The 69,320-nt window shown below is 51.3% G+C and overlaps 3 protein-coding genes across 4 annotated transcripts; all 3 read right to left on the bottom strand.

Annotated features, from left to right (window-relative positions):
- Positions 1–11,953: 11,953 nt before the first annotated feature.
- On the bottom strand, positions 11,954–15,758 carry TMEM82 (transmembrane protein 82). Its single transcript, XM_049875880.1, has 6 exons — positions 15,671–15,758; positions 15,449–15,521; positions 15,091–15,268; positions 13,803–14,220; positions 12,396–12,583; positions 11,954–12,043 (listed from the first exon to the last, which is right to left on the bottom strand). Exons 1-6 carry the CDS (start codon positions 15,756–15,758, stop codon positions 11,954–11,956), a joined length of 1,035 nt encoding a protein of 344 aa, XP_049731837.1.
- A 2,671-nt stretch (positions 15,759–18,429) lies between these two features.
- Positions 18,430–22,614, bottom strand: SLC25A34 (solute carrier family 25 member 34). Its single transcript, XM_049875878.1, has 5 exons — positions 22,037–22,614; positions 21,373–21,438; positions 21,116–21,268; positions 20,592–20,726; positions 18,430–19,858 (listed from the first exon to the last, which is right to left on the bottom strand). Exons 1-5 carry the CDS (start codon positions 22,454–22,456, stop codon positions 19,676–19,678), a joined length of 957 nt encoding a protein of 318 aa, XP_049731835.1. The 5' UTR covers positions 22,457–22,614; the 3' UTR covers positions 18,430–19,675.
- Positions 22,615–24,744: 2,130 nt separating this feature from the next.
- PLEKHM2 (pleckstrin homology and RUN domain containing M2) lies at positions 24,745–67,616 on the bottom strand. 2 transcript variants are annotated; one of them, XM_049878007.1, is made up of 21 exons: positions 67,443–67,616; positions 41,162–41,268; positions 40,498–40,607; positions 39,866–39,965; positions 39,227–39,314; positions 38,152–38,338; positions 36,636–36,695; positions 33,029–33,257; positions 31,069–31,890; positions 30,770–30,839; positions 30,535–30,625; positions 30,171–30,235; positions 29,716–29,804; positions 28,968–29,100; positions 28,483–28,673; positions 27,961–28,026; positions 27,196–27,355; positions 26,703–26,882; positions 26,508–26,624; positions 25,582–25,742; positions 24,745–25,438 (listed from the first exon to the last, which is right to left on the bottom strand). In XM_049878007.1, exons 1-20 carry the CDS (start codon positions 67,500–67,502, stop codon positions 25,605–25,607), a joined length of 3,063 nt encoding a protein of 1,020 aa, XP_049733964.1. In that variant the 5' UTR covers positions 67,503–67,616; the 3' UTR covers positions 24,745–25,438; positions 25,582–25,604. The 2 variants fall into 2 exon arrangements, with proteins under 2 accessions (XP_049733964.1, XP_049733963.1); XM_049878006.1 differs by having other exon boundaries at positions 24,745–25,742.
- Positions 67,617–69,320: the final 1,704 nt, after the last annotated feature.

Genomic DNA, 69,320 nt, shown 5'->3' with positions numbered 1-69,320 from the left:
CTGTCATGTATAGGGCTTCTTCTGTGCTGGTGGGTCACCTACAGTGCCTCTTTTACACTGAATCCCCATGAGAGCCTTGTGCGGGAGAACTGATCAGTCCTGAGTCACAAATGAGGACACTGAGGCCCTGAGAGACTCAAGGCCACACGAAGGGCTAGTGGCGGAGCAGGATTCAACCTCAGACCAGTGGGTATCACTGCTGTGCTAGCCCTAGGGCTGGGCAGGACTGCCACCCTTTACAGAGGTTTGGAGACGGGACTAGAGTTCTACCCGCAGAGTGAGACACGGACTTCAGGCTGCTTGGGCTCAGTCCCTTAGAGTGGCAACTGTGCGCCCACTTAGCAGCACTCTTTGGAGTGAGCTTCGTATGCCCTCCACAGGAAAAAGGAGGGAGCCACTCAGTGCCAGAGCTGAAAAGGCCTTCAGGGGGAAGGGCACCATCCAGGGGTTTTCAGACACTTTTGGCCATAGAACCCCCTTTTCCAGTGATTTGACCCAGAAAACTTATTTCAAACAGATAAAAATGGAGCTGCCATCTTTCACCCCGACAGTATCCCCTGAGCTACCTCACTGCACCCCAGGTGGGGACACGGAGGCACAGAAAGGTTGGTTTTCTGGGGGCCTTATCCAAGGTCACACAGTCTAGAATGCAGGCCTCCCAACATCCAGACTGAGCTTGGCTTGAGAGGGTCTCAGGGTGCTGCAGGGGCCCAGACGCCACCACTCTCCTGCCGTCCTGCCCCCGGCTGCCTATCCCACCTCCCCTGCTGCTCCTGGGTGGAGAGGAGCGTCCTGCCAAGGGTCTCCTGTACCAGCTCGGGTGTTGGGTGTTGGTGTCACTGATCGGCAGGTGCCAAGGTTCCTGCAATGGAAACCCAGGAAGTGGGCTGGGCGAGAACACACGCCCTTTGTCTGCCAGCTCAGAGTCCTGCTCCCTGCCTCCCTCCCTGCCAGGCTCAGACCAGCTTTCTTCTCCCTCAGATGGCCTGGTGGGCCAGGGGGGCCAGTCCTCTATTAGGGTTGTGGCAGGTGAGACCCCAGGTGGCAGGAACGGGGTAGGGGAGAGGTTTGGGGACAAGATCGAGGGCAGTGGGATTTTTTTCTCCCCAAGACTGCTGGGGAGGAGGGCACCGCTTGCCCACAGAGGGTGGTTGGTGCTGACTCAACAAACATTGGTCAGGTACCTATTATGTGCTGGACACAAGTTGAGGAGCCAGTGGGGGTCAAGTCCTGTCCTCACCATACTTGCAGGGGGTGGAGGAGACGGACATGCAAAGCAAGTTAATACCACTAACTACCAAGAGTAAAACGTGCTATGAAGGAACAGAAGAGGCTGAGACAGAATAAGGGGTGAGGGGCTGCTCAGGGAAGGCCTCTCTGAGGAGATGACGTTTAAGCTGAGATGAGGAAGAGCCAGGCATGAGAGGAATGTTGTTAGTTGCCATCAAGTTGGCTTCGACTCATGGCAACCCTATGTACAACAGAACAAAATATTGCCCAGTCCTGTGCCACCCTCATGATTGCTCGAGTCCGCTGTTATAGCCACCGTGTATTTTGAGTTCCTTCTAACCTTATTCCAGTGCTATAAAAAAAAATTTTTTTTTTTTTCAGGCAATATTCTGTTGTAATTCATAGGCTCATTGCCAGGCCTTTCTTCCTACTCTTTCTTAGACTGGAAGTGCCACTAAAATCTGTCCTCCATGGATGACCCTCCTGGGATTCGAAATACTGGTAGCATAGCTTTTGGCATCACAGCAACATGCAAGGCACCACGACAATACAATAAACTGACAGACGGGGGTGGATGAGAAGAACAGAGGCAAACGTTCCAGGGAGAAGGAGCAATGGGGAAAATCTGGGCTTTGGGGTCAGACTTAGGCTTAATGCCCAGCTCTCTGGTGCTGTCTGTGTGACCTTGGACAAGACTCCCCCTCCAAGGCTCTGTTTCTTCACCTGTAAAGTAGGGGAGCTGGACTGGATGCCCTCGAATGGGGACATGAAGATTCCATCTGCAGGACTGTTAGGGACAAAGGCACTGAAGGGGCCTGGCCTATAGTTAAAAAATAGTTAGTGCCCACAAATTGAAGCAGTTGTTATTCTCGCATCACTCTCTCCTGGTTTCCAGAGCTCTCTGCTCACACAGTCCGCACTCTCCTCTCCAAGAATCAAGACTAGCCTGGGGAGATCCGGGTGAAGGTGTCCGCTAGCCTGTGGTCATGCAATTTTTCTCCCAGGCTCCCTGAGCTGCAGCCCCCGTGAGGGACCTGGAGGGAAGCATCTGCCTAGCTGCCCCTCCCCTTGGCAGGCTCCCCTCTGGCCAGGTCAGAGCAGAGCTACCCTGCGCCAGCCTGGGGGTGCCGGCTGCGCAGCTGCATGAGGTTACACTGCAGAGTGGGGTGTCCACCCTTGGCAAACAGCCTCCGAAGACCCCGGGCCTCCCCTCCCAGGGGCTCCCCCCCGTCCTTCGTTCATCCTCCAGTCTGCCTGCTTGGAGTCAGGTCAGTTGAACACCTATTTCCCAAGTTCCTAGTGTGTGTCAGGTCTCATGGTAGGGGCTGGCAGGGGTGCAGCAGTACAGAGAAGTGAGAGGTCATCGCACAGGCGCAGGGGTGGGGGACAGTCACAGATATGAGTAACATCAGTGTCTGTGAGGGGTTCCACTCTGCTGGCCTGTTACCTTGGGCAAGTCACTTCTCTTTGAGCCTCAGCTTCCTCTTGCAACCTGTGGGTAGCAGTACCTCCTTTGTGGCTTTGTTATAAGGACTTGATGGGATAAATGTGGATAAAAATGCCTAGTGCTTAGTAGGTGTCCAGAAATGAACTCCTTCCTTTTTCCCACCACATAGAGGATAGAGGTTTCGGAACATTACAGTGAGGTGGGCAAAGTGCTGAAGGTGAGGAAGAAACTTGGTCCCGCTGGAGAATCTAAGGGGCGTCCATGGTTCCTGCCAGCTCACCATCACCCCCTCCCTTGCTTTTGGTAACAGCACCAAATTTCTGTTTGGGGAGCCCTACCCCCTCAACTCTCAATGCCTGGGGTTGCTGCACCTCCTGGTTCTAGGGATGCATATATGACCCAGGCCTGACCAATCATGGTGGCTGTTGGTTTTGAGATGAGCACCAGACCCAATCTCAGTCCTGGTTCTGTGCTGCAACTATTTGGAAAGAGGCCATATTTTTCCAGCCAAGCTTTTCCAGCTGTTAGCTGGTAGGATGCAAACTTGGCACCACCATCTTACCACCATTTGAACCAACACAGAAGACAATAGAGCAAAGAGACAGAGAAAGAGAGGTAACTAATTTCATCATTTAAGCCACTGGATCCAGCCATGCCTGAAATCCTACCTCTGGATTTTTTAATTATATGAGTCAATGCATTCCTTTTTTTCCTTGCTTTTTCCTCAAACAGTTAATGTTGTGTTTCTGTTGCTTGCAAAAGTCATCATAAATACTGGCGAGACTTCATGAGTCCGGATCGCCTCCCCGCCCTGGCAAACTCTGTATCCTTGTTGCCACTTTTGAGAAGCCTTCCTTGATTTCTCTGGGTAGGTTTAGGGGCCCTGTATATCCTGTGGATACATCCCATTACTGCTGGGCACCAATATGCTTTCCTCACCAGAGTAGGAGCAGGGGCTGTCTTATCGCTCCCTGCATCTAGCAGAGTGTTTGGCACATAGTAGCGATTCAGTAATTCCTACAAAATAAATGAGTATAAAAAAAAAAAAAAACCTGCTGCCTTTGAGTCCATCTGACCCATGGCAGCCCCATTTGTTACAGTGTAGAACTGTTCCATCGGGCTTTCTGGGCTGTGATCTTTACAGAAGCAGATTGTCGGGCTTTTCTTCCGCAGCCTGCTTGGTGGGTTTGAACCACCAACCTTTAGGTCATCGCGCACAAACTGATTGCACCGCGTAGGGCCTTGAGTAGTTGTATACACAAATATGTAAGTACCAGTAAGTAGTAGTATAGGGTGGGTTGGGTTAGTATAGGATAGTGAGTGGCTCAGAGCTTGGGTTTTGGAGTCGGACCCACTTGAGTTTGGATCTTGGCTCCTTCACTTATTAGCTGCGTGATCTTGAGCAAGTCACTTAATTTCTCTGAGCCTTGGGTTTTCTCCTGGGGAGAGAGAGAAAACAATAATCAACTCCTTACCTGGTTGTCCTGAGGGCTGAATGAGATAATTCAAGAGAAATTCTTAGCACGGGGTTATAATTCCTTAATAAAGAATTGGCATATTAGCAACTCTGCAAATGAAATGCAGATATGCTCATCTTTCTCTACTCAGGAGCAGTCTGGTGAACAAAGTCACGGAGGTGGGGGACAAGAGACAGGAGGGCCTGGCTTCAATGCCCTTCATGCCCTCCTCCCTGAAGATCCATTCTTGCGTCTGCCGCCAGGAATCAGTGCCTCTTTCCCTCCTCCCCACCACCACTTCCCCTTACTGTAATGTGGCTGTTGACCCTTTAGATCAGAAAGGCTTGGCTGAGAAGTCGCAGTCAGACTCTGAGCTAAGTGCCCTACATCTATCATATTGTACAATCCTTGCAAAAGATAGGGAACTGAGGCACAGAAAGTAACTTACCCTAGCTCACACCATTAGTAAGTGGCAGATTCATTCAAACCCAAACAGTCTAATTCAGGCCCCTTTGTTGAACTGGCCAAGGGGGTCAGAGCCCCCCACCCTCAGGTCCCAACCCTGTGCCTTCCTGCCCGGACGGGGCCCAGTGTCCTAAGACCTGGCTGTGGGAACATCACCTCGGCCTTAAACTCTCCCAGGTCAGGGGCCTGAGTGGCTCTGGCAGGGCCCACAGTTCCCCCACCAGGCCATTCCTCCCATCAGTCTGCACAGGCTCCAGAGTGAGGGCTGGGAAGTGGTGTAGGCCACAGAGGGGGCCTGAGACTCAGCAGGCTCCTCGACCCTGGCTTGCTGGTAAGAGCCTCCTCTGTGGACAGACGGGGAAATCCTGGCCTCAGCCATGTTGGAGAGTCCCTGAGCCTGCCACAAGCCTTCAGGGGCCAAGGGGGAGCCCCTTGCCTCACAGATCCCATCCCGCTCCTTAAGCTCCTCACTCCCACTGGGAGCCTCCATTCCCGTCGGCATCTATCCCACCTCACCCATGGCAGTGTCTGTGGCAGCACCCCAATCCTGAGACCCCTCCTTACTAAAGTGTAATATGGCCCAGGCTTTGCCTGGGCCCCCAGCTGGCCTCCTTACCTCTCTCACCTGAGGGTGGGCTTACTGTGAAGCTAATGTAGGCTATGCACAGGTCTCTCACTTGCAAGGGCCCCTGTGAGGGCTGGGAGTTGCTGGGAACCACAGAGTGTTCTAGGTGGGGAGGGAAGCCGAATTACACTCAGGAAGAATTTCCATTAAATGTTCATGGCAGATTGCCCAGAGAGGTGTGAAAGCATGACCCAAATCTCCAAGGTTCCAGTAATTTGTTGTGCTTTCCTTTTTTCTTCTCTCATTCTAAATAAATCTTCCCTTTCATACGAATTTTATATTCTTTTTCTTAAAGGGGGTCCTTAAAATTGGATTCACCCCTGCCGTTGCTCCATGCAGTCCAACAGCCACGCAGTGCTCCGAGCTGTCCTTCTGGAGCAGTGTCTGATCATCTCAGACTCCCCTCCCGCTCACAGCCCTACCGGGGCTCCCTGCTGCTCTCTGGGTGAACACCAAAGCCCTCACTGTGGCCCTGTGTGTTCCTGCCATTGTATCGCGTGCCCCCTCTGCTCCAGCCACGCTAACCCTCCCTCGATCCCTCTAAATGGCCACTCAGGAGCCTCAACACCAGGCTGGGAGCTCCCCCCATCCTTCAGGTCTCCACCTCAACAGCCCTCCTTCAGCAAGGCCCCCTGAGACCCCAGACCACGTCACTCTTCTCACAGCACCTGGACCTTACCCTCCAGCCCTGGCCACCACTGTCAGGAGGTCCCCCATTTCATTCACCCAGTCGTTCAAGCCAAAACCTATTAGCCATCCAGGAGTCCTATCTTTCTCTCCTAAAAATTCACACTGCTTCGGTTTTTACATCATGCTAGAACATTTTCTGTTAAACCTCTTCGAACACAATCAAACTAGTTGCCATTGAGTCAACTCTGATTCGTGGTGACCCCATGTGTGTCAGTAGAACTGTGCTCCATTGGGTTTTCAATGGCTGATATTTCAGGAGTAGATTGCCAGGCCTTTCTTTCCAGGCACCCCCAGGTGGACTTGAACTTCCAATCTTTTGATCAGCAGGTAAGCCTGTTAACCATTTGTGCCACCCAGGGACTCCTCTCTCCCTCAAACCTCCACCTAACTGATCAGGAAATCCTATTAACTCTGTCTTCAAAAGAGGTCCAGAATCCTACACTGTTGAGTTGTTACAGGGGAAGGGGGAGAGGGGTGCAAGGGAGGGAGAAAGAAGGATCCAGTGCTTGGGAGACACTGAGCTCTTGTTCATGGTAACAGTATAATTTGGGAACGGATAATGGTGATGGTTGCACAACATGACAAACACAGCATCACCGTACTGTACGTGTGAAGATTGGTGAAATGTCAAATGAGGGAGAATAGGGAACCCAAGGTCGAGAAGGGGAGCGTGTTGACATGTCATGGGGTTGGCAACCAATGTCATAAAACAATATGTGTATTAATTGTTTAACAGCAAGCTATGGCTGCTAACCAGAAGGTCGGCAGTTCAAGTCCACCAGCCACTCCTTGGAAACCCTATGGGGCAGTTCTCCTCTGTCCTATTCAGAGGAGCTATGAGTCAGAGTTGACTCGATGGAAGTGGGTTAATGGGTAATAAAAAAAAAAAGATGCTGCTGCAGTCGTCCTATTAGTAGCACTAATAATAATAACATAGTAGCACTATAAAAAATAATAATAATAAAAAAATAAAAGAGAGGGAAAGTGGTCCTGAGTCCACTTCTTGCCACCTTCCCTGCTACCACCCTGGTCCAAGTCCCCATCCTCTCTCCCCTGAATTATTTCAAATGCTTTTGAGCTGGTTTACCTGTTTCTAAACAGGCTATTCTAAAAACAACAAGAAGAGGAATTCTTTAAAAATGAAGTCAAATTATGTCACTTCCTTGTGCAAAACCCTCCACTGGCTTCCCATTGCAGGGCCACAAAATCCCAACCCTTGGCCGTGGCCCTCAGTGGTCCCCATCCCTGCTACCTCCGTGACCTCATCTCCAGCCACTCTGCCTCCCCTATGATGCTCCAGCCACACTAAATCTTCTGCTGTTGCCCAAATATTCCAAGCTTGTTCCCACCTCAAGGCCTTGGCACGTGGTATTCTCTTGGCCAGGGATGTTCTTCCCTCAGCGGTTTTTTTTTTTTTTTTTTTTTGAAAGCCTTTGTGTGTGGTCAATATATACGTAACAAAACATTTGCCATTTTAACATTTTTTACGTGTACAATTTAGTGACATTAATTACATTCATCGCGGTGTTCAACCATCGCTACTATCCATTCCCGAAAGTTTCCATCGCTCTTAACAGAAGCTCCGTGTCGCCTAAACAAGGAGTCTCCCTTCTCCCCTCCCTTCAGCCTACCCCTGGTAACCACTAATAAACTTTGATTTCTATACACTTGCCTACTATAGATATTTCATATAAGTTTCCCTCACTTCTTGCTTGGCAGGCTCCTTACTCCCTTTAGGTCTCTGTTCAAATGTCCCCACTTCACAGCAGCCCTCTGTGGAAGGCAGCCTCCAAGATGGCGCCCGGTGGTCCTAATCACCTGGCATTCATGCCCTCATGTAGGCTCTTCCTCATGAGAGTGGGCTGGACCTTGTGACTTGCTTCTAACCATCAGAACATAGCAAAAACAGTGGGGTGTCACTTTCAATATTGGGTTACAAAAAGACTGTGACTTCCGTCTTCTCTTTTTCCCTGCTCTGAGGGAAACTAGCTACCATGTTGTGAGTCACCCTATGGGGAGGCCCATGTGGCAAGGAACTGTGGGAGGCCCCCGGCCAACAGCCAGAGAGGAACTGAGACCCTCAGTCCAACAGCCCATGAGAAACTGAATCCCACCAACAACCACATGAGTGAACTTGGAAGTGGTTCCCCCCTTGGTTGAGTCTTGATGGTGACATCACAGCCTCAGCCAACACCTTGATTGCAACCTGTGTGAGACCCTGAGCCAGACGACCCAGACATGCTGCACCTGGATTCCTGAGCCTCAGAAACTGCGAGATAATCAATGTCTGTGGACTTAAGCTGCCAAGTTTGGGGACAATTTGTTATTCGGATTATCCATGGTTTTATTCTTTACAAGCGAGGATGGTGAGACCTCATCCTGCTTACTTTGAACATGTTAGCAGGAAAGACCAATTGCCAGAAAAAGACATCGTGTTTGGTAAAGTCAAGGGTCAGTGAAAACTAGGGAAACCCTCAGTGAGATGGATTGGCACAGCAGCCACAACAATGGGCTCAAACTAACAACGATCTTGAAGAAGGTGCAGGACTAGGCACCATTTCATTCTGTTATACATAAGGTTGCCGTAAGACTTGAAGGGAACTAACAACAATTTGTTATAACAAACACACCCTCCCTAGCCACCCTACCCTGTCATTTTCCATCTTTATTTTTCCTTGCAGCAGAAGTCGACACTTGATTGTCGCATGCGGTTGTCTGTCTCCGTCACACAATGGGACCTCCACCAGAGGGCAGTGTTGTCCATTTTGCTCATCTCACCATCGCCGTTGCCTTGCACAGTGTTCCGCCCCTCAAAGATATTCAGTAAGTATTTGTAGACTAAACGAATAGTTGAAGGAATGCAGGATGCCCAGAGGGACTGGCCACAACTCAAAAACATAGCCAGAAGTGGGGGGGCCAGGAAGGGAGGTGCCAGTTCATCCCCATTCCAGCTGCCCCAGGGGTTACCACCCCCTCTAAGCCGGGACTTCGGGCTCTATTCCCCCATCTCTTTGGAACGACATTGCTCCTACCCCAGGACCTTGGTCCTAGGGTGTCAGGGCCCAGGATTTGAGCTCTCATGGCCTCTGTGGGAGAATATGTCCCAGCTTCATGTCCCCGCCCCAGTTAATACAATCCGGATTTTCCTACGCCCTCCAGACCTCCTGCCTATTTTTCTTTTTTTGGTGTGAAGATTTTGGTAAATGTTTCACTTAGAATGATCTAATTTTTGTACTCATGTCAGACTTTTTACAAAAATAATTTAATAGATAAGGAAAGAATCCGATTCCAAATGGTCCCTGTGCCCATAAAAAGGAAGGGACTGCTGAGTTCAGGCCTCTCCCAGCCCTGTCCCCGAAGGGTCCCAGCAGCCTGGGCACCTTCCAGCAAAAACATCAGGCCCTAGTTGGAACCTGTCACCCAATCTGGGTCTGGTAAAAGGTTGGCCCTGTGCTTACCTAACTGAGCCATTTCCTCCTGGACTGAGACAAGCTTCCTGCCCACAGGGAATGCACACACTGGGGGTGCGGGCCGGGGTGGGAGTAGAGGACAGCCTGGGTCCTGTATTGGGGAAGGTGGCAGCTACAGGCATTTCCCAACCTCAGCTACTACACCTTGGGGCTGGAGGCCCATCCTAGTGGCAGGGCCAGGAGCAAAGGTTAGAGGTTGGGCTCGAGCTGACAGAGGGGTGGCTATTCCTGGGAGGATATGCAGAAGCCACATGGCCCCAGCCATGGGTCCAGCAGGTAATAAACTCCCAGGCCAGCCTTTGAGTGACTGGGGCGGACTTTGCTGAGAGGCAGAGCCCCTCAGGGCCTGGAACCTTCAAAGTCCCCCCTCCACAATCCCCTCTCCCTGGTGCCTTCCAGACAACCGTGACCCTCACAGCCCCATGGAGGCCCATTGGTTGGGAGTCTCCTTTGCCTTCTGGGGGTTCTCCTGGAAAAGGGCCCTGAGCGGGGGCCTTCAGTCTCTGTGGGACCAGAACTCCCTGCAGGCTGTGTGCCTGGGCCCAGAGACCATCACTGTGGTGGAGCCTAGGGCTGCCCTGGACAAAGGGAGGCAGAACCACATTCCAGAGCCCGCCGGAAGCAGACTGGCCACATTCTTCACACCCACCTATTAGTGTCCCTGGACCCTAATCCTCAACAAGAAGGGGGCAGCAGGGGGTGTACAAAGCACTTGAGCTCTAAAGTCAGGCTGTCTGGATTCAAATCCTGGTTTTGCCACTTACTAGCTGTGTGTCCTTAAGCAAGTTCCTTAGCCTCTCTGAGACTCAGTTTCTGAATCTGTAAAGAGGGATAATCACAGTACCTGCCTCTTGGTGCTGTTATCAAAATGAAATGAGATTTCAAAAAGCTTTCAGCACAATGATTAAAAAACAAAACAAGAGGTGTTGACAAGGATGTGAAGAAATAGGAACCCTCATCCATTGCTGGTGGGATTGTCAAATGGTATAGCTGCTGTTGAGAATTGTCTGGTGGTTTCCCAAAAAGTTACACATAGAATCACCATCCAAAAACCAAACCAACTCCGTTGCCATTGAGTCGATTCCAACTCATAGCAACCTTATACCACAAAATCCAGCAATTCTACTTCTAAGTATATAGGTATAAAAGATCTGAAAGGAGGAACACAAACAGATGCACGTACACCAGTGTTCACTGCAACACTATTCACAATAGACAAAAGGTGGAAACAAAGTAAATGTCCATCAAGAGAGGAATGGATAAATACAATACGGACTATTACTCAGTCATAAAGAGAAATGAATTTCTGATGCATGTTACAACATGGACAAACTTTGAAAACATCATCTGGAGTGAAATGAGTCAGTCACAAAGGGACAAATATTGTATGATTCCATGTACACGAAATACCTACACTAGGCAAGTATATACAGACCTAAAGTTATTGGTGGTTACCAGGGGCAGGTGAGGGGGAGGGGGAAAGAAGGAATCATTTCTTAGGAGACACTGAGCTTCTCTTAAGTGTGCTGGAAAAATCTGGAAATGGATAACGGTGATAGCTGCACAACTTGATGAATACAATGTCACTAAATTGTCCATGTGAAGAAGGTTGGCATGACAAATGTTTTGTTACACATTTACCACACACACACACACACACACACACAAAAGAAGTGCTCAGTGCAGTGCCCAGCACATGGTAAGCACCCATCACATGGTAGCTGCTCTTATGACAGGCTCAGAGAAGTGCAGTCACTTGTCCAAGGCCACACAGCGGGTAGGCACAGGTACCCAACCCTGAAGGCCGGCCTTTTCCATACCCTCTGTGGGCTCCCCAGGCTGGGCCCTGCAGGGGGTAAGAGGCCTTGTCAGCACTGAGCTCTCTCCAGCTGTTTCCCAGCCTCGGATGGGGCAGGACATGGGCACCTCTACCCAAGACTGCAGGTGGGTGCTACGCCATGTGTCCACGCACCAGCCCACCCCATCCTCATCACCTCCTCAGCCACCTCAATATTAACCCCTGCCTGGGCTGCTGCTCCCCTCCCCCCAACCCTGAACTCCTTTTCTCTGTCTGCAAGGAGTCCTGTCCCCCGAGGGACTCAGTCCAGGTCAGCCCTGAGGTGCTATCCAGAAGCCTGCCCCAGACTGGAGAGCTGTATAGCCTCAGAAAAGGCTCTTACCCTCTCTGTGTGTTTGTAGTTCTAAGGCACAGTTGAGAAAATCATCATCTTTATTGTTTGTGGAGAGAGTGAGGAGGCCACTAAAGGGGGAAGCCATTCTGAGGAGGCAGTTCTCCCCACTCCCCTGAACCAGGAATGCAGGTCTGAGGAGGCTGTAGGCACTGCCCACCCTGAGAAAAAGGGATCAACCCAAGCAGCCTCCAAATGTCCCCACCCTCTGAGGGTCCCCAGACCCAAAGACTCTCTGCCCCCTGTGGGGCCCTAAGTGCCCACCCTGAGCTCCAGGTGGGGGCCAGCCCTGCCCTTCTGCCTCCAGGCAGCATCCCAGGGCCAAGTCCTCATTGGTCAGTCTGCTCGAGCCTCAGACTCCAAGTCCTCCTTGAGGCTGGTCAGGAGGCGGCCGTGCGCCGTGGCTGGGCAGCTGCTGATGGCAGGGGCCTACTTGGCACTGACACAGAAGGACTCTGGGATGGAAAATCCTGAAAGAAGGTAGGGAGAAAAGGATGGAGGATACCACCCATTCCCCCCACCCACCTCCCCAGGGGAGGCCTCAGCCCTCCAATTATCCAGGACCTTCCTCCCATTCCAGGGCTTCTGGCAGGGTCTGTGGAGCGCAGCATGGGGTAGGCTGCAGGCGGGGTGGGGGTTACTGCTCAGCCTCCCAAATCCTAGTGACCCACAAAGAGGACAACCCAGGCCTGGACACAGAGAGGTCAAAGGTTCACTCCCTCTGCCCCCCACCCCAGCAGAGGTCACCCTAGCTCCCCTTGAATGTGGGCCCTATTTGGAGCAGGGCTCCAGAGTCTGGGGATGCAAGGGGCGGGTGCCCACCTGTATCTGACTAAGGTGGAGCAGGGTGCGGGCGCCTGCCAGGCACCAGAGCTCGCCCAGCAGAGAGAAGAGGATGCCCAGGAGGTCCAGCCAGCGGCCCACGGTCAGCAGCAGCACAAAGAGGCCACCCATGCGCACCAGCACCGTCTGCGCCTGCCTTTGCATGCTGGGGTGCTGCCGCTGCTCCTCTGGGGGCGTGGGTGGAAGGTACCGTCATCACCTGGCCACCGCATCTGCCACATCCTGGGGCTCCACTCTGAGGTCCAGGTGGCTGAGGCCCTGGACCTCCCCATGTCCCACCCACTTGCCTACCCTCCCCTTGCAGCCCTCCTGCTTCATCCCTGCCCCAGCCCCACCGTCTGAGCACCTACTGGGCACAGAGTGCAGGGGTGTCCTTTCCTGCATGCCCAGGTCTGATTTCTCAGTACGCCCAGCAATTCTTTTTGCAGAATAGCATCCCCCCAGCACACCTCGCTACTCCCACTGCCCCACCCTAGTCCAGGCTATCTTCCCCTCTTCCCCAGATTGTCCTAGGCAGCCCCCTCAGTAGGCTCCCTGCTTCTGTTCTTGACCCTACACTCCCTTGTCTGCTCAGCAGCCAAATGACCTTCCAAAAACAACTAGATGGGATCGTTCCTCTGCTTGTAAGCCTCCCAGGGCTTCCACGGGCAACTGGAGGAAACTCCAGGCTCCTCAGCTTGCCTTAGGTGGTCTTGCCCACAATGACCTGAGCCCCTGTTCCAACCTCACCTCATCTCTGACCTGCTCCCCCTTGCTCACAACCCCCCAGCCATCCTGGCTTTCTTCTGTTCATTGAGCACACCAAGCTCCCTCCCACTTCAGCGCCTTTGCACTTGTGGCTGCCTCTGCCTGGACAGCTCTTCCTCGTCCTGGTCCTGCCGTCCTGCCACTTCCACCCCATTCCCACCGTGCAGCCAGGGGGGCTCTTCCTGGAGCCCAGACCTGACCCCATCACTCCCTGCTTAACATCCTCCAATGGTTTTCATCACGCTGCCCAGCCTGGCTGACGAGGGCTCTGCAGTTAGGTCCCTACTCACTTGGCCAGCCTCACCCCCTCCGCTAGCTCTTGGCATGAAAGCCACACTCAACTCTCTTCAGTCGTTTGATGCCACCACGCTGTCTCTCACCTCTGGGCTTGGGCATATGCAGTTCCCTCTGCCCCAAATGCCCTTCCCCTCCCTTCCTTTCTTAGGAAACTCCTACTTTCACTTCAAAGCCCAGTTCAAAGGCCATCTCCTTAGGGCTCCCACCGCACAGTGCACCCGTCTCTGAGCTGCCCCCGTGTTGTCTCTGCCACTGGATCAGGTGCTCTGGGATGGCAGCGTGGGGTCTGACTGTTACCCTCACCGCACGTGAACGCTGCTCTGGCCCTGCCCATGTCCTCACCCTGCATGTAGATGACCAGCAGTGTATAGCAGATGGTGAGCGGCGTCCAGAAGCGCACGGCCTCAGAGGTGGTCAGGAAGTCCCGGTTGATGAGGGCCACAGCTGCCAGGTTGCCCACAGCAAAGGCCACGGCCAGAGCCCGGCCCAGCAGCTCAGGGATGTCCTGTGCGCCAGCCAGCAGGCCCAGGCACACCCCACAGTAATGCCGGCTGCTGTGCAGCTCGTAGAGGCGGTAGACATGGCGGCGCAGGCGCCGGGCCCCTGAGCCAAGCAGTGCAGCCAGGCCGAGGGCCAGCAGCAGGTTCAGTGTGCGGTGAGGGGCGCCCTCCTGCAGGAAGCTCAGGCCACAGGTCAGACCACAGCCCAGCGAGTACTGGCACAGCAGGTAGAGCTGCAGCCTCTCGGTGCCCTGTGAGCCCTGAGTAGGGAGGAGACAGATGAGGGGCCACAGTGATGGGTGCTCAAGCCATCCCTCGCCACGCCACCGTGGGACCAAGGGGGCTGTCAGGTTACAGATGCTGCACTCCAGGTTGAGTGGACCTTGGGTGTCATTCCCAAAGACTGTTGGGACCTATGGGGACATTTCTCTGGGCTCTTAATTTCAGTCCTGTTATTTGGGAGACATTTGTTTGCTGAAGGGCGGTGGTTCATCAAGACTTGGTCAAGCCTGACTCTGCCCCCTGCTGGTTGTTGACCACAGACAAGCCACTTAGCTGCTTTCTCTGGCCTTAGTTTTCCCATCTGTGAAATGGGATCACAGCAAACCCTTACCCCTGTGGTTGCGAGGATTAAATTGAGGTGATGCACGCAGAGTATTTAGTACCCCAAAATTCTAAACCAAACCGATCACGGTTGAGTTGATTCCAATCATAGCCATCCTGTAGGACACAGCAGAACTGCCCCATAGGGTTTCCAAGGCTATAATCTTGGAGCGGCCGGTAGGTTCGAACTGCTGACCTTTTGGTTAGGAGCTGAGTGCTTAACCACTGTGCCACCAGGGCTCTTCGTATTTAGCAGTGCCTGGCATCTGGGAATTCTTGATACACAGTGGCTGTCACTATTACTTTCTTGGGACTAGGGGTGTATCTCCTCGGAGTGGAGACTTTGCTTTGATAATTGATAACCAAGTAGCCCATCTGCAGCCTCTATTCACAATCTTACAGAAAAGGGGGTGGTGAAAAGACTGGGGACCCTCCTATTGGACCCAGCCTCCCACGTTCCAGGATGAAAACTGAGGCCCAGAGCCCAGGAGTGGCTCCTCTGCCACCTCCCCGTGGGTGGATCTCACCTTGCCCAGAGACAGCAGGGTGGAGATGGCCCGGAGGGAGAACTCAAGCACCACCAGGGCGGCTACCCGGGCCCCCACAACGGTCAGGATCAAGGCCAGCCCCGTCAGGTGCACCATCTCCAGCGAGGCCCACTGGGCCAGCAGCCGCTCCTTTTCAGGCTGCCACCGCTCAGGGTCCCTATGGGGAGCAGAGTGAGTGGGCAGAGGTGCAGAACCACCAGCCATGGGTCCTGGAGGGGGGCCCAGTGCCCCCACCACACTCCCTGAATGGGGGGAGGTGGTCTCCTCCCCCCAATCCTCCCCTCAGAGGCCAGAACCAAAAAGCAGAGCCCAGGGGGACAGAGAGGTGGGCACTCACTTGGCACAGCCCACGAAGAAATAAACCTTCAGGAGGCTGCTCAGGATGGAGACTCCGCAGGCCCCGATGAGGCCTGAGGGGGTGGGAGGGAGGCAGGAGGGTGGGTGTAGTGGGTGGGGGCTAGGGAGGGGGACAGCCAGGGTGGTGGGAGCCCACTTGCACCACCCAGAGCAGATGCCAGGAGGGGGCAGGGCTGAGGCGGGGCTGGGAGGAGGTACTCACCTTGCAGAAGGGAGTCCAGGAAGCTGGAGCCCCACTCAGGGGAGGGGAGGCCAGGGAGCCAGGAGGGGAGGGCCAGCAGGGAGAACATGGCAGCCTGGGATCCAGCCCCCACCTCTGGCCAGGCCTGTGCTGGGACAGACCAACGTCACTGGGCAAAGGTGTCAGTCAGTGAGGGGAAGGAAGGTGCTGGAGGGGTCAAAGGCCCATCAGGAGGACACCCCCAGGGGAGGGGAAGGGAGGTGAGCCAGGGGCCTTAACCCTTCCAGGACAGGGCCGCAGGAAGGCAAGGCCCCGGCTCCAGGGACAAGGGGTATTGGGAGCCAGTTTCTGCCCAGGTGCTCCCCATTTGGGCAGTGTGTGAAGAGGGCTTTCTCTGGTTCTATGAAAATCTGGTGCCTACTTTTCTCACCCTCCCCTAGGGCCTGAGCTGCACAGTACCTTCCAGAAGGCCCAGGCCTCCTCTTACATCTGCTTTCTGCTCTCTCTTAGCCTAAAGTATGGGATCTGCTCTCTCAGTCTAAGGTCTGGAAAAGGAGGTCTATCCACCCAAACCGGAGGTCAGGATCTGTTGTCTAGCCTGAGGTCTCGGTGTCTATCCCTGAAAACCTGAGGTCTGGGTGTCTATCCTTTCACAGCCTGAGGTCTGGGGACTATCCCTGCATAGCCTGATGTCTGGGGGTCTACCCCCACACAGCCTGAGGTCTGGGGGCCTATCCTCCCACAGCCTGAGGCCTGGGGGTCTACCCCCACACAGCCTGAGGTCTGGGGGTCTATCCTCCCACAGCCTGAGGCCTGGGGGTCTATCACACAGTCTGAGCCCTGGGGGTCTGTCTCTGCACAGCCTGAGGTCTGGGGGTCTATCCCCCCACAGCCTGAGGTCTAGGTGTCTATGTCTCCACAGCCTGAGGTCTAGGTGTCTATGTTTCCACAGCCTGAGGTCGGGGTGGGGGGTTCTATTCTCACACAGTCTGAGGTTTGGGGATCTATCACTACATAGTCTGAGGTCTGGGGGTCTTATCTCCCCCAAAGCCTAAGGTCTAGGTGTCTATGTCTCCACAGCCTGAGGTCGGAGGGGTCTATTCTCACACAGTCTGAGGTCTGGGGATCTATCACTATACAGTCTGAGGTCTGGGGGTCTATCCCCCCACAAAGCCTGAGTTCTGGGAGGGTCTATCATCACACAACCTGAGGCCTGGCAGTTTGAGGTCTGGGGAGTCTATCCCCCCCAAAGCCTGAGGTCTGGGCATCTATCTCCATGCAGCCTGAGGTCTGGGTGGGAGGGGTCTATCCTCCAAAAGCCTGAGGTCTGGGGGTTTGTCCTCCCACAGTCTAAGGTCTGGGGGTCTATCCCCACATAGCCTGAGGTCTGGGGGTGCTGTCCCTCCAAGATCTGAGGTCTGAGGGTCTATCCCCCCACAGCCTGAGGTCTAGGTGTCTATGTTTCCACAGCCTGAGGTCTGGGGGTCTATTCTCACACAGTCTGAGGTCTAGGGATCTATCTCAACACAGTATGAGGTCTGGAGTCTATCCCCCCCGAAAGACTGAGGTCTGGGAGGGGTTTATCCTCAAACTGCCTGAGGACTGGGGGTCTATCCCCCCAAAGCCTGAGGCCTGTAGGCCTATCCCCCCACGGCCTGAGGTCTGGTGGTCTGTTCCCTGAAAGCCTGAGTTCTGGGTGTCTATCCTCCCCACAGCCTGAGGTCTGGGTGTCTATCCCCCCACAGCCTGAGGTCTGGAGGTCTATCCCTCCACAGCCTGAGGTCTGGGTGTCTATCCCCGCACAGCCTGAAGTCTGGGGATCTATCCCCACACAGCCTGAGGTCTGTGGGTCTATCCTCCCACAGCCTGAGGTCTGGGGGCCTATGCCCACACAGCCTGAGGTCTGGGGGTCTATCCCCCCACAGCCCAAGGTCTGGGGGGTCTATCCTCCAAAGCCTGAGGTCTGGGGGTCTAACTCTGCACAGCCTGAGGTCTGGGGTCTGTCCCCACTCAGCCTGAGGTCTTGGGGTCTATCCCCGCACAATCTGAGGCCTGGGGGTCTATCCGTATTCAGCCTGAGGCCTTGGGGTCTATCCCTGCACAGCTTGCGGTCTAGTGAGTCTATCCTTCACAGCTGAGGTCTGGGGGTCTGTTCCCCACAGCCTGACGTCTGGTGGGGTCTATGCCCCAAACCTGAGGTCGGAGTGTCTATCTCTGAAAGGCTGAGGTCTGGGTGTCTGTCTCCCACAGCCTGAGGTCTGGGGTTCTAATCCCCAACAGCTCGAGGTCCAGCTCTACTCTGTCAGCTCCAGGTTTGGGGGGATCAATGCCTCCACAGCCTGAGGTCAGTCTATCCTTCTGATGCCTGGGGTGTGGTCTACCCTTTCATCCAGGGGTCTGAGAGGGATCCTCTTACAGCAGGTCCAGCTCAAGTCCACCTCTGCACCCTCCGCTCTCTCAGGCCTTGGGGCTGCCCACCTATGACGTACCTCCCTGTGTCCACTAGGTGGCAGACCTCACCTGGGTCAGATGGGGTGGGGCTGGGCCCCCTGGAATCCTTTACCAGACAGAAAGCAGAGGGAGGAGATTCAGGGATGGGGGAGGCTGGGGCTGCCAGCGGAGGGGAGTCATCAGAGTAAACAAAATAGAAGACTTTATTGATTTGGCGTGTGCGGTGAGAGGGCTTGGGGGCGGGGGGAGGAGGTGTGGCTGGGGAGCGGCTCTCAGCAGACAGGGTATGGTATGGTATGGAGGGTATGGCATGGAAGGTGGTTCAGGCTGCTTGACCCTGGCCCTGTCCTACCCGTTCCAGAGACTCAGTGCTTACTTCTGTAACACAAAGGTCTTTGCAAGGCCTTAAGAAGACATCCTTGGCGGGAGTGTTGCTGGAGTTCAGGGAAGGGGCCCAGGATGAGGATATGGAGCTAATCTACCCACTTTGGGTAAGCCACTTCCCTTCTTTGGGCCTCAGTCTCATCATCTGAACAATGAGCATCACAAGAGCTCCCTTTCAGAATTGTCTAGAGAATATGTGCAAGTGCCCACCCAGAGCTGGGCACCTGGGAGGCTGTCAATAAAAACCTCAGGTGAGAGGCCCTGGCCTCATGGTGCACCCCAGGGTCTCCTCATGTGTACAGTGATCCCTAAGGGACACCCTAGTCCCCCGTGGTTCTGGCATGGCGGTGCTTCTCTCAAGGGTATAGGCTGGGGGTCAGAGTTGAGTTCCAGTTCTGTCTCTGCCGTTTCAAAGCTGCGTGGCTTTGGTCAAAGCCACTTAACTTCTCTGAGCCTCAGTTTCCTCATTGGTTAAAGAGGATTTTACCTGTTTCATACTGTTTGGGGTGAAAAGCAACACACTCGTTAAGGACCCCTGGTGGTGCAGTGGCAGTGGGAGAAAGACATGGCAGTCTGCGTCCATAAAGATGACAGCCCTGTAACCCTGATGGGGCCGTTCCATTCTGTCCTCTAGGGTGGCTAGGAGTGGGAATTGACTCAATGGCAACAGGTTTCCATACTGTTTGGAAGTCTCTGAGTGATTCAAACGGCTAATGTGCTCAGTCACTAACTAAAAGATTGGAGGTTCAAGCCCACCCAGAGGTGCCTCAGAAGAAAGGCTTGGCAATCTGCTTCTGAAAAATCAGCCACTGAAAACTCTGTGCAGCACGGTTCTACGCTGACACACATGGGGTCACCGAGAGCCTGTGTTGGCTCGATGGCAACTGGTTTGGCTTGGTTTTCTTCATACTGGGAGATTAGACAAGTTAAGGCAGCTCAGACACTCAGCTCCAGGTGAGGGCTCCAGTTCTTGTAGCAACGAGTAAGGCTCTGGGATGAGTTAACCCTGTACACAGAGGGAAGAGAACTTTCTGGAGATCAGGGCGGGCGGTGATTCAGGGCAGTTGCTGTGGCCCTGCCTGGGCTGTTAGGCTGGGACCACAGCTGTCCACTCTCTCCCTGGCCTGTGGCCCTGCCCTGGTGGGCTGTGGCTCTAGGTGAGTACCCAGCTGGGGCAGCGGTGGGGAACGCCTAGGCACCCTGCTGCTGGGCCCGCCCGGCCAGTTTCCGGAGCTCATCCCAGAAGAGCATGCTGAGGATGGTGTGGGGGCCCAGGCGCAGGTAGGCGGGGCCCAGACCCTTGTAGAGCGCCAGGGGGCCCTCCTGCCGCCAGATCTTCGCCAGGCAGTCGGCAAGGCCCCCGTACAGCTGGCCCTGGGGAAGGACACAGGTGGGCGTCACTACAAAGTCTGTGAGATCCCTGCAAGGGCTGTGAGGTCCCCGGCTGGCACACCAACTGTGTCTGTGAGTACAGGGCTGGCATGTACAGTGTCTTTGTGCCAGTCAGAAAAATGTGGCTCCCCACGCTCGGTGGGTGGATTACATAAAGAGCTGACCTTCTGGGCTGCAAAACTAGGAAAGGGGTGGCTTCCCACGCTCGGTGGGCGGGTTACATAAAGAGGTGACCTTCTGGGCTGCAAAACTAGAAAAGGGGCCCTTCCTGCAGGCAGCCTCAGTCCCACGCCAGGGGCTCGGTGTGGCTAGCAGCACACTGGCAGGCTCACCCCCAACTTGCCCTGTGGCAGGCACCTTTGTATTGGGCACAAGCCTGCATGCACCATTGTATGACAGGGCCCCGTGTGTGTCTGGGCTGTGAGGCTGTCACTACCAATGGAAGGCTGCGGAGTCAGGCCTGGATTCCCATTCTGGCTTCTCCACCTACCAGCTGGGTGACCTCAGCCAAGACACTCAATCTCTCTGAGTTTCAGTTTGCTCATCAGGAAAATGGGAATTGTTACAAGAATGGAATAAGATCTGGATGTGAGAGCTATTAGCATTGGCATGGGACATAGGTGCTCCACAAACAAGCTGAAGTAATCTGTATGTAGTGTGTGTGTGTGTGCTCTCCAGCTCCCCACCTCCTCCCCACCCCCCATCCCCAGCTCACCCTGCCAGTTCTGTCCACGGGCTGATTGTACAGCCTCGTGCTGACCACATCAAAGGGTGTCATGACTGCGGCCACAGCGATGCTGCTGATCATGCCCCCAGCCAGGGCCACTAGCCAGCTGTCCTCCGGGAGCCACTGTGGGGATGGCATGAGCTGCTGATCCCTGCAGCCACCCTCCAACCACGTGATCGCCTCCCCACTCCCAGGAGATAGGGGTCAGAAGAGCTGGGGCAACGGGGGCAGACAGGGCCCTCCAGCCATTCCCCATCCCCACTCCACCACTCCGAGCTCCTTCACAGCTTCAGGGTTCACTGCTGACCCCCACTCCTGCTGGGCCCAAGGGCCAGGGTCATGACCTCAAGGACAGAGGCAGGACATCTGTCATCACCCCTTCAAATTCTCTGTTTGGGGGGCCAGCTAGGGATGTCTGGGATGAGGGTACAAACAGTTGTGGAGAAAGCAAACAGTCCCCCCCCAATCCTGTGTGTCTGTGTGGGTTGGCACAGGTGTCCCCAGCCCCTCACCTGTTGCTCCTGCACCCAGGCCTTGGCAGAGGCGAAGGTGGCCAGCTGGGCAGCTGAGCCCACCGTGACACGGGGCACAGCCCCACCCACACCCCGCCACAGTCCTGCCAGGCCCTGCTGCCGCCAGATAGTCTCCAGGGCACCCAGGATGCTCTGTGGGGAGAGGGCATGGGTCACTGGACAGCCCTGTCCAACCTGGGAGGCTGATCGGCCCACCCAGCCCAGCCTAGGGGGCTCTGGGGAGCGGTGGGTCTCACCTGGTGATGGTGCTGGTGCCCCACAGCCATGGCGGCCACTGTCTGGGCCTGCAGCTGCGTCTTGACCTGTGAGAGTGGTGAAGACAGAGGGACCTGGGGACGGAGGCCTGGGAGAGCTGTCTGTGTTGAGGGCATCCCCGCCAGGGCCCCCAAAACCCAGCATGTGATGGTCTCACACCTGAGCTCAGGGGACAGATGGAATAGAGTTAAAGGTGAAGGTCTGGAATCAGCCTGGGTGTACATCTCAGTGTGACTGGGCAAGTCACCTAACTTCTGTGTTTAAGTTTCCTTGGCCTGGAAGAGTGTTCTGAAGATGACATTAGACGCCTCTCCAGCACGCAGCCTGGGATGTGGGAAGCCCTTGCTCAGTGGACACTTTTGCTCTTAACTTGCACAAGGTAACAATGCCATCACACCTCCTGTGAACTTCAGCCCCCTCCTTTGGCTCAGGGCCAGTGGGACAGGAACCCTGGGGGAGTGAGCCTCAGGGCAAGGAGCTCTGGGCCAAGGAGCAGATTCCAGGACTGGGGTGGAGTGTTGGGGAGAGCAGCCACACCCAGCCAGCCCCACCCAGCTCAGGTCCACTGGGTCCAGCCCCTGGAGGATGCAGGGGCCCCAAGGAACCCGCGTCACAGGGTGGTGGTGGATGAGACAGGACACTCACCAGGTAAGCAGGGCTCCCCACGAAGGCTCCCAGGGCCCCCGCCACGGCGCCCGCGAGCACAGTGCCACCCGGCTGCTGGGCCAGGCCAGCCTGGCATGTCAGGCTGTAGCAGTAGAAACGGACACCGTTCATGAGGCCCTGGTAGAGGAGGCCGGCAGCCAACCCCTTCTGCAGGCCCCACAGCCCATCGGCGCGGACCACCGCGGTCACGGAGGCCAGAAAACCACGGTACAGTCGCGGATAGGTGCCCCGGGCCCGCAGCTCCCCCTGCAGCTGCAGCCGCGTCTTCACCACCTCCAGAGGGTTGGTGAAGACACAGGCCAGGCAACAGGCCGAGGCCCCCAGCACCAGGTCCACAGCTGGGGGCACCGTCTCCATGGCCTCCGGGCCAGGGGCCGGCTGTGCCCGGGTCAGGGGCATGGGCTCCGGGCCTGGGGTGGCGTCTCCTAGGCTGCCTGCAGCCCCGCGGGGCCGCCGGGCCGAGGATCAAGTGGGGCCGGGGCCATTTCAGTAGGGCAAGTGTCCCGATGAGACAGGCCCGCAGCTGCCTGCCGGCCGGCCTCTACCTCGGCAGTCCACCTGCTTGGCTCTGCGGGCCCGGGGCGGCCGGAGCCCGGGACACGCCCCCGCTGGCTCTGACCAATCCCGGAGGCTCCTGACCCCACACTTCGCGGTCGGGGCGGGGCCTGGGGCCTGGGATCTGGGGAAAAGGTCACCAGGGACTGGAGGGACAGTGGGGGTGGGGAGAAGCCTCCGGTCAGCCTGGGCCCCTCCTTCTGCCCTCCCTGGGGTTCTGAGGCGAAGTGCCGGTGCCTGTGGCTTCGCCAGCCCTGCTCCAGGGCAGAGCCCTAAGCGAGGGGCAGCTGCCTCGCCCCCACCCCATCACGCTCAGCGCCTGTGTGACTTCCGCCTTCCAGCCTCAGTCTTCCAAACCATCTCCCGGTCTCTGAGCCCATTGACAGCAGGCGCAGAGGTAGAGAACGGCTCCAGAGCCCCAAGAACTTGATTTTGAAACCCAAGCTCTGCTATTATGTGTGACCCTTACGCCAGCCAGTCATTTCCTCTCTCTGAGCCTCAGTCTCCCTCACTTGTAAAATGGGGATTTTTTTTTTTTCCCCAACGCATCAATTTTATTGCATCTTGTTTCGGTAGTTGGACAACTCTTAGAACTTACTCATCAGCTTGTGGGCCTTTATCAGAGACATACATACGATCCAGAAATGTTCTGATAGCCTTAACTGTTGGTGGCTTGCTGAATGAAAGCAGATGAATCTAAGTTCAACGTCATTTCCTTCATAATTAACTCATCTTTCTGGGCTTGAGATACTAAACGAGCAACACCTGGCCTCCTCCAAATCCTACAGATGTATTTTTCACCCAAGAAATTTCTGATTTCAACAAGAGGCCTTCTCTCCTGAATAACGAGTTCAGTTGGGAAGTGAGGTCATCTAGTAACGGAAGCCCAGTGTACCACCCTTGATCGTGTCCTGTACATGACTACCGATGATGGGAACTATAGTCAGTTCCTATTTCCCATCAACACAAAACCTCTTTTTTCTTTCTGAGACAGAGTTCTGTGTCGATGTGATTGAAATCCCTCTGCAGGGTTCCTCTGGGGCCCTTCACAGTAACTGTGCTTCCTTCAGGGTGATGTCAGCAGTCTGGTTGCTGAGAATGGTCTTCATGCTCAAAGGAGATAGGGCAAAGAGCTCAAATGCGGATGCTGATACCTACTTCAGACGGTTCTTTGGAGAATTAGAGATGTGTGGAGTGTGTGGCTAGTACAGTGCCCTGCTCGGTAAAAGGTGGCCCATATCCCTGCCTGCCTCTGGCTCCTATCTCCCAACCCCTGTCCCTAGTAGGGCTCTGGATCTCCAGAAGTGACCACGTGACTTTCATTACTACCCCACGAATGACTTGCCCACCAGGCCTGCCCCCTTCTCCTGGCGTATACCAGGAGAGGCAGGAGCTCTGTGGCTCCCGTCCCAGCTTTGTCCACCCTGAAGGAGGGGCTGGTAGGGCAGGACGCGGGGGCGGGGGGGCCCTGGATGCAAATGGCCCTTTGGTGCCTGGGGAGAAAGGAACTCCTACCCTGAGCACTGCTGTCAGGAGCCATTCTGCCCACCTTGGTCCAAATCAAGAGTTGGACCAGCCCTACCCAGAACCCCACATCTTTGTAGCCTCCATGCCCACCTCTTCCAGGGTCCACACTCTGCCCAGTACGAGACCCTTGAATGCCTGGGATGTGGGGGACCCTGACTCAGTGGTAGCTTTTACTCTTAACTTCTACAAGGCCACACAGGAAGAGGCCTCAGTGCTCCCCGGCCTGTGCCAGCAACGGATGGGCAGCTCGGCAGCCCTCTGAGCAGCCCCCAGAAGTAGTAGCTCAGCAAGAGGCCATGGGGACAGCTTGGACTCTGCTGAGTTTATTCCAAGAGTGGCTGGCACTCATCCCCAGAAGGCTGAGGCAGGAGTCTGGCCTTGGCCTGCCCTTCCCTGGGATGTGTCCTGGGACTGGAGCTGGGCAGCTGAAGGAAACAAGAGGGCAGGCAAAGTTCAAGCCAAGAAACTTCCTGGAGGCCTGAGCTTCTCCAGGCGGGGGCACCACAGGCAGGCCCCAGTGAGCTGGCCCCCAGGGTATCTTGAGTGTTGAGTGCAGAGGGATACTTACAGAATGAATGAATGAAGGGCCCCTACCCCCACCCTGTCAACAAAGGGCCGATGACAGCCATGGCAATATAACATGTCTATTTTATTTTAAAAAACAAAACCCAAACCACCTGACTCCTTCTCCCAGAGGGGGGCCCAACTCCAACCAAGTGGGCCAACGGAGGTGTCAATGTGGCCACCACGCTGCAGGCTGAAGCCCCTTCTCCCTCCCCTTTGCTCCCAGCAAAAGGAAGTGGCCTGGTTCCTGGGTCCTAGGGTACTGCTGGGTTGCAGGGAGAGGCAGGGGTGGTGGACATGCAGGGCCTCCTGGTGGCCCGGCCCAGGCCCTGGGCTCTGGCGGGGTGGGCGACGGGTGCCTGGGGATGGCGCTAGTGGAGCAGCCATGCAGAGACTAGTGTCCCAGCTTCCCTGCACAGCCAGGCCGAACGTTCAAAAATGAACAAGGATGGCCAGGCACTCAGGGCCTTAGAGTGGCCCTGAGCCTCTGCCTGGGCCCCTGACCCACAGAGCAGAAGAAGGCGCTCCCGCTCTTCCACTTCTTTCACTTTCCTCTTAGTCTAGATTATTCTCCTCATCATCCTGAGGAGACACCACCAACTGAAGGCACCAGGCCCCGGGAGGAGGGTGTGCATCTGCAGAACCCACAGGGCTCAGACCCCTGCCCCAGCTCTCTCTCCAGTCGCTGCCTGCTGGGCAGGACGCCCAGGGTATCGGGCACCCCGCTCTGGATCCCTGGGGGGTGGAGAGACCCCACTCAGCATCCTGCTGCCCAGGGCAGGAGTCAGCTGCAGAATGGCACGCAGCACGGCCCCGAGCAGCAGCAACCCAGCGTCAACAGTGTGCGTGCCGGGCAGCATGCCTCCCTTCCCACCCACCAGAGACGCCAATCAGTGCAGCCTCAGCACCAGGGGTCCCGGGAGGCTCTGCCACGGCACAGGCTGTCACTTCGCTGCCAGGCGCTGTGGATGAGGCTCAGGGCGTCCTCGAATTTCTTCTGGGTGGAGGCTTCCTGGATGGCCTTGTGTGGGAGGTCCACCTGTGGGGTATGGGGGGAATCTGAGGGGCTGCAGCACTGGGTCCACACACCCACAGAGCCATGGGGGCCTGGGCATAGGCCTGGCTCTGCCTTGGCCATGGAGTCCCCCAACACCAGGGTCACCTCCCTCAGGAGCCCCTTCCACACTGCTAAATCCTCGCTGCTCTTCTAGGAGGGGCTGGAGCAGCCCAGGGCTTCTGCTGATGGCTGATGGGACTCCTTGAGTGCCTCCTTCCGGAAGGGCCCCAGCTCTGAGGGGGGCCCAGAGAGGCAGACCCTGCATTGAGAAGGCCTGGTCTGGACCTGCTCTCTGTCTCAGGCTAGCTTCCTAGGGCTGGTACACAGCACATGTTCTAAACAATTTTTACCCCGCGATTAAATGAGTGTCTTTGAGGTTGAGGGGTGGCCTGCCCATCTCGGGTCCCCACCATTTGGGTACAGCTCAGGCCCACTGTGAGCACTTCATTCACGCTTTTGGATTGGAACTGAGGAGGTCAAGAATTAGGTTTCCCGGCTTCTGTTTTCAGCTCTAGCCTCAGACTCACCGGGGACTCAGGGTTTTGCCTCTTTGGTCCTATATTTTTGTGTCTGTCCCAGAGCTATTGGCATGTTGCTGTCTCCAGGACCCTAGAGGCAGGGCCCTTGGCTCTGGCCTCAGTCTGCCATGCAGGGCCAGGCCCTGGGTGCAGCTGGGGGCCTCCTCCCCCAGGGATGGCTCTCACCCCCCAGTGTTCCAGCTGACACACTTCTGGGGCAGTGAGCTACCTGGTAGATGGTCTTCCATGCAGCACCCAATGCAGATAGGAATCGGTCCAGTTCAGAAGGGCAGCTCAGGTAGATGACCCAGGGTGGGAGGAGCTGCTGGCTGTCCTGGGAGAACTCCTGGGGAGAGACGGGCCTCTGGTAAGCAGACCCAGCTCCCTCTGCAGGGGCCTGCCACCACACCACCCCCCAGCTCACCAGGACACAGTACTCCTTGCCCGGCTCTGAGCACGCGGTGCTGATGTCGGCCAGCCTGGCTGTGCCCAGGGAGCGGAAGAAGCTGGTCTGGCAATCCTCGTGGCATGTGAAGAGGCAGTCATCGGTGATGACCAGGCAGCAGGGAATACAGGGGCTGGGTGCTACCCCCTGGGGGATGACCTGGGAGGCCATTGGGACAGGGTCAGGGGAGGGGCCAGTGGTGCTCTCTAGGGCTGATCTGGAAAGGTCTCCCAGCCCCTCTGCCTCACTCTCTAGAGGTCAGGCAGACTATGCCCACCCCAGGAGTTTAGATGTGGGGTGAGGGTGATGTTGGGAGTGGGCCAGGCTGCAGGGGACCCTGAGCTCCAGGGTCAGCTCCCAGGCTGCCCCCAGAGACCACCTGTCGTGGCATGTGTGGGTTTTGGGAAGCAACCCTGAGGTCCTGGCTGGGGTCAGGCAGGCCCAGGGGATGGTGTGGAGGGAAGGAGCTTACCCCCTTGGACACGGCCTGACAGAGGTGTTGCATCCAGTCAGCCATCTCAGCCTCGCTGTTGGCGCTGAGCTCCAGGCAGGGCCGGTCAGCGAGGATGACCTGGAAGGCGTGGGGCCGATCCGTGGTGTTGGACCTCCTGCAGCCACCGCACTGCTCTCCCCTGGGCCAGAGGAGGAGGGTGAAATGGGAGGCGAGGGGAGGGCTGGCACGGTGAGAGCCCTTGGGCTGGCCCAAGGTGGGCGAACACCAGGGCTTGCCCCAATCCCAAGGGCTGGAGGATCCAGAAAGCTGTCTAAACCCCTGGGCCTCAGGAAAGGATTAAAGCTCCACCCCTTTCTGTGGGACACCTTCTATTTTCATTATCACCAAGATCCTTCAAGGTACTTAAGCATGGCCAGGCAAGAGGGTCCGATCGGCTCTTAGCTCCAGCCTGCTCGGCACTGGTGCGTATTCACTGAGAGTCCTTTTTCTGGGGCCTGATGTCTATTCTACGTATGTATGCGTCCATGTGCCCATCTGGTTAGGAGCTCCCAGGAAAGGGACTGCCTCCCCTATCGGACTAGAAGGGGTTCCCTGTAGCATCCAGAGTTTGGCCAACCCCAGGGTAGCAAACAGGGCTGCGGGATGGGCTGAAGGAGAGAGGCTGACCTGACAAGAGGGAGAGCCATCTCCAAACAGGGGGATGGGAATGTTGGGCCCAGGCACAGCTGGAATCTTGGCCTTCAGGCCCCAACACCTGCCCACCCACCATCCCCTGTAGCTCACCCCATGTTCACCGAGAGCAGAGGGATGACATCAGTGCGGTCTGGATACTGGTAGAGGATCCCATTGCTGCAGGGACCAACACAGCAGGGTGAGACCTTTCCAAGGAACTGGGGCCCAAGCAGACCCCAGGTCCCAGGGGCCGCCCCCATAAACCAAGGAGGCTAGGAACCTATTTTCTATGGAAGGAGGTGAAGAAAGGATTGCAGAGGACAGTAGGGAATGCCGCTCCCTCAGCAGATATGCTCAGGCCTTGGACAACAGCCAAAGGTGCAGCCAGTGGGGCCCAGCCCAGGTCTTCACCTGAGGTATTCTGGGATTTTCTGGGCTCCACAGATGGCTGGTTCTACAGAGAAGCTCTAACATTCTGGGGTATGTCTACTTCAAAGACCCTGTGGAGAGGGTGGCTTCCTCCACAAGGCCTCTCTCCTCAGTGACCTGCAGCAGAGAGGTCCCTGCTGGGGACCTGACAGCCCCACAGCCCTGGGGCCCGAACTGGAGGCCTGGAGCTGCGAGGGCTCCCACCTGAGCACCACGAAGCAGGTCTTCCAGTGTTCCTTGCCCAGGTAGGAGGTACCAGCCTTGTAATGCAACATGCCTTCTTTGGTGATGGCGCCCTCGAGGGGTGAGAAGTGGCCGGGGACAGGGCCCAAGGACTCGTCCATGGGGTCCTCCCAGTGCACAAGCCCGTAGAAGCGCACGGTAACAGCAGATGCCTGGGGGTAGGGGCAGTGGACAGAGCAGTGAGGTCTGGGCCAGGCAGGCGGCTGAGCCAGGGTCCGGCTCACTGATAGCCCAGGATCAGGAATGGTCACTGAGAAAGCAAGGATGTTTTAACCTCAGGATACACCCCAGTTGGAAGAGGGACAGGATTTGGGATTGGAGAGCCCTCCCAGGTGGGTGATTGAGAAATACCAAAGAATCTATTTGTAACACTTAATGCTAATACCAGGGCTGGCCAGCAGACGATTGCATCTCTGGGACTAGGTCCCTCCCTCCCAGGTTCTTACCTCACACTTAGATTCCTGGGCCACAAATTTAGCCAGGGCCAGCTTCTCCATGGTGGCATCGGTCAGGATGCTGGGGTAGGGTGGTTCCCGGCAGCCTTTGATCATGGCTGACTTCAAAGAAGCCAAAAAGAACCTGCATGTGGAGTGGGATTCACTGTCAGGCCTGGGGAGTCCCTACCCCACCCTCCACTGCACAGGGTGCAGTCCTGAGGGCTCTGGGTCTGGGAAGGCTGTAGAGATTCCAGGGAGGAACCTGGCTGAAGTCAATGCTCAGGGCAGGTGGGGCAATAATGTAGTAGCAGTCCATGGCCATTAAATGGTGACCTGGAAGGCCTAACCAGTCCCAATGGCGAAGCGGCCTTGGATTTTGGCACCGACAAAAGGCTGCAAAAAGTGGTGGCCAGCAGCACTTCTATGATGGGACCATGTGTCAGGCCTTCCCAGGACAACACGATCTTCTTGCACGTAATTTTCACATGTAAGCATCTGAGGGTACACTATGGCCCAGCTGCCCTACTGGGTAAGTCATGCCAGGCCCTTCCCTGTGGCTCATGGAGGGTCTGATGCCTTCTGGGTTAACCACAGGAGTCAAGGAGGCAGTGTGATTGTTCACTTTCCCGCCTCTCCGACCAGACTGCGGGTGCCAGGGAGAGCAGAGCTGTTCTCCATTTCTTTGTCTCCCACTTCCCATCTCCACCCCCGAGGGCAGGTATCCAGTCCTGTTGTGGCGGCAGGGAGTGACACTCACTCAGCCAGGGTCACGTCAGCTGTGTCCAGCAGAAACTGCTTCCTGCGGTTGGTGCACACTAGCTTCACCGTCTGCTGGTCAAGGCCAACCTGCCAGAGACCACACGCCCAGATGCACCCATGGCTCTGGCTACTGCTCGCAGAAGAGGGAGCCATGCCTGGTTGAGGGCTGGATGGGGCGGGGGGAGATGCACACTCAGGGGTCTCAGGAAGTAAAGCCCCAGAGGCCTGGGGCCCTGGCTTGAGTTGGGGAGGGGTGGTCAGAAATAATGCCAAGGAAGTGGCCTGCTCAAGCTTGGTCTCATTCCAGCACCATGTGCAGAGGCTTCTCTGAGGGATAAGCTGCCATCAGCCCTAGGGACAAAGTCGGGGACATGCCTTGTTCTGCAGCTCTCGGCTTGGGTGGCCCGAGGAGCCCTGCCCTTCAGCGGGCACAAGTATGGAGCCTGAACTCACCGACACGTAGTCAAGTTCATTGTAAGAAACGGCTTCTTCCACCAGGTATGGCTTCTCTGTGGCCCCTGAGAGAGGAGACCCCAATACCTATTACCCCCAAAATGGCCTCTTGTCCCTCCCCCTGTCCCATTTTCTGACAGGACCCTTCTCGTCCTGAAAGCTGAAAGGACAGAGTAGGAGACTGGCATGGAGGGGAGGCCGTGGGCTCATGCCTTGGGCTGCTGGGACTGGCAACAGCTTCCTTGAGTGCGTTTCTGTGACCAGGCACAGGCAGCCGAGATGCTCAGAGGGTGTGGGGTGACTGGGGGAAGGGGTGGCAGGCAGTCTCATCCTCACCCCGTCCTCCCCTGGGGGCCACAGGTACCTTTGCGGAGCAGATAGACGTAGCAGTCTGTGAGCAGCACGTACAACAGCTGCAGGTTGCCCTCCATGTGCCCCGTGCTCATCTGGATCATCTGAGGGCCGAAGCAGAAGATAGTCAAGGCACAGGGGCTCCTGGCCCTGCCCTGGGAAGCAGGGCCCTTCTCAGCGAGCCGTCCTGCCTCCCCTCTGCTGGGCTCCTCTCTTAGAGGGCTCGTTCTTGAGTTCCTGGGACTTACTTTGAACAGCTGCTCTTCGTTTTCTCGAAACACATGGATCATCAGCAGGAGCAAGTGATTGTTGTCTACTCTGGGGGAGGGACAAGTGTGGGGAGGGGTCAGGTGGCACTGGGTGGGCGAGGCTCTGCCTTCCACCAGGAGCCCCAGTGAGGGAAGGAGATCACACCCCTTTCTGCCTCCCAACCCAGGAGAGGTCTTCCGGGAGTCGGTACTTAACTTCTTTGGGGTCCAGAGTCCCACTGTCCCCAGCTCCAAGGACTGGGAGTCGCCCCCACCAGCTGCACAGATACTCTGCTCACCTGAACTCTGATGAGTGGATCATCTCAGAAGGGCTCCCCTGCCCTTCATCCACCCCAGAGTCCTCTGCGCTGCTCAGACACGGGCTAGGCTGGTCTTGCTTAAGCCGGCAGAGAGCCTCCTGGGTCCCAGGCTCTGGCTCACGCACCGGTCCCTTACTGACCAGTGACAACTGGGTCTCTAGTTCCTGGGTCTGCAGCTCCCGAGCCTCCCCCTGGGTGTTCTCTAAGGGTCGAGGTGCCTGTCCCTCTCCTCCTCCCTCCTCTTCTTGGCCAGCAGCCGCAGGGCTACCAGGAACATGTAGCGGTTGGCCAGGCCCTGCAGGGTCATGGTGGCCACCACCTGATGCAGCAGTGCTTGGACTCTCAATGGTAAAGCGGTAGAAGTCCATGGGGGCTGGAAGCCCCTCACTAAAGTCGCAAAATGGCGGCCTCTCCGGGGTATCCCCGGGAGAGCCGGTCCGAAAGGACTGGTCCGGGTGCTGTGCTTGGGAGTGCCAGGTGCTGGGGTCCAGCTGCCCATTGAGCTGGTCAATGACCTTACTCAGAGGCTGCCCCAGGCGCTCCATGGAGGTGTCCTTCATTGCAGGGATGAGCAGGCCCATGTGGCCAAGCTCTGCACACTCGCTGCTCTCAGCTGCACTGCTGGGCCCCTCACCCTCCTCCAGGGGCGAGGCCAGGGTAGTGTCTGATGAGTCCTGCCGGTGGCCTGGGCCATCCCCAGGCCTGCTGCATTTCTGCTGGGTGGAGGCTGGGTGTAGAGGACTTGCTTCCTCATCAGATTTGGTTTTCTTTTTCTTGCCAATTTTCTTCTTCTTGGTGACCCTAGGACAACAGCAATGGGGAGAGATTTAATATCTGAGTACTGAGGTACTGAGGGAAATTAGACAGGTTGGGTCAAAGAGATGATACTGGGCATGTAGCCTCAGTGAGCACAGTCAGAGAGTCTGTGGTCCTGGGCAGTGCTAGAAGGGAGGCCCCAGCCAGCGGGCAGAAGCGGCTCAGGCCCTGAGACAGGCGGGGGGCTGGGGAGCAGCACTAGGGAGGCAAGATGGCAGCAGCCGGAGGGATCCCAGGGCAGGTCCTATGGGATTCCAGCTAATGGGAACAACTGAGCTAGCTGTGCTTCATAACCACTAGGAAACAAAAGCACACCGTGGCTGGTCAGACCAATGGCCCCTTCCATTCAGCCCTTCCCTAGGATGTTTGTTGGCAATGGACCCTGTGCTGACCTCAGTGCCCATTAGCTATTATCATGGATACATCACCCAGAAATGTACTTTTCTGGGCCCAAACACCTGCCCCCCATTCTTTGGTTCCAAGTTGGCTGGAGTGGACTTGGCTAAGCTACCCAGGTCTGAACCAGTAAGGCTGCTCTGCACGAGAACCAGCCTGTGGTAGTAAGACTCCTAGCTCCAGTCTTGGGGAGCCACCTTTGCCCCTGGGCCAGTAAGCCTCCAGGAGGCTCAACAGTACACACACAGCCTCTCTTCCTGTTCACAGCAAAAAGTCCCAAGAGCTGGGCCCAGGCAAGTCAGGAGAAGGCTCTGGGCCAGGAGTTTCCTTCTCCTTTCCTTCTATGTCCCTGTGTCCCTGCTGACATGGTAGAGACTTTTCTTTCAAGGACCCGGGCTGAATTAGAATAAGTACAAATCACAGAAACTGTGCGCTAACTTCCAAGAACCCCCTTGGAAGGAAGGCCAGTCTGGAGAGGGTTTTCTGGTCCTGGATGGACAAATATCCCTGGCAGCCTGGACATGCCCTGGGAGCCAGCTGTGGTTGCTGCCGGTGCCACCTGTCCCAGGGCAGGGGCCTTATTTCCTTATACTCAAAGAGCTACAAAGGTGGGGGCTACTTCTCAGTCTCCAGGAGGATCCCTGACTGCTCACAGGGGAGTTCCAGTGTGTACTGAAGTAAAAAACCAGACTGGTAGTAGACAGGACACCCCCTAGCCCCCACTGACCTGATGACTTCGAGCTCGGTACAGGCCTCGGGCAGGTCCAGGGCTTGGGACTCCTCCTTCTCCAGGGAGGCGGTGTGCACAGGGGTGGTGTCAGAGGAGGACATGCCCTCTCCCTGGTCCTCATTGAAGGGGTTGTGGCGCTGGGTGGGACTCTTGGTGGAAGCCTTGCTGCTGGTCAGGTCTGAGGCCGTGGAGCGGGGGCCACTGACAGTGTCTGTGAGGTCTCCATCTGGGAGAGCAAGAACATGGGAGACAGCCCATCAGATACCATCTAGGGCCCCAGGCCCCCAAAGTCTACCTTAACTCAGGAGAGAGGCAGGTAGCCTTGTCTCAAGAGTGGAAGTCCCACCCAAGAGGAAGGAGGGTTGTGTTTAAGAGCAGCTTGGAGAAGTCACCATTGCTACCTGGGAGCCCTCGAGAGCTCACAAGAGATTTGACTGAGTTCGTGTTAAGAGCCCCAAGGTTAAGCAGCCTCTAGGCTAAGCCCCTCAGCGATGGTGAACTGCATGCCTCCAAGGGAGCTGGAATCCTCGAAGAGATGCCCACAGCTCTTAGGTTACCTGATAGCCAGCCTGCCAAAGATGTTAGAGGGGTACCTGGCAGCCCCTTAGCCCCACAGGCCACTGGCAGGGCTGAGAGATCCCCAAAGGCTCCTCTGAAGGGTCCCATGAAGAGGCAGATAAAGAGGAGGTCAAAGAAAGAGAACAGAAGGAAGAGAAGAGAGGTCAGAAAAAATGAGGGGTACAGAGTACGTCTGAGAGGATGGGGAGCCAAAGGAGTGAGAAGCATGGGGGAAGGGGCAGAAACAAGGACAGAGAAGAGAGAATGACTGACAGGACAGAGGCAGCAGGAACAAGATGCAAAGGGGAGATGAAAGGGGCACTGAATAGCTGCCCCAATAGATGCCTCGTGGGCCCTTCAGAGGCTGCTCTTCTCCCTGACATTCCACCAGCGCCCTCCAGGGGGGCAGGCGCAGGTGCCCTTTTAAGGGGGGTGCTGATAACTCAATTTTATTGTGTCCTCAGCTTGCCTCCATGTCCTCCCTGGGTCCCACCCTCACCATGACTCCATCCTCAGAAGGCAGGAGAGATGGTGCGGGAAGAGCTGCCTTCCCAGAGCGGAGCTGACTGAGTTGCTCCCTCCCCCACTACTCCTCCCTGTCCCAGGAGCAGGGCGGGAGAGGCTGAGGGCTGGGAAGAAAACCCCACAGGGCATTTCTCCGGCAGCAGATAGGAGATACCCCAGCAGAGAGCTGAGGCCTGGAGGGTGGAACAGCCTTGGTGAGGGCCAACGGCAAGGGACGCAGGACATTCACGTTCCATTTGCCAGTTTACACACGTCTTGCTGGCCATTAACTGCCCAGAGATGTGGCAAGCATGCTCCCTACAGCCCTGTTCAGAAGGGCACAACCTGCTGTCAACTTTTGCGTGGGCCTTAGAAGCCGCTGGGCAGCTGCCTGTTGACGCAGCACATTGTCCTTTTCTTTTCTTTTTTGGAAAATGTCTTGCTTTTTAAAAACATTTTTGTTTTTTGTTGTTGTTGAGAATGTACACAACAGAACATACACCAATTCAACAATTTCTACATGTACAGTTCAGTGATGTTGATTACGTTTGTCAAGTTGTGCAGCCATTCTCACCCATTAACTAAACTCACTGCCCCCTAAGGTTCCTGTCTCATCTTTTGAGTTGCTGTTGTCAGTTTCAGCCCATATAGATGGCTGACACTGTTTTTTTTTTTTGAGTATAGTCTTTTAATATAAGGACAAAGGAGGGGGCTAAAGGTGACTGCTAGCTTTGCTAGATAACACTGCAGCGATATATAAGGCTTTCTTAAGATTTCCTGGTTCCCCAGAGCCTTAGTTCTCAGCTGCAGAAAACCATACCCTTGGCCCCAAAGAGGGCCCTGCAAAGCCCCTGTTTTCACCTAGCCCTTATGAGTCTCCTCAGCATTTGCAGGTGCTCAAGGGAGGAGTCCTGAGACATGAGTAAGTAGACACCCTGTCGTGCTGGGTGTCCGGGCTAGAACAGCCACTCAGTCTGAAAATAAGCCAAGGACCATGGAAAGGTGGCCCCAATTCCCTACCCCTAGAGCCCTGCGCTTGGCGCTGCCCCCAAAACCCTGTTTTCCTTCAGGTCCAAGGAGAAGAAGACAAAGCCTCTTCAGGTGAGCTACCAGAGAGTGCTCAAGAATTCTCTGGTGCTTGAGAAATTTAGGAAGGCAGGAGACCTCTGCAGGGACAATTCTCCCCCTGCCCCAGGGCTCAGCCCTGCCCCAGCAAGCAGTGCAACATGGGCTGTTAGTTCTCAGGCCATAGGGAGCTCTGGAGGGCTGCAGAGGGAGGTCAGGCCTGCTTGTCATGTGACTACAACAAGCAGGAAGTAGCTGGGTCAGGAGGAGGGTTAGTTGTTAGAATCAGAGGGGGAAAAAAAAAAAATCAATGCCCAGCATGTGTGCTGCAAGGAGAGAGGCTAAGGGAATAAACGATGTTATGATGGAATTCTGGATTCCTAGCTAATCTGAACATAGGATTCTTCAACACTACTCTCTTGGCTAAATGAAGTTAACTGATTTTTCCCGATGCCATAACTTGTTTCCCCCAAAGTTAAGCTATTCTATACTCACAGTGCTTGGGAAAAAATCACCTGTCATCCATTACTCAGAGCTCCCAGTGCTAAGAAGGAGGCAGCCAGCTCCAGGCAGCGGGACAGCCGTCTGTTCCTCACCCTCCCACCGGGTGAGATAGCTGGCACCTCCCGCTTCATGAGGCTCGACTGGTCCACAGAGCAAGAGGCGTTTCAGTAAAGAGGATCTGGTTATAGCCTCAGATTCAAGGTGGAGGCATGAACCTTCTCAGAAGCATGCCCTTCGCGTGGAGTAAACATGGACACCTGGTAAATGGCTTTGTGAACGTACACAAGCCCAGAAGTGGGGATGCAGGCAAGGAAACGCCCAAGCATGGCTGCTGCCCCGTGGACAGAGCAGCAGGCTCACAGATTTATCGTAATCTGCCTTAAAACCTCAAAGAGAATCTCCCCGTTGGAAGTTTCAGCTGTGCCTGGGCAATTCCCCTCAGCTGGACTTCAGTCTCTTTCAAAAATACTAGAGAGGAAACCATCCTGAATGGACTGAAAGAACCAAGAACCAAGCCCTCTGTCTTTGCTTTTTGATGCTTCTGGCACAGAAGCTTGTCTGACCTGAAGGAATTGACAACCCACATGTGAAAGGCATGGTTTCCCAGGCTCACTCGCTGGATTGGACCACTAGGGCACCCACCGAATGTGTCCCTACCCACCTCCACTGCATCAACTGGCATCAGAATCAGGAAGGGTGATCCGCATGTCCCCCGAAAGGCAGTCGCTTAGTGACTCCACAGGCTGCTGCCTAAAAGCAGCTGTCCTGCACCTGGAGAGGGGATTTGCCTGGAGCTAAACTGGGGCAAGTGCTCCCACCGCAGAATTCCATCTATCAGAACACCAGACTGGGCTTTAGTAGGCTCATTGGCATTATTATAAATAACAAGGAGCTGATTTTGAAACATGCAGCAAGCTTGGCATGGAAATGTCGCAAAACAGGAAGAGAGGGTAAACAGCGGACTCTGTCCCACCTTCCCAGTCTGTGCTGGGTACAGACGGCACTGCTGGAAACACATCTCCAAAATCATAATCTATAAAAATGAGGGACAAAACTGAAGATTAGAAACACAGGCAGTGGAAGGCCATGGAAGGTAGGGGCAATGGGGTAGGCAATGTGGGGAGAGGACGAAAGGAAAAATTCAACTTTCTACATTTGTTCTACCAACCTCAGGAGAGCTTATTAGGACCGCAGCCGGTCTCAGCTCAGGCACTGGCCCAGGAACCTCCAACCAGCTAGCAAGACCTCTGGGGCAATTCCTTTCCAAACCCAGGACTTGGCTCTGGCAGAGAAGAACCTTGGCATCCTTGTACCTAACCTCGTTTTCTACTCCTTTCCTTTCCTCCCTCTGTACTCCGGCAGGGTAACAAGACCCTGCTCCAGCAGCTCCACTTGTAGAATCTCTAATTGCTAAGATGAGGGGGACTACAAGGTCTCAGTGTTGAGGCAATTCTAGGGAGCCCTGGAGGCTGAACTTGAAAGTGAGGTTGGGTGAAGTAGATGACGAGGTCTACTTTCCCACGTGGGATGAAGGTGAGAAAATAGCCCGTTTTATAAATGAACATGACCTAAGGTTTGAAAGAAACCAGCTTGTTCTAATAAGTGGTTTGGTCAACCCAACACAATGAGCTCTAGACTTGATAACATTCTTTTTCAGGTCCCTGATGCCATGGGAACAATCATCTCTAACACGTTGGCAAGTACAGGAGGAACTCCAAAAAAACTGGATGGACAGATGAGAAATTGTGGCAAGTTTTTCCCTAAACTTTTGACCTGCCTGGCTCTGTCTTCTCTTTTTTGGGGTTGCTTAGCCTCTTTTTACCTAGAATCTAGGGTAGGACAACCTCCCCAAAGCAGGCAACTCTCATCCTGCATACTGCCAATTCCTTCTTGCTCAGAAAACTGCCCCTGGGCATATGACCATAGCCTTCTGGAAAAGGGTCTGTTGTTGGTAGCTGCCATCCAATCAGCCCCCTGACTCATGGCCACCCCCATGCACAACAGGACCAGACTGTTATGCTCCGTAGGATTTTCACTGGCAAAAAAAAAAAAAAAAAAAAAGTTTGCAGAAGCAGATAGTCAGGCCTTTCTTCCTAGTTGTCTTAGTCTGGAAACTCTGCTGAAATCTAGTCAGGATCATGGCAACACGCTAGCCTCCACTGACAGATAGGTGGTACGTGCACATGAAGTGCACTGCCCAGGAATTGAATCTGGGTCTCCCACATGAAAGGCAAGAACTACTGCTGCCCCAGAAAAGGGTCTAACACCCATAAAATATCATTTTGGCTATTTGTCCCTAGAATCAGTTTTTCAGCCACCACAAGGACTCTGAGGAAATGAAGACCAGGGAAATGGCTGCCCCGTTTAATTTCAGATTTCAACCACCAAACCAAAACAAGCAACAGAAGACGTCACCCGGCCATACTAGGCAGCTCCAAACTCAGTTGCACAGCAGAGGCTAGGCTCCTCTCTGCCCCTGACCCACTTACCCTCACTGGATGGGGCAATTGCACTGTCGTCCCACTCCAGGTTGGTGGATGTGACAGAGTTGAAGGAGTTGAGGGACAGGCTGTCTGAGCCATGGACTGAGCTAGGAAGGCGGTCTTCAAAGTCCAGCAGGTACTGAGGTTTATAGTAGTCAGGCATGTAGGGGGCCAGGTCCAAGTAAGGGGCATCCTGAGGAAAGAGCGGGAAAGGGACGATAGGTGGGAGGCCCCAGGTGGTCTTCCACAGGCAGCTGGACTCCACCCAGCCACGGATGCCTGTGTCATATCCTCCTGTGCTATTTTCTCTTTGGGAAATCAAGGAGCTTAATTAAGGTAGGGAATTCTGAAATAAGCTCCTAGAAAGAGTAATTTGAGTGGTTCTGGCTCTTAAAGTTGCGAGCTTCAGGTTTTTAAAGTTGCGAGATGACAGAGCTATCAGAACCCAACTATAAGCTGTGCCCTCTGACACCTCCTCAATCTTTTACTATTAGAGTCACTCGTTTTCTTTAGTTACTACTAGTAGCCAAATTTCTTCTTCAGTCTATGTTGTTGGGGTAGGGACCAAGGAAGTTGATTTATTAGGATGGGGCAGCTGCATGTATCTTGACGAGCCTGAGTCTGAGGCACTTTGGAGCCTCGTTAGCTCTTTCTGGGCCAACGTCACATTCTACAGTGTGTGGAAGTGAGGGACCTGAGAGCTTGAAGACGGTGGCCAAGAGCATGCCAACTGGGGAGCAGAATCCCAGTAAGCACAGGGATGAACGCCTGTCTAACACTCAACATGAACTTCAGTGCTAAAACACTCCAAGCAATGTGGCTTTTCTCCGAGTTGGGATAAACAGAAAGAAGCCACGTGGAGCCAGGAATTCTGGCCAAAAATAAGCCAAAGAGAATCACCATCCTTCATTCACTTCCACTATTCAGACCCTGAAACCGTTCCCCGACCTGGACAAACAGGGCCTCGCTCCTGCTCAGTTATACTCAACAGGTTCTCTGAGAGGGACTTAAAAAATGAGACCGCCCACCCACACTGCCCTCTCCTCCTGCTCCCACAAGCAGTGCAGCCATGGTGTCTCACCAGATCCAGGTCGAACCGAATGAACTCCAGCCCAGACACCAAGGTCAGGAAGAGTGTCAGGTGATCATGGCTGCAGACCAGGGCGTTCCTGTGAGACACGAGGAGGGATGATGGGGGTTCTGGGTCTGGTTACCAGTTTGGCCCAACCTCACCATGTTGAAATTTGACATGTGACACCCCCGTTCCTGGACGTCACCCATCCCTTTCCAGCATTCTCCCATTGGGGAGAGTGCTGTAGAGCTGCACTGCCTGTGTTCAGACATGGAGCCTGTAGCATAAGGCTCACCAGGCTCTCGGCAGCTGCTATACTCTATCCCTGCGGCAACCCCAGGAAAGGTCGTGCCAAAGGAGATGTGTGCATTCTAGACTGCTCTGAGGCCTGGTTGAAGGATCGGACAGAGAGAGCACCAACTGCTACATAGTGCCTAGGGGAAACACCAGTTCTTCTGGCAAAAGCTGTCATACCGGTTGGTAAGGTTCCAATGGCTCTTTGGCCATTGCTGACGTGTCCTCAGCATGCAAGGCCAGGCTGGGCCACTGATGGGGCACACTGTGAGATATGCATGCTACAAGAGTCTCTGGGATGAGACTCTAAAGGGACCTCTAAGCTACGTGAGACAGCCTGTTCCGGGCACTCACTTGACATAGTACTTATGCAGCAGGCCCAGATTCTCCTGGAACAGCCGCAGGTAGCTCTCCAACGAGTTCTCGTTGAGAGCCAGGTACAGCCAGGCCCGGCCTGCAAACAAAGGGCAGAGTAACTGGAAGGAAGGTGGTCGGGGTGCTGGCTTTTTGCCAAGGGCAGAAAGGAAAGAAAGAGCGGCAAGGGGACCAAGGACTCAGCAGCCTTCTCACTTGATGGAGTACCACAAGCCCTGAAATCTTTATTTTCCCAGCCAGACCCCGGCCTGCAGCTGGCCAGGACACTCTGATGAAGGCAGTGCAAACTTCAGATGGGTCGAGAAGAGCAATGAGTCCTCATGGATCTTGTAGACTAGCATTCATCCCAGCTCAGGGAGAAATGGGAGGCCACATCATGTGCTCACACTGGAATTTGATAGAGTCCAGTTCTCTTCACCATCTCTGGCTCCCCTCCACCCCATCACTAACGCACCAACAAACTCTCACATACTGGGAGAAGAGGGTGCTGGCATTTTGACACCCCAATGCCACTGGAAACCATGAGGCTATCGGTTTTCCAGGGCTAACTCTGAGGCCAAACCCAAGCCCAGGGCTGCTCCCTTCCCCAGCGACCCCCTGTGGCTACTCACTGCGCCCCAGGTTGGTGGCCACGTGCTGCAGCACCTCAATCTGTTTGATGGCCTCTCTCCGGGTGAAATGCACCACGAGCACCCAGTAGCCAGATGAGAGGTCCTGCAGTCTGAGAAAATAGGACAGGAGCTGCTCTGAGCCAAAGGGGGCCACAGTGGGAACGTGCAGGAAGTTGGTCCCCCACCTTCATGTCAGTAGTGGGCTCAGGGCTGAAAGCAAGGCCCTTCCAGACCCCATAGGCAACCACCACGCCTTCAGAGCACCCTTTCATTCATTACTGATTCTCTCCCTAATCATTTATGCCTGCCCAGATACAATTCGGAAACCCTGGTGGTGTAGTGGAAGTGCTCTGGCTGCTGACCAAAAGGTCGGCAGTTTGAATCCACCAAGTGCTCCTTGGAAACTCTATGGGGCAGATCTACTCTGTCCTATAGGGTCGCTATGAGTCGGAATCCACTCGACAGCAATGGAGGATCAGAGACAATTTACCAGGATACCTGCAGAGAACCTGCAGCCCACTTGAATGAGACAAATCCCTTTCTGCCAATGGAAAGATGAACTAAAAGGTGGACAAGGTTGAGGCATTTATCTTGGCAGCCACTCAGGCCCTGGTTGTGCTCTATTGTACACTACCATCCTCTCCAGAAATGAGCTCCATCTTACCCGTAGAGCAGGGCATGGTCCAAGTGCTCACATAGACGCTGCAAAACCTTATCATGGTTCCGGATGGCTGGGGTCTCATCCTCACAGGCAGCAAAGTAGCTCTGAAGCTGAAAGACAAAAAAACAGCACTCCAAATTAGAAATGGAGGAAGAGGAGGGCTACAGAAGCTCTACAATCACGGTAGCTGGGAAAACCGCAGCCAAATGATGCGTCTGTGATGACCAGTTGGGAAGTCTACCTCGAGCTCCCCTGTACCGGCTGCTTGTGTTATATTGGAGGTTCCAGAAGGCAAAAGCTGTGTCCTTGTAGCCTGGCCCCCAAGAAGCACTCACAAAGGGCTTTGCATGGTGACAACTTGATGATGCTGAGCAGTCAGGTGGCACCCGGCCTGGGGCCAGGGTCCCACAACTCCTGGGGACATTACATCCAGTGCTGCCTATATCAGTGGCACCTGCTGGTGCCCAGTGTGAGTGTCCCTCATCCCAGAGTTGTGCAACACAGTGCAGCAGCCCCTCTGCACATGCTAAGGGCTGATGGGCAGGGCCACCTGCTCCCACAGCCTTCCTGCCCGCAGCTGACATGGAATATCGGGTTTGCCTGAGGATCCAGGCAAGGCCAGACACGGATCCGGGTGGATGCCAGGCTCAGTAGAACCCTATACCAGGAAGGACATTGTTCCCAGGCTGGGCTGATAAAAGGTGATTTGCAGAGTAGGTAAGATGACAGCAGCACAGAGTATACACCCTAAGGCTGGTGGAGGAAAGGGCAGCTCTGTTAGCTTAATTAAGGCAAAGAAAGTCCAGATACTTGGACGGAGTTCTCTGTCATTGCAGTTAAGGAGGCAGGGGCCACTTTCAAGTAAAGCCTTAGGAGAAAAGTCTTCAACTTCACATAGGCTTATTTCTTGTCTGCTGTCACCCTTCTGACGTCAGAAGGGCGGAGGACATGAAAAAAGAGCACAGATGTCAGTACACTGCTCCCAGGTCTAAGCTGTCAGGGCTGGAAGCAGGTATAAAAGGGCGGTAGCAGGCAAGATACATCAACCACGCCAACAAGCCCGTGCTCCTGGAGAGAAGCCAACCATTCAGCAACGCCCACAACAAAAACAGCCTCTCTGCTCTGGGGCCCAGGGCAAAGCCCAGCAGCTCTGCCGGGGACAGACCCCTCAGTCTTGCAGCCGAGAGACAGGCAAGTCAGAGCACCAGGAGGAAAGGTTTCCAGAAAAAGAGCGGTAAACCTAACAATTCGCACGATTCCCTCTCAGCAGTGACCAAAGGCGTTCTCACAGATTTCAGCATTAAGAACTACAACCTCCATGTCAAGCTTTTTTAAAATTTTAAAAAGTACATTGGAGAACAGAGTCTTAGACAGATGCTAGAGCTGGAAGTGTCCTTAGAGATCTAGTCCAATTGACTCATTAAAAGGCAACAAAGAGACTTACTCATTTTCTTGATTATAAAAGTAGCCATCCCCACCAGACACTTGGAAAACAGAAACGCATCCATGCATTCATTCGTTCGTAAACAGAGAGGGTGCCTAAGGCCAAGAAAGGTTAAATCCCTCACTACAATTGTTAGGTCAGTGATGGAGCCGTGGCTAGAGCCCAGGCCCCTTTCTTAGGCCAAGATACTGTTAAAAAAAAAAAAAGTCTGAAAACCACATTTGCTGATTGCATAAAGTATAAAAACCTCCTGTTCCCTATACTTCACTGTCAAAGCTTGGAGTGTATCCTCCCAACTCCTCCTGCACGCTCAGACATACTTTTTATAGAAAAGTAAAATGGGATCACGCTGTACTCATTATTCTGAAACTTGCCTTTTCTTTAACAGCACATCAGGCGTGTATTTCCGTATCATTACATACAGATCTACTGTGTCCTTTTTAACACTCGAATCATATTCTAAAATATGAATGCACCATGCTTTAAGCATCCCCTTCTTGTTATAGATTTATGTCTCCAATTCTTTGATATTACACACCATCATAATGAATATCCCTGCATTCCTGTGTGGCTATTTCTATAGGATAAGTGCTTAGAAGAACTGCTGAGTTGAAGGACATGCACATTTACAATTTGCCTGGGCCCTAACATTTACCCTTCTAAAATGTTAGATCAATTTACAGTCCCACCACCTTGGATATAATTCTTGCCAATATGATTGGTAAAAAACCAGACCTAATAAAGTTGTATTTCCCTGATTACTAGTGCATTTGAACATCTTTCTTAGCCATTTGCATTTCTTATTCTATGAGTTGCCTATTCATAACTGGACCAGTCTTCCATTGGCTGCTTGTCTTTTTCTTATTGATTTATTGGGGCTCTTTGTTCGTTAAGGATTTAACTATTTGATGCCATGTGTTATCACTTTTCCCCAGTGTCAATTGACCTTTAAACTTTGCTTCTGGTGTCTTTTCCTTATTCAGAAATTCTTATTTTTTATGTAGTCAAATCTGTCAATCTTTTCCTTTATAGCTTCTCATTTTTCCCAGTCTAATATTATAAAAATACCTTTTTTTAAAAAATAGTTTTAGGTTTTTTTTTTTTTTTTTAATGTTTACATATGGCATGAGGTAAGGATCCAGTTTTATTATTTTCTGGATGGCTAACCTGTTTTCCTCAGAATTATTAATAGTCTAGCCTCTCCCCTACTGATTTAAGACTTAATATACCACATTTTCTAGATTTCTTTGTACTATTGGTCTATTGTCTATTCCTATGCCAGTTCCCCACTTGTAATTATTTTCTTTCTTTCTTTCTTCTTCTTCTTTTTTTTTTTGCTTTCCTTTTAAAAAACTTTCGAGTCAGAATAGGCCACATAAATCAGAGACTACATCAGCCTGAGACCAGATGACTGCCATGACAGGGAGCACAACAGAGAATCCCTAAAGGAGCAGGGGAGCAGTGGGATGCAGACCTCAAATTCTCATAAAAAGACCAGACTTAATGGTCTGACTGAGACTGGAGGGACCCTGGAGGTCATGGTCCCCAGACCTTCTGTTAGCCCAAGACAGGAACCATTTCTGAAGCCAACTCTTCAGACAGGGATTAGACTAGACCACAAGACAGAAAATGATACTGGTGAGTGGGTTTCTTGGATCAAGTAGACACATGAGACTATGTGTGCAGTTCCTGTCTGGAGGGGAGGTGTGAAGGCCGAGGGGGACAGAAGATGATTGAATGGACACAGAAATGTGGGGTGGAGAGATGAAGTGTGCTGTCTCATTAGGTAGAGAGCCACTAGGGGTAGATAGCAAGGTGTATATAAGGTTTTGTATGAGAGACTGACTTGATTTGTAAACTTTCACTTAAAGCCCAATAAAAATTAAAAAAAAAAAAAAATTTTTTTTTGGTGAAAATATACACAACAAAACATACACCAATTCAACAATTTCTACATGTACAGTTCAATATTTGTTACATTCTTCAACTGGTGCCACCTTTCTCGATATCCTTTTCCACAGTATTTCACCACCATTAACATAAACTCACTGCCCCCTAAGCTTCTCATCTAAACTTTCGAGTCACTGTTGTCAATTTGATCATGTATACATACGATTCTTTAAAAGAACATAATACTCAAGGCAAACATTCTTTACTAATTAAACTATTATTTGGTTTAAAAATGACTTCAGGTGATAGTTTTGGTTTAAAGGTTAAAGATTTCCTCAGGATAATATCTTCGTGTGGGGGGGCGGGGGGTGGTCATCTAGCTTTAGTGGATCCAGAAAGTCTGGATTCCATGAGAATTTGAAATTCTGTTCCTCTTTTTCGTCAGGATTCTTCTACACAACTTTTGATCAAAATGTTCAGTAATGGTAGCCAGGCACCATCTAGTTCTGGTCTCATGGCAAAGGAGGCAGTTGTTCACGGAGGCAATTAGACATCTTCCTCTGACTCCTGACTCTCCCTCCTCTGCTGCTCCAGGAGACTAGTGATCAATTGTTGTACGTTGGATGGCCACTCACAGGTTTTGAAATCCCAGGCACTACACAGTGAACTAGGAGGTAGCACAGAAGCAATAAAAACAATATTAGGCCGATTGACTAGAACGTCCCATGAAGCCATGACCCTAAACCTCCAAACCAAGAAAGCAAACCCCATGAGGTGTGTGGTTGTATATAAGCAGTATGAGCAGCTGCTTTTTGTTGTTGTTGTAAAATAGCTTAGTAATATCAATTACATTAATCATGCTGTGCAAACAGTTATGTTCATTTTATTCAATATTTTTATATGGGGCAACAAGTCCACCTCGTTTCCAACTATTTGTTTTCATAACCGTTTTTTAACTATTCTGGCACATTCTTTTAAAATCAAATTTCATTACAGTTCCCTTTGGGATCTGGAGTAGAATTTTAATCCAGAGATTATATTGAGAGGAAATTATATCTTTGCAATATTGAGTCTTCTCATCCAAGAACATGAATTTCTTTCCATACATTCAAGTCTCCTTGTATATCCTCTGTTAAGTTGTACAGCTTTCTTTAGGTATGTCTTGAACATTTATTTTAAGGTGAGTTGCATACATATACATAATATTATCTGTTAAAGAATAATCTGTAACCGTGAAACAATTTCTGCAAAAAGTACAATATAAAGAGAGTGTAACGAGGTAGTTAAGTGAGGGCTCTGGAGCCAGGGTACATGGGTACAAATCCCAGATCTGCTTCCATGGAGCTGAGCACCTCTGGTAAATTACTTAACCCCTCTAACCTTCATTTCTTTCTCATCTGTAAAACTGGTTAAAAAGACTGGTTAGAGCTGAGCTGTCTAATCCAGTAGCTATTTAAATGTGGGTATTTAAATTAATTAAAATTAAAAATTCAATTCTTTGGTTACACCAGCCACATTTCAAGTGCTTAATGGCCACAGTGCAGATATAGAATATTTCCATAATTGCAGAAAGTCCTACTGAGCAGTGCTGGTTTAGGAGATCAAATGACATAATGCTGCAAAAGGCTTAGTATAGAGCCTGATACACAGCAAGTGCTCAATAAATATTAGCTGAGATTATTAACAATAATGAATGATATTCTTGGACAAACCAGTGACATAGCACTTGGCTAAACATAAGTTCAGGTGAAAGAAGACACAGTGATGCACTGTGCTGTCAGTAACTAATATTCTGTTCACTAGGAGGCGGGTCCAAAGCCTTTTCTTTAACCACTCTTTACAGTAGGTTGATAGATTTTTTCCATCATCTCAGGGGACAAGGCAATCTTGCATCAATGCTACAAACCAGGACAGTTCTTGACAGGGACAGGAAGGAGAATGAGAATGTCTACGAGTCAATGACCGAAGAACTTTAGAAGCTATGTCAACAGCTTGAGCTCATATTTTGGGAGCCGGCCAACAGAACATGACATAAAAGTAAATTAATGGCAGTCACAGTGAAATAGCAGCCAGGTAACCATTTACTGCACCAGTAAGATCTGTAGGCCCTGAAAGAATGGATTTGGGCAGAGTGGGAGGGAAGCAAACATGGAAGAAATGAGGACTCCTGAACAGCAAAATTGATGAACGAGTATAACGAATATAACTCAGCCTGGAAGCACAATTTCCATCTTTCATGCTCAATTACTCTTCGGTTACACACAATACCTGTTGGAGGAGCTAATACCAGCTATAATAATAGTCATCATTTATTATGTGCTTATTACGTGCACTAAGAGGGAGGAGAGTGGTTAAGAGTGTGGATTCTGGAGTCAGACAACCTGGATTTGAATGCTGACTCTGACACTTACTCACTGGGTGACTTTGGGCAAGTTACTTAACCTTCTCTAAACTCGGTTTCCTCATCCATAAAATGGGCTTGGTAATAGCACCCTCCTTCAGGTCGATGGGAGGGTTCAGATCATGCTTATACAACATTTATCAAAGTACCTGGCACCTCGTAAACACTTAATGTGAGCAGCTATGATGATGATGATGATGGCGCACATTTCACACATGATGTAATCATCACAGCAACCTCATAAGGTCAGTCACAGAGCTCATAAGGAACACAGCCAGGTTTTAAGTCATTTTACATCACATTATTCATCCAGGGATCTTGAATCCAGTTGTGATGAAAAGTCACCACTGGGTTCAAGATCCCTGAATAAATGATGTGACATAAAATGTTATACTCTGTTTAAGTCCCTTTCTAATACAATTTTAGGAGAACCCAAGAAAGCAAAATACTGTCCTCCCCTTTTCTAAACCATAAGAGCTAAAAATCCATGGTGGTTACACGGCAGATGTCTTCTGCAGCTCGGCTTCTGGGACGACAGACCAAGGAGAAAAGCCAGAGTGGCTTCTTTAAGAAGAAAGCTTGCCTACTGCTCTCTCCCTCCTCTGTCCCATATCAGCACCTTCCCAGTAGTGAGGAAGGGTTACTGTTTGGTTAAACATTGCAATCCAGGGCTGCTCTAGGAGAAGCTTTCCCCACTTCTGGGACGAAATTCTTCTGGCTGATCAGGCTGCCAAGTGGTTCTAAGTGCTTCCTTTCTGCCCACGTGGATTTGGGGAAAAGGCAGTAATTTCAAGAGTTAGTGGATCAGATTCAGAATATATTCTGAAAATAGTGCCCAATGATTTATTGATGGTTTGGATGTAGAATATGAGAGAGATGGAGACCCAAAGATGATTCTAAGGTTTTTGGTCTGCGCAACTGAAAGGCAGTGTCATTTCTTGAGATGGGAAATGCTAAGGGAGGGGACCAGAGATTATATGATCAATAAATTCAATCTATAATCAATTCCTCTTCTCTGACACCAACTAAACTGAAGGAATTCAATTTAGATTCAAATCAATTCAATTCAGTTCCAATCCAACTGCCCATGCAGCACTTCTTCCTCTGACTCTAACTACCCAGCTAGGTCAGACCTCACAAGTTAAAGGGTACAGTCCTCCAGACTGCCAAGTCTGCCCCAGACCTCAGACACCAGCTGCAAGCTTAGAGGTCCCCATGATACCCTCACTTCTGCAAATTCAGGATTCCCTCTACCCTCCCTCAGGATGCCAGCCGAAAGCTCAGGGGTCCCCAGGGCTTCCCTCACTTCTGACTTGCTGGCTCTCACTATCGCTTTGGGCTTGATAGTTTACTAGAGCAACCCATGGAGCGACCCACGGAACTCACAGAAAGCACTGTACTTAGTATTACAGTTTTATTACAGCAAAAAGTACACAAATGAAGAACGCGTACAGCGAGGTCTAGGAAGGTTCCCAACATGGAATTTCCATGTCGCAAAAACGGATACACTACCCATCCACTGACTCCAAGGCACCCAGCAACAATCCATCCACATGCATTGATGTCTATCACCAGCCAGGAAGCCCGCCAAGCTTCTGTGTCCAGAGCCTTTCCAAGAAAAACCAAACCCAGTGCCATCGAGTTGATTCCGACGCATAGCGACCCTATAGGAAAGAGTAGAACCAGTAGAACCGCCCCATAGAGTTTCCAAGGAGCGCCTGGCGGATTCGAACTGCCGACCTTTGGTTCACAGCCATAGAACTTAACCACTACGCCACCAGGGTTTCCGTCCAGAGCCTTTATTGGGCCTTATTACGTAGGTGTGATTGAATCGTGTCCCTTTCCTTCCCTGAGGTTGGCTGAAATCAGGAGGTGAGTCTTTCTTGCCTGGCCTACCCCCATCCTATCCAAGAGGCATTTATTAGCATAAACCCTCAGGTATGGTCTGAAGGATTCATTCATTCAGTGCGGAAATCCCAAAGTTTTAGACGACATCTCTCAGGAACCCAGGACAAAGACCAAATACTTTGGGTAAGGTTAAATTCTTTACCACTGCAAGAGGAGTGCAAAATGCCTATCAGAGATCTAAGTGAAGATGTCAAGGAGACAGTTGTATAAATGGATCTGGAGTGCAGGGAGAGGTCAGAGCATGGCATTTAGACGGTATTTAAAGTGTGGAATTGGATGAGGTCATCTCAGCAGTGCAAAAAGAAGAGTGTCTGAGTATTGAACCGGGGGCACTCCAAGCGGCACAATAGAATCACTTGGGGGAACTTACGAAAAATAGGAACACCCAGCTCCTTTCCCAGACCAACTAAATCAGAACTGGTCATTCCTGGTGGGGCCCAGGAATCAGAATTTACTTATTTATTTTTTTGTGCTTTAGGGGCAGTTCTACTCTGTCCTATAGGGTCGCTGTGAGTTGGAATAGACTCGACGGCAGCAGGTTTTGGTTTTAGGTAAAAGTTCACAGCACAAATTAGTTTTTCATTTAAAAATTTATACATAAATTGTTTTGTGACATTGTTTGCAATCCCTGCAATGTGTCAGCACTCTCTTCCTTTCCACCCAGGGCTCCCGGTGTCCATTCGTCCAGTTTCCCTGTCCCTGCCTTCTCGTCTTTGCTTTTGGGCAGGTGTTGCCCATTTGGTCTTGTATACTTGATTGCATTTGTTTTTAATGCTTCCCTGGTAATTCTAATGTGCAGCCAGGACTGAGAATCACTGCTTTAGACTGAGGCAGCACAGCCAGTAAGGAGGGCGGAAACTGAGGACAGCGTGTGCCCTAGAAGCCAAGGGGAGAAAGCTTTCAAAGGAAGGGAATGATCATTCATCAGGGTCAAGTTAGACAAAGACCTAAAGATGCTGGAGGTGCTGGAAACACTGATGAAAGCAATTTTGGTGAAGAGGTAGGGGCGAAAGCCTGAAGGGAGTACATTAAAGTGAGTAGGAGCTTATTTGGATCCTGATTCCAACAAACAAGGAATTTTTAAAAAATGACGTTTATGAGGCAATTGGAACCTTGAAAACTGAGTAGATATTTGATCATACTAAGGAAAAATTAAAATTACAATTAATTTTTAAGCTGTGATAGTAGTAGTGAGGTTATATGAAGGAGAATCCTCATCTTTTAGAAATATATACTGAAATATTTATGGATGTCTGGGATCTGCTTCAAAGTCAGCATAGACCTCAGTATATATCTAAAAGAATTGAAAGCAGGGACTCAAACAGATACTGGTACATGAATGCTCACAGCGGCGTTATTCACAATAGCCAAAAGGTGGAAACGGCCCAAGGATCCAACAACTGATGATGGATAAACAAAATGTGGTCTACCCACACAACGGAATATTATTCAGCCATAAAAAGGAATGAAGTCCTGATACATGCTACAACGTGGGTTAACCTTGAAAACATTATGCTAAGGGATACAGGCCAGATATAAAGGGACAAATATTATATGATTCCACTTCTATGAAATATTTACAGTAGGCAAATCATAGAGACAGAAAGTAGATTAGAGGTTAACAGGGGCTGGGGGGAGGAGGGAATGTGGAATTATTGCCTAATGGGTACAGTTTCTGTTTGGGATGATGGAAAATTTTTGGAAATAGTGGTGCTGGTTGCACAACATGATCAATGTAATTAATGCCACTGAATTGTACTTACAAATAGTTAAAAAGGCTAATTTTGTTATCAATAAAAAAAAATTATTAAATTTAAAAAACCAAAAAGGCAGGGGAGTGGATGGGGCGTAGATGACCCAAAACAGGCCATGAGACGATAAGAGCTGAACTGGGTGATGGACACATGGGTTTCATTACAGTATTTATTCTATTTCTGGTTAAGGAAGAGAGAGGGAAAAATAAGAAGAAAGAAAAGACAGCAAATACAGAAAACTTATTTTGGCAAAAGGGTGGCAGGAAATGGGGTGGAGTAAAGTCCCGGAGCAGGAAAGACAGGATGGGACCTGCCGCCCAGGGGAGGGGTGCTCACAGATGGGAGCTCAGGAGGGAGGCCCAGGAGCACAGATGCAGGTGGGAGGAGGGTATGCTTGGCTGTGGGAAGATGGAGAAGCTCTCACCAGAAGAAAATTTGAAAAATAAGCAAGGTCTGTGAAGAATGAAAAGAGGGATCAAAACTTGAAGTGATTTTTTTTTTTTTTTTTAATCTGTGGTTTCTCTGTAGTTGTGTTAGGTACCATTGAATCAATGCCAACTTATAGAGACCCTACGTACAATAGAGTGAAACACTGCCTGGTTCTGCGCCATCCTCACAATCGTTGCTATGTTTGAACCCTTTGTTGCAGCCACTGTGTCAGTCCATCTCATTGAGGGTCTTCCTCTTTTTCACTGACCCTGTACTTTACCAAGCATGATGTCCTTTTCCAGGGACTGGTCCCTTCCAATAACACATCCAAAGTATGCGAGACAAAGTCTTGCCATCCTCATTTCTAAAAAGCATTCTGGCTGTACTTCTTCCAAGACAGATTTGTTCGTTCTTCTGGCAGTCCATTAAAAAAAAAAAAATACCCATTGCCCTCAAGTCAATTCCAACTCATAGTAACCCTATAGGACAGAGTAGAACTGCCCCATAGAGTCTAAAGAACACCTGGTGGATTTGAACTGCCAACCTTTTGGTTAGCAGCTGTAGCACTTAACCCCTACACCACCAGGGTTTCTGGGCAGTGACAGCCCATGGTATATTCAATATTCTTCACCATCACCATCATTCAAAGGCATCATCTCTTCTTAGGTCTTCCTTATTCATTGTCCAGCTTTCACATGCAGTGGTTTCTCTAAAGCCCCATTAACTAAAAGGTCTCTGTCCCCAAGGTATGTTCACAGATCAGCCCTGGATTTGCTAAGCTGCTCCTCTTTCCCTGCTCCTGTTCCTTGGGTGCATTCAGGCAGGGCCAGGAAGAACCCAGGCGTCTCAAAGCCAGGAGGCGGTGCTCCCTGCTGAGGGCTCTGGGAAGACGGGCCATCACAAGACTGCGCCAGACCCCGTGGCTGCAGGGAAATGTGGGTGGCACACTCCAGCAGGCCAAGAAATGCCTGACTCAGAGCATTTAAATTAGGGCCAGTCCCACTCTCTGCTCTGAGCTGCCACAGCCCAGCCCTCTCTGCTTTGTCTCTCTCTCAGATACACAACCACAAACAATTCTAGGACTACAGTTGGTACCAAGAAATCCTCCAGAATTGGTCCCTAATAGGTAACTCAAAGGTAGCCGTGAAAGATTATAAATGGTCAAATTAAAGTAAGATGTCCTCCTTTCTTTCTCCCTGGCCAATCGGGATCAAAAAGAGGTTGTGCCGCTGCCCAGCCCAATAGATGGGCGATCTAGATTCTAAATCTGCTACCGACTCACAGGCTGTACTGGAGGTGCAGGGGAGGGGAGCCACCACTTCTATATTCACAATTACACAGACTATACAATATAGATTGAAAATCCCTACTAACACCTCAGGGGTGTACACGCGGCCCCCTACCACACCTGTTCCGTCCCAACTCACCACACACACAGGCACACACAGACCTGTACAGGAAAAACTGGCCTGGTGCCACCTGACGCACACCTCTCTTCTGCTGCTCCCAGAGAAGGTTGCCAGGTAACAGCAGCCTCCCTATTGGCTCCACAGAGACCAAGCATACTTAGATGACAGAATGTTTAGGCCTCAGCAACCCAGGTCTTGTTGTTGTTAGGTGCCGTTGAGTCAGTTCCGACTCATAGCGACCCTATACACAACAGAACAAAACACTGCCCGGTCCTGCGCCATCCTTAAAATCATTGTTATGCTTGAGCCCACTGTTGCAGCCACTGTGTCGATACACCTCACTGAGGGTCTTCCTCTTTTCCGCTGACCCTGTACATTGCCAAGCATGATGTCCTTCTCCAGGGACTGATCCCTCCTGACAACATGTCCAAAGTATGTAAGACATCATCTCCCCATCTTTGCTTCCAAGGAGCATTCTGGTTGCACTTCTTCCAAGACAGATTTGTTCGTTCTTTTGGCAGTCCGTGGTATATTAAATATTTTTTGCCAACACCACAATTCAAAGACATCAATTCTTCTTCAGTCTTCCTTATTCATTACCAGCTTTCACATGCATATGATGCGACTGAAAAAATACCACGGTTTGGGTCAGGCGCACCTTAGTCTTCAAGGTGACATCTTTGCTTTTCAACACTTTAAAGAGGTCCTTTGCAGCAGATTTATCTAATGCAATGCATCCTTTGATTTCTTGGCTGCTGCATCCATGGCTGTTGATTGTGATCCAAGTAAAATGAAATCCTTGACAACTTCAATCTTTCCTCCGTTTATCATGATGTTGCTCATTGGTCCAGTTGTGAGGATTTCTGTTTTCTTCATGTTGAGGTGTAATCCATATTGAAGGCTGTGGTCTTTGATCTTCATTAGTAAGTGCTTCAAGTTCTTTTCACTTTCACCCAGCAAGGTTGTGTCATCTGCGTAACACAGGTTGTTAATGAGCCTTCCTCCAATCCTGATGCCCCATTCTTCATATAGTCTAGATTCTCAGATTATTTGCTCAGCATACAGATTGAATAGGTATGGTGAAAGAATACAACCCCGACTCACACCTTTCCTGACTTTAAACCAATCAGTATCCCCTTGTTCTGTCCGAACAACTGCCTCTTGATCCATGTAAAGGTTCCTCATGAGCACAATTAAGTGTTCTGGAATTTCTATTCTTTGCAATGTTATCCATAATTTGTTATAATCCACACAGTCAAATGCCTTTGCATAGTCAATAAAACACAGGTAAACATCCTTCTGGTATTCTCTGCTTTCAGCCAGGATCCATCTGACATCAGCAATGATATTCCGTGGAAGAACCCAGGTCTAGGAGGTGCAAATACAAAAGCAAAAAAGGCTCCAGCTGAAGGGAGGGGGGGCCGCCACCTCGCCTCATCACCTCTTTTGAGAATTAAATCAACTGTGGCCATGGTCAAACGATCACAACTCAAACTCAGAGCCAGGCTGAGCTCTGGCTCTGAGTTTGAGTTGTGCTACACCATACTGTACCAGTTGCCCTTGAGTCAATTCCAACTCATAAAAACCCCATGTGTTGTAGAGTAGAACTGTGATCATAGGATTTTCATGGCTGTGCGCTTTCGGAAGCAAATCGCTAGGCCTTCCTTCTAAGGTGCCTCTGGGGGGGTTCCAACTGCCAACCTTTTGGTTAGCAGCTAAGCACTTAACCACTTGCACCCCCCAGGGACTCCGAGCGACCCTCTAAGGACCACATCCATGAGGCCGTCCCTCACTTGATGACATTGCAGGGGGCACTGCTGCGAGGGACAACTCTTGTGGAAAGTGAGAGGGTGCTGCCTGTCTTGCATTTTGGAATTCTCTCCCCAGTATGGTTAGTGATTAGTCAAACGACCCCTCTGATCCTCACAGGCATCCATTCTTCTTTCTCAGGCACACCCTCAGAGTAGAGGCAGAGCTCAAGCCATGTGATATCATTCACCCACTTTGCAGGTAGGCATCCCCAGATCTTGATACCAGACTCCCCCAGAGAGAAAGACCCTAAGAGGCTCATCCATGTCAGTGACAGCTGGAGAAGAGTTTGTGTGGTTAGAGTATCCAGTGTCCCTTCAGGGAGGCCACCAGAACAACTTCCCCACCCTGATTCCTCATCAGCAATTTGCACTGGCTTTTCAGGCACAGATATGAAGGGAGAGGCAAGTGCTTACCACCCATCCCCTCAAGAATAAATATGTAAATAAGGCGGGCAGGTTGGAGTCTTCTCATTTTCAGCAAAGCCTCGCAAGAACAATAATGCTGTTTTACATGATCCAAGGAATGGTGGGCTACTGCCAACAGCATTTCTACAGAGACTCTCCAGCTGGAATCTAAGATAAGGCTGGGTCCTGGCCAGAGCTGAAGGTTTCAGAATCTAAAAAGCAGAAGAATCCTTAGAAACCACTTATCCAGGAAGCTGAGCTTCCTGGGGGGTTCCCATTCAGTAAGAATGCCCTGTGCAGGAGGGTGTGTGAGGGGAGACATTGTGAGAAAGGTTATCCTGAGAGAAGTTAGTGGTGAATGAAATTCTGACTACCAAATGTGCCAAAAAATCAGAAAAAATCATCGTTTAGCCAGAACCCTCAGTTTACAGGCCAGGAAACTGAGGCCCAGGGAGGTGAAGGCCCCGTTGAGTCTCCTGGCTTTCCCAGTGGCCCTTCAACTTGGCTCAGAGTCTTGGCCAGGTCTGCTCAGACACCACAGAGAGAAAGACCAAGGGAGAAAGATGTGGCAGTCTGCTTCCATAAAGATTTACAGCCTTGGAAACCCCATGGGGCAGTTCTACTCACTATGAGTCGGGATTGACTCGATGGCAGTGGGTTTGGTTTTTCGGTTTTTGGTGCTCCTTCTGCTTCCATCCCACCTGGGAACAAAGCAACAGTCGGGGGAACCTGCTGTAGCTACCTGGGGAGTAGGCCTCCCGATGTCTTCCTGAGGAAGGTAGACCAGTAAGGGGGTTTTGCTGACGGGACCCTGTAGGAGGAGTTGGGGGCCAATGTCAGGAATGTCCTAGTCACTTCCTTCCTAGACATCCTGAAAGTATCAACAGAGGCTTTGGCTGCTGAGAGCCAGCTGTTCCGCCAGCCCCAGGCAACTGCAATCCTTCTGACTTACTCTTCTAATTTAAAAATCTCTAGCCTAAGATCCTACCCCACCTTAGCCGGGAGAAGATTTCAGAACTAGAGTACCCAGTAATCATCCCTACACAAGAACCAATCAGGCATCCCGTGATTCAGAAACTGTCAGCCTGGTTTCTTAGTGGGAAGCCCTGGTGGTATAGTGGTTAAGAGCTACGGCTGCTAACCAAAAGGTTGGCAGTTCGAATCTATCAGGCACTCCTTGGAAACTCTAGGGGGCAGCTCTATTCTGTCCTATAGGGTCGCTATGAGTCTGTAATCAACTCGATGACAGTGGGTTATGGAAAACACCATCCTGTTCTCAAGGGGATTGAGACAGATAGGGTTAACTATGCCGGTGGCTGAACGAAAGAGCTTTTAAAAGGTTATCACCTAGAAGTTGGGTAAAACACTGTCAACATTAGATAGGATTGGGGCAGCCCATGAATTATTATCTCCTTCTTAGTGTCTTTCTAGTCCCCTCCTCCTTTGAACAAAGGAGAAGAGTGTGACTGCTATTTGACCTTCCTTAGCCCTCTGAAGATGGCGATGTAGTGCTGAAGATCAAGTGCACTTGCACTATATCCCATAATAAGTGATGCCAAGAGCTGCCGAGAGGACTCCATCTTGAATATCAGTGGGTTCCATCTTAGATTCCAGATGTGCGGGCAACCTAATTAACATGCACTGCCATTCTGAGAAGTACCAGCCCCTTGAAAGAAGCCCACTAAATATTCATTACTCTATTGTCTCCACTGAAACCTTGCTTCCCTTTTTGAGTCAGTCTTTTGGAGAGCCTTAGATCCCCCCTGACTCCTTTTGCTCGACTCAAGCAAAATAAAGCTTGCTGAAGAAAAAGTTTGTCTTTCGCGTGTATTCTTACTCGGGAAAAGACAAGGACCATTGTGTCAGAATGGCAATTGGTAACACTGTGGGCCGCCCGATGCCCCTGCTCAGGAAGGGCTTGTGCCCAGCTGGGTGGCATCCTTGGGCTGACTGTACCCCCACATGCACAGGCCTCATAAAGGGTCCGTGCTGTGCTTACATGGGCCTCCATTTTTCTTTAAGCAAGTTTGATGAAATCAATGCTCCTTAACCATTCATTTGTCCTTAAATACAGTAGCCAATTATAAGCTGCCTTTCCCCACTTCCCAAATCACTGCGTATTAGCCCCTCTGCTGGAGAAATGTCAGGCTCTCTGTTTTATTGGAAGCTCTATGAGTTGGAATCGACTCGATGGCAAAGGGTTTGAGTTTGGTTCTGATGAAAGATCTGCCAGTAAATGTAGATGACTGAATTATCCATGGATTTCATCTTTCTTTGCTTTCTTTGGGGGTGTAAAACAGTGACAACTGAAGGGGACTTGGCCTAGTTGGAAACAGACCTCTTGTGTCATTTGACAATTCATAGTTTCCAAAAATGCTTCTCCTTTCTGCAGGGGGAGTGTCCAAGCCTCAAGGTACTATGATCAGCTTCTAAACTTAGCACAGAACTTGACCTCTTGGGGAGTGACCAAGGACTCCTTTCAAAGTGGGGAGAAAAATGGTAAAAGGCTCTGCCAAGAGGTCCCTAGGCAAACACCAGAGACCCAGAAGCTAGCCAATGGCCTGAGAGAAAATGCAGCATACATGATTCTACTCAATTCAGGCAAAAAGCCTGCACTCTCCTTTCTGAGCACTCCCCACTGGCACTGGCAGGAGCAGGAAGGGAGTTTTTCACAGCCTCATTTTAACCAAATTCAAAGCATGGGAGCTTTTTCTGGTTCAGTGTTCATTTCTCACTTCCCTTTTCATATGCTATACCTACAGCATGACCTCGTGAGTGCTTCCTCCACCCAGACAACCAGTTTGTTACTCAGGAAAAATAGTCATCAAGTCACTGTCTAAATCACAGTGTTAGGCTGGGGGAACACTGGAAGGACCGCTGCTTCCATTCAAGGCCTCTACAACACAGCCAAATACTTTAAGGCTACAATTAAATTCAGAGTTAGGAAGCACGATGAGAACCTCATGGATTACAAATCCACATGGTCATTGAAGGGCATTAGAGAGGGCTTGGGAAATAGGCCTATCCCATTGCAATTTTGAAGTTGTCAAAGATTTCATTTTACTTGGATCCACAAGTGGGAAAGATGTGGCAGTTTGCTTCTGTAAAAAGACTGACAGCCTTGGAAACACTACGGGGCAGTTCTACTCTGTCCTATAGGGTTAGTATGAGCCAGAATTGACTCGATGACAATGAGAGTTTTGGATCCATAATCAACGGCCATGGAGCAGCAGTCAAGAAATCCAGTGACGAGTTGCATTGGGCAAATCTGCTGCAAAACACCTCCTTAAAGTGTTAAAAAACAAAGATGTCACTTTAAGGACTAAGGTGCACCTGACCCAAGCCATGGTGTTTTCAATTGCCACATATGCATGCAAAAGCTGAACAATGAATAAGGAAGACCCAAGAAGAATTGACACCTTCGAATTATGGTACTGACGAAGAATATTGAATACACCATGAACTGCCAGAAGAACGAACAAATCCGTCTTGGAAGAAGTACAGCAAGAATGATCCTTAGAAGTGAGGACAGCAAAACTTCGTCCCATGTACTTTGGACGTGTTATCAGGAGGGACCAGGCCCTGGAGAAGGACATCATAAAGTAGAGGGTCAGCAAAAAAGAGGAAGACCCTGAACAAGATGGACTGACATGCTGGCTGCAGAAATAGGCTCAAGCATAACAACGACAGTGAGGATGGTGCGGGACTGGGCAGTGCTTCGTTCTGCTGTACGTAGGGTGGCCATGAGTCGGAACCGACTCCATGGCACTTAACAACAGCAATACTGCAATTTGCTTAATGTCTGTCTCTTCTAGGACGTAAGTCTCTAGGGCAGAAGCTTGATAAGTTTTGTTCACTGCTGATTCCTAGTGACTGGAAGTGTACATAATAGTTACTCAACAAATATATTAAACGACTGGCTGGTTTTATGGACGACTCATGGGAACATACTATCTATTAAAAATTTCAGACAGACATCCTGGAGATGGAAAGGGCTCAGAGAAATGGAAAGAGCAAAAGCCAGAAAAAAGGTGTAAATCCCAACTCTGCCCCTTACAAGCTTTGTAACCTTGGGCAAGTTACTTCTCTGAACCTCGTTTTCCTCACCTATGAAATCAGATCAGGAGCCATCCTGACTGAGGGAATGTGTGTACGCATGCCCAGTGCAATGCCTGGCCCAGAGCAGGTGCTGGAGAAATGGGGTCTAAGGTTTTATTACTCCTCTTCCTCTCTGAGTGTCTGGCAGTCTGTGCCTCGGTAGTCGCGAACACAAAAAATAACTTTGGGGGGAAGTGTGAAGAGAGAAGGTTGACTAGTCACTAAGATTCAGTTTGGAGACTTCTGTAGATTTCAATAGTCTGCATAAGTCTCTTCCTTGTTCTCACACATAACTAGGTTTCTTAGAATCTGTTAGTTCCAACTCTTAAATACAGTTATCCGGGGGGAGGGTGTGGGGATTACAGGAAACTTTCTTCCTTACGTATTTCTGTAATGTTTGTGAATACTTATAAGCACAGTACGGAAAGATGAATTACAAATACATAAAATGGGAGAGAAAGTCTGTGTGGCAGGGCCAGCTGCCTGGCTGACAAGAGTGGGACCCTCTCAAGGTCCTGGTGGTGACAAGAACCCAAGATCAATGACCCAACTTTCTGGTCCACCCAAATGGGCTCCCCCAGAAATCTCCTTATTCTCCTGCCTCAAATGGAAGTTCTAGGACATTCGCACTTTGAGTGAGCCACAATAAGGAGGAGGACAGGGCTGGAAATGGAAGTTCGCACAAAGCACACAGCCCTGCTGGCTGATTTAGACTCTTGAGAAGGAGAGCTCTCAGCCCAGAGCTGGTCACTTCACTAGACTACTGCACCGCACTAGTTCCAGGTCCCAAGATGAGAAACGTGCTTCCTCAGCAGTAAGTCACCTGGAGAGCTTTTTTTATCACAAGAGAGAAGAGACCCATTGCTTTCCTTGGACACAGGGCGGTGCCAGCTGCAGCAACAACAAGCTCTTGCCACGATGGTGAATCCTGACGCCCGGGACAAGCATTGTAGACTAGAGAGGGAAGAACAGCCCAGCCAGGAACCCCGTGGTACCCACAAATGCCAACGCACCTCTCACATAACGTTCATGCTCTGATAACCAGCTCCTTTCTTCCCACATTAAAACGTGTCTTGACCCCTCCACCATTTGCTCCCCAGTGGTTCCCAGGCCTAACTTTTTTTTTCTCAATTAGCAGCAGATTTTCAGCCTTGCTGGGAATATCCTTCCACGCTAGGCTCCAGCTAGATGAGTTTTGAGAAGGAATGGGAGAAACAAACATGGCTCCATCTGAAACTCCAGAGTGTTAACAGTTGCTGTGAACAGAAAGTCAGCTGTAGGCCACCCGGTTTGAGCAGGGAGCCGGGTGCTGCCAGATGATGACCTGTTTATATCTAGCCCCAGGTGCGGTGAGCTTTCTGCCTGGCCTCAGATCATCAAACAGGGCCTTTCAATCTGGATGTGCTTGGGCCAAGCCATGGATAAAGAGAGGGCCCAGGGTGGGCTGCCATGGGATGAAAGGACCACAATGTTACAAAGCTTCAAATAGAAACCTGATGCTAGAGAAGCACTTAGTAAAGGAGGACTATAATCTTAAAACTGAATAGGCAGGGCTCAGAAAAACCAGTTACCACGTCTCTACCTTAGGTCTGGGTGGAGTTACTCAAAGGCTCGCTGTGCACACTTATGTGCTCCTGGTCGGGGCCTTCAGGTCCCTCCCAAACGTCACTAAACCAAAAAATCAAACCCATTGCGGCTGGGTCGATTCTGACTCCGGGTGACCCTATGTGCTATAGAGTAGAACCAGCTCCAGAAGGTTTTCTTGGCTGTTATCTTTAAAGTAGCAGATCGCTAGGCCTTTGTTACTCAGTACCACTGAATGGGTTTGAACCACCAAATTTTTGGTTAGCAGCTGAGCACAAAGCACTTGCGACACCCAGAAACCTTACTAAATCCGTTGCTGTCAAGTCAATTCCTGGCAACCCCATAGGACAGAGCAAAACTGCCCCATAGGGTTTCCAAGACTGTAATCTTTACACGAGCAAAATACCATATCTTTCTCCTTCGGAGCAGCTGGTAGATTCAAACCACCAATTTTTTGGTTAGCAGCTGAGCACTTAACCACTGAGCCACCAGGGCTCCTTTAGGGACCTTACTAGACAGCCTCTGTTCTGTGAAAGCGAGGAAAGGAACAGAGAAACAGCTACTGCCTCTACTGCCAACATTAGGACATGGGCAAGGGAGGACGAAATGAAGAGGAGGAACATGGGCACTTAGTACTTCCGTCTAGAAAATGTGTGTGTAGATATTATTTTATGTAGATCTTTGCTCTGGTGACTCAGGTCTTCGGAGATTTTCAGAACCTTTAAAACTCTTAAGTGTTTTTCTGTGAAGCCAGAGAGAAAAAACTATTGATCTAAGCCAAACGGTCAATATAATTCTCACATGTATATCAGGCCCTGTCCAGAAACGAGCCGCCCCAGGTAATTTTTAATGTACTGGTAGATCTAACCTATCTGTAGGAAGAACGGGAACAAGGCCACCACCTGAGAGGGACTTTTCAGCTGCATTGATGGGCTGGGTGGAACTGTAACAGCTGCAGCTCATTCATGGCATCAGTAGATCCCAACTGGGAGACTCCTGCTCAGCACAGAGTGAGCCTGGCTGCAAACAGAACCTCACTCAGAGCCTAAACTGCCAGGCAGTAAATGACTGCCCAGACCAGGGTGGGTGGGTGACCTAGCAGACAGAAGATTGTCACTGCCTAGGGCATTTGCTGAGGGACGGTTTACTTTATTAAAGTTCATCTACTCTATGTTATGGACTGAACTGTGCCTCCCAAAAATATGTGTTGTTAATCCTAACCCCTATACCTGTGATTATAATCCCATTTGGGAACGGATTTTCTTTGTTATGTTAATAAGACAGTATTAGTGTAGGGTGTGTTTTAAGTCATCTCTTTTGAGATATAAAAGAGATTAAACAAGCAAGTGAGAAGCGGAGATGGGGGAAGATGTCACGCCACATGAAGATCACCAAGGAATAGAAGCTGAAGAGACAAGGACCTTCCCCCACAGCCAACAGGGAGGGAAAGCCTTCCTCTAGAGCTGGTGCCCACAATTCAGATTTCTAGCCTCCTAAGTTGTGAGAAAAAAAAAATTTCTGTTTGTTAAAGCCATCCACTTGTGGTATTTCTGTTATAGCAGCACTAGATGACTGAGACACCCTACTTACCAGCTGCTGTAGAGTTGACCCCAACTCATGGTGACCCCGTGTGTATCAGCGTAAAACTATACTCCAAAGGGTTTTCAACGGCTGATTTTTGAAGCAGATCGCCAGGCCTTCCTTGCAGGGCACCTCTGGGTGGACTTGAACCTCCAACCTTTTGGTTAGCGGCCAAGCATTGAGTTTATCTTAATGGTACTGGACTGTTTTGGTGAGGACAGCGATAATGGTGGCACAACACGAAAGATGTGCTGAGTTGTAAATGTGGAAGTTGTCGTGTTGGCAGATGTTTTGGTATGTTTCACCACAATAAAAAAATAAGAGAGGGGAAAAAAGATTTTAACTTGAAAACTGCACAAAAGTAAGCTTCAGAGTTCACAAAGGCATTTGCAAGTAATAATATTTGCAACTAACACTTTCTTTATCCTTACCAGGAGCCCTGGTGACGCAGTGGTTAAAGCAATTGACTGCTAACCGAAAGGTTGGTGGTTCAAAACCACCAGCAGCTCCATGGGAGAATGACGTGGCAGCCTGCTCCCATAGACATTTACAGCCTTGGAAACCCTAAGGGGTTGCTATGAGTCAGAATCGACACTACAGCAGGGGGTTCGGTTTGGTTTGGCATGTGTTAGGTATTGTGCTAAATGCTTTAAATTATTAAATTATCTTACATAATTTAATTTCATTACCACACTATGAATCGGTTCTGACTGCCGAGGGTAATACTGTTGTTAGCTGCCGCTGGGTCGGCCCCGACTCATGGCAACTCCATGTGGGTCAGAGTAGAACGGTGCTCCATAGGGTTTTCAATGGCTGCTTTTTCAGAAGTAGATCACCAGACCTTTCTTCCAAGGTGCCTCTGGGTGGGCTGCAGCTGCCACCTTTTGGTTAGTGGCCTAGTGCTTAACGGTTTGTGCCACCCAGGGACTCCTGTTGAGGTTAATAGGGGTCCAGTAGTTTCCTAGGGCCAAGACAGTCAGTGACAACCCAGGATTCAAACGCTGACCCAGGTCTGTGTACTTCTGAAAAGAGCACTATATCCTCTACACCATACAGCGTCCGCAGAAAGCACTTCCAGTTCCATCTAGCAGAACTCTCAGCACCCTCGAGGCTGGCAAAGTACAGCTGTCTCCTTACTGCTCTCAGACCACCACCTGGGCGTCCCCACTTCCTTGGGGACACTCAGGCAGTATCTCTTATCTGGAATGCCCACTTCTTCTACATCTCTGAATTCTACCAATCCGCCAAGATCAGTTGAGCCCCCTCTTTCTGGGAGCTTCTCCTTGCCCTAGTTATTTACTTATTTTTATTTTATCTGGCCCCTTTTTTAATTTGGCTCCACTGCTAAAGGGTGGAGGCTGCCTCTGACAGCACAGAGCCTTTGCTCAACCTGCACACACGGGCAACTGGCATTCACAGCTCCTCAAAAACAAAACGAAACTCTCATGAAAACAGTTGCCTTCCTTCCCCTGGAGAAGATGCTATTTAGTAGTACCACATGCCAATCCAAAATGCCAACACTGTCCTTGACTTGAATATTATCTTTCACTACTAAACAATCCGCAACCACAGGCTTCATTATCTGCACCTGGGATATTTCTGCCATCTCTCTGTCAAGAACAAGTGGAACTTGCTTCTTACTGTTTTCATTTGTGTTATCTATTGAACCCCAATTCTCTCTAACCCCCCAAAAGCCTATCTCCATATCAGATACAGGTTTCCTTGGGTTCAGGTGGGACAACAGCTATTTCGCCTCTTTAATGTATAGTGCATGTTCATCATCACGAAATCCAGGTGTAAAAATTCCTCAACAATACTGCTTGGGCATGGTGGTTACTCTTGGGGATATAATTTCTAGGAGGGAGTACCAGGGGGACTTCTGGGATGCTGGTCATGTTGTTTCTTGATCTGGGTGATGGATACATCAAGCCATACACTTACGATCTGTACACTTTGTGGTAAGTATGTTATATTTCAACAAAAACTTTTAAAATACGCTTTGCAAACATAGTAATATGCAATGGATTTTTCTTTGCAAAATCATACATCTCATTTTTTTCATGCAACGTCCTTAGGAAAGAACCAGTAAGACCATTTTACTAGTGGTAGGATGGAAGAAAAAGGCAAAGCAACTCTCAAGGTGCCGTATAACCAACAGATTTAGCTGAGATTGGTGTTCAAGGACAAACCTAGCCCCACACCATCAACAGCTACTGCTCTGGCGAAATTTACAGATTCCCCCTAGAAATAGAATCAACACCCATGGAAGCCACCCAAAAAAAAAAAAAAAAAACCCACTGCCATCGAGTCGATTCTGACTCATAGCGACCCTATATAACAGAGTAGAACTGTCCCATAGAGTTTCCAAGGAGCACCTGGCAGATTTGAACTGCTGACCTCTTGGTTAGCAGCCGTAGCACTTAACCACTAAGCCACCAGGGTTTCCCCATGGAAGCAGCAGTCAAGAAATCAAAGGATGCACTGCACTGGGCAAATCTGCTGGAAAATACCTCTTTAAAGTGTTAAAAAGGAAAGATGTCACCTTGAAGACTAAAGAGTGCCTGACCCAAGCCAGGGTGTTTTCAATTGCCTCATATGCATGTGAAAGCTGGATGATGAATAAATGAGGAAGACTGAAGAAGAGCTGACATCTGTGAATTGCGGTGTTGGAGAAGAATAATGAGTGTATCATGGACTGCCAAAAGAAGTACAGCCAGAATGCCCCTCGGAAGCAAGGATGGCAAGACTTCATCTCACATACTTTGGACATGTTATCAGGAGGGATCAGTCCCTGGACAAAGACACCATGCTTCATAAAGCAGAAGGTCAGCAAAGAAGAAGAAGATCCTCAACGAGATGGACTGACCCAACGGCTACAATGGGCTCAAGCATAGCAACAATCGTCCAGATGGCGCAGGACTGGGCAGTGTTTCATTCTGCTGTACATAGGGTCACTGTGAGTCGGAACATTAGAAGCTGCTACTCTGACTCAGAAAAACAAATGAATTCCATGATGCAAGAATTATATCATAGTTCCCTGAAACACAGCAGACAAAGGAAGTGGCTAACAGGTCCAAATGATGTTGTAAAACCACCTTTAGGTGGCGAGGCACTTGAGACATTTTCAGACCCTGTCAAAGTCAGGAGTTGGTTCTGCCACAAACAAACAAAAAAGCTACCACTTATTAAGGCTGGGCCAGGCATCATGCTAAACACTCGGCATACATAATTTCACGTAATCCTCACAACAATCCTAACGATATCCCTGCTTTATCGATAAGGAAACTGAGGCATGGAGAGGTTAAAGAACCTGCCCAAAGTTACAGGGTTATTAATGAGCAGGGCGGGGATTCAATCCAAGCAGTCATACTCCAGAATTCATGTCCTTAACACTGATGCTAGTCATGCCTTTGGTTATGAAGTAACCAGGAATAGGCTTCCAGTTTCTAGTGTGCAATTATATTTTTGAGGTGCATTATACTCGCTGTCGTCAAGTCGATTCCGACTCAAAGCAACCCTATAGGGCAGAGTAGAACTGCCCCATAGAGTTTCCAAGGAGCACTTGGTGGATTTGAACTGCCGACCTTTTGGTTAGCAGCCATAGCACTTAACCACTATGCCACCAAGGTTTCCATTACAGCTCAATAAAACGTGTTTGTCCAAACACAGGCAATTGTAAGTATTTTGACAAATACACTCAACTCTTTCAATTGTGGTGTTGGCGAAGAATGTCAAATATACCACGGACTGCCAAAAGAACGAACAAATCTGTCTTGGAACAAGTACAACCAGAATGCTCCTTAGAAGTAAGGATGGTGAGACTGCATCTTACATACTTTGGACATGTTGTCAGGAGGGATCAGTCCCTGGAGAAGGACATCATGCTTGGCAGAGTACAGGGTCAGCGGAAAAGAGAAAGACCCTCAACGAGGTGGATTGACACAGTGGCTGCAACAATGAGCTCAAGCATAACAATGATTGTAAGGATGGCTCAGGATTGGGCAGTGTTGCGTTCTGCTGTGCATAGGGTCGCTATGAGTCGGAACCAACTCGACAGCACCTAACAACAACAACAACTTTCATAAGTGAGAGCCTGATTTGAAGTATGGGTCTCTGCTTTCAAAAGATCTGTGTTTACACAGGGGACAGAGTATCTATGCTCGCCACCTCTTCACTGGGGACTTTCTCCATCCATTTGTTTCAAATCCAAAGACAAGATGCAAAGACAGGTCAACCTGTCTGAAGCCACAATCAGCCCAGATTAGATTAGAAAGGTCAGCAGTCTTCCTTTCTCTTCCATTATGACAGTTGTATTGCTTTTTAACAAAGCACTTGCTTATCCTGCGCTCCTGGAGTAAGCAAAAACTATATCCTATTGCATGAGCAAACCTCAGGAAAACTAAATAAACAAAACTCTTGTTGGATCTTTGCAAGGGTCCCTTTAGCTGTGCTTTTAGAAGAATGTTTTAGTAAGAACATTTTGGATCTACTTTTCTTTTTAAGGTACAATTATCTCCATGAAACGTAAAATTGCTTGCCTATGTTATTTTTGAGGAATTTAAGTGGGGACAAAGAACAATTATTTAAATATAATGGTGAGAATTAATTTTCTTCACTTTGGTTTGCTGAAGTAGTAAAACACAAGCTATGAGTCTTTTTTCCACCTCTAAATCATTTTTTCAACATTCTTTATCTGACTCTCAATTCTGGTTTGGCCATTTGAGTTGTAAGTGAATATGAATTCTATCTTCTAGCATGAGATTGTTTCAGATAAGCTCACTTCATCAGGAATACAGTTACATGCCCTGAGATGTAATCGTTGCTACCTGGATTTGGGGAAATGATCTCTACTGCAGCTGGCCCCACAGGGCCAAGTGTCTGTGGTGTCACCAAGCTCCATGGATCACCATCCAAAATGCAATTCCCAAGTACCTCGGCTTCTCAAACAAAGTTCTGAAACAAGCCTCTTCAAAACTGCCATCCTTGAGCAAGATTATTCAGGGAACTTCTCAGGATCAAAGGCAATGTCTCCAGAACACAGAGCTGGGAGAACTGTTAGTTGCCTATCAACCTGCCTTCATCCTGTCAGCCACCTTTAGAGATGAACCCGGAGGAAATCCGGAGATGCAGTGGATTCCGCCCCGGGATGCGCTGACAGTTGAGGTCCTCCTAGGAGCTTTTCTGGAGATGCTGCTGGTTGAGTGGGGGGCACTGGTGGGTTACCCGCTCCTCTCCTCTAAGGCAGGGGCCCCGGGCCTGGCTTTTGAAGGAGCTGAGGATGCTGACCTTAACTTTGTTCTTTAAAAACAGCTCGGAGACCGCGGCGCTCACGTGAGTGGCCTGCTTCCCCTCAGGCCCGAGGCTCCCGGCGGCTCCTCGCCCCCAGGGTCGCGGAAGGGAAGGGCAGTGTCCCCGAGCCCCGCTGACAGACGGGACCCCCGGCCCGGGCACAGACTGGGAGGGAAGAAGGGGCGCTGAATGCGGTCGGGAGCCCGGGCAGGGCGGGCCAGCCTGGGACCTGGGGCCTGGGACGGAGAACAGGCCACGGCGGGCGCCGCGGCCGCGCTCACCTTCTTCACTGACAGCGAGATGTTCTCCAGGATCCGGTCCTTCACCTCTCGCGGCTCCATGGCGCCGCCGCCGCCCCGCCGCCTCTTCCCGCGCCGGGGGCCCGGGGCCGCCGCCAACCGCTGCCGCCGGCCGTGCGGGGACTCCGTCGTGCCGGCCGCGGGGCCCGGCGCCCGCCGCCCGGCCCTTGCCTCGCCCGGCCCCTCGCTCCGCCGTGGCCCGGCGGCTCCGGAGCGCGGCCGGCGGAGAAGGAGGCCGCGGGCTGTGCGCGGCGGCGGCGGCGGCAGGAACTGATGTCAGGCGGGGCGGCGCCAAGACCGGCGGTCGCGTCTGGGACGCCCGCGCAGCGCCCGCGCCCAGGCGACTCCGGGGACTTTGAGACCCCCTACCACTCGGGTCCCCCGCCCCTGCCGGCCAGGACCCTGGAGACTCCCTACGGCCCTCCAGCCCTCAGACCAGACGCTCGGCTTCCCGGCCCTCCTCGAACCAGAGACCTCGGAGAAACCTTCAGCTCACAGATGGTGCTCTCAACCCAGATACCCGGCCGGATGCCCCCCTAAACCCATAGACCCTAGCCTCCCGGCCCTCCTCAACTTAGACACCTTGGAGACTCCCTCGGTCCACAGACTGCAGCCCCCAAGCCCAGAACCCCCCAGGCCATGCCACCTCAGAGATTCCCTTGAAATCGCAGCCTCCCAGTCTCATCAGCCCAGAAATCCAGGCCCTGGAGCTTTCACCGACCTGGAGACCCAGAACCTGGCCATTTCCTGCTGAAAGAACCGGGCCTTGGCCTTAAGCAGCTCAGAGACCCTAGCACCCCCACCCAGCCCTGACTACAGACTCCAGCCCTCCGGCTTTCCCGGCCCCCGCTCCCCGCCGCCCTCGCCAGCCTCTGCACTCCACAATTCCTCACTCTCACTGCCCAGTCCTAAACGTTTAGGCCACCTCAGGTCTTCGGTATCCCTCTCTACCTCCAAAACATACCCTCTTCACTTCCGCCCTCGGTCCAAACACCACTTCCTACTCCTACCTTTACCCCACTTCAGCATCACATACCTGAGGTCCTCAACTACCTCAGCCTTGGAAATCCACCATTCCAACTCCCCTTATTTCCACACACACCTCTCCTCAAATTCGTCATCTCTTAAATCCCCTACATTTGGAGTTCTCTGTCTCCTGCCTGGCTTATTTATTTGGTTCCCAAATATATTCCTGATACACCCTTTAGTCCTCCCTTTTTATTCCTTGGCACCCCAACTCTCAACTCCTCATGTCCTCCCTTTCCTCTGCTCAGGCTACCCCATCCCTGAATCTCCCAGACACAGTCACAGTGCATTTGAAACACTGATTCTACAGCTCATCCAAGATGGACCCCACTCACACACACCTGAAACATTCCTCCCCATCCCTCAGTTTTGTTTTTATGTGACTGGATAAGGGGACAAAATAACCTCAGGAAAAGGAAAGAGAACAATTATTTGAAAAGCTGAGATTGATGCCTTCTATTACCACCTCAGGACCTAGGGCAAGAGTTCTTAATAATGATGATGACAATAATAAGTGTTGAGTATTAACTATGTGCCACACACTGAATAAAATGCTTCACATACATTTATCTCATGTACTCCTTATACAACTATTCTCATACAGATAAAGAAAATGAGGACCGGGGATGAGAGGCTAAATCATTTGCCTAAAATCATATAACAAGTAGTGGAGCCAAGATACCAGATACCACCCCAGAAAATCCTACTCCAGAAACCATTTGTATCCTTTTCTGGCCTAGGGACTCCCTTGCATTTTTTGTATACTATTCTAGGAGGTGCCCCTTATAGGGATTTGGTCTCACCATTTAGGAGAAGCAGCAAGGTCTCTGTAGC

Source organism: Elephas maximus, chromosome 3, assembly GCF_024166365.1.
Source record: "Elephas maximus indicus isolate mEleMax1 chromosome 3, mEleMax1 primary haplotype, whole genome shotgun sequence".
Classification (NCBI taxonomy): Eukaryota; Metazoa; Chordata; class Mammalia; order Proboscidea; family Elephantidae; genus Elephas; species Elephas maximus.
Note: the sequence above shows the minus strand (reverse complement) of the source record. Positions and strands in the feature narration are given on the sequence as shown.

What these genes read in the sequence shown, in the direction of transcription:
- SLC25A34 (XM_049875878.1), bottom strand. Translation starts at nt 22,456, where the DNA reads ATGCCCCTGACCCGGGCACAGCCGGCCCCTGGCCCGGAGGCCATGGAG. An exon ending in TGGGGAGCCCTGCTTACCTG is followed by an intron (nt 21,439 to 22,036) that starts GTGAGTGTCCTG and finishes CCACTCTCACAG; the next exon opens with GTCAAGACGCAGCTGCAGGC. An exon ending in CCGTGGACAGAACTGGCAGG is followed by an intron (nt 19,859 to 20,591) that starts GTGAGCTGGGGA and finishes GTCCTTCCCCAG; the next exon opens with GGCCAGCTGTACGGGGGCCT.
- PLEKHM2 (XM_049878006.1), bottom strand. Translation starts at nt 67,502, where the DNA reads ATGGAGCCGCGAGAGGTGAAGGACCGGATCCTGGAGAACATCTCGCTG. An exon ending in TCTCGCTGTCAGTGAAGAAG is followed by an intron (nt 41,269 to 67,442) that starts GTGAGCGCGGCC and finishes TTTGTCTTTCAG; the next exon opens with CTTCAGAGCTACTTTGCTGC. An exon ending in CGTCTATCTGCTCCGCAAAG is followed by an intron (nt 30,236 to 30,534) that starts GTACCTGTGGCC and finishes CTCCTCTCTCAG; the next exon opens with GGGCCACAGAGAAGCCATAC.
- TMEM82 (XM_049875880.1), bottom strand. Translation starts at nt 15,758, where the DNA reads ATGTTCTCCCTGCTGGCCCTCCCCTCCTGGCTCCCTGGCCTCCCCTCC. An exon ending in TTCTTCGTGGGCTGTGCCAA is followed by an intron (nt 15,269 to 15,448) that starts GTGAGTGCCCAC and finishes TGCTCCCCATAG; the next exon opens with GGACCCTGAGCGGTGGCAGC. An exon ending in GCTGGTCATCTACATGCAGG is followed by an intron (nt 12,584 to 13,802) that starts GTGAGGACATGG and finishes CCACGCCCCCAG; the next exon opens with AGGAGCAGCGGCAGCACCCC.